The sequence below is a fragment of the Bactrocera neohumeralis genome, chromosome 6, assembly GCF_024586455.1.
Source record: "Bactrocera neohumeralis isolate Rockhampton chromosome 6, APGP_CSIRO_Bneo_wtdbg2-racon-allhic-juicebox.fasta_v2, whole genome shotgun sequence".
NCBI classification, from domain to species: Eukaryota; Metazoa; Arthropoda; class Insecta; order Diptera; family Tephritidae; genus Bactrocera; species Bactrocera neohumeralis.
The window spans coordinates 12,962,388-13,033,489 of NC_065923.1; the positions used below are offsets into that span (position 1 = coordinate 12,962,388).

General features: G+C 37.2%; 2 protein-coding genes across 2 annotated transcripts; both read left to right on the forward strand.

The window, feature by feature from the left end:
- The first annotated feature begins 46,156 nt into the window (after positions 1-46,156).
- Positions 46,157-46,834, forward strand: LOC126762481 (cuticle protein 76). Its single transcript, XM_050479257.1, has one exon. It carries the CDS (start codon positions 46,157-46,159, stop codon positions 46,832-46,834), a length of 678 nt encoding a protein of 225 aa, XP_050335214.1.
- A 2,943-nt stretch (positions 46,835-49,777) lies between these two features.
- LOC126761733 (pupal cuticle protein G1A-like) lies at positions 49,778-60,138 on the forward strand. The gene is made up of 2 exons (XM_050478108.1): positions 49,778-50,387; positions 59,600-60,138. The coding sequence occupies exons 1-2, from the start codon at positions 49,778-49,780 to the stop codon at positions 60,136-60,138; spliced, it is 1,149 nt and encodes a 382-aa protein (XP_050334065.1).
- The last annotated feature ends 10,964 nt before the right edge of the window (positions 60,139-71,102 follow it).

A 71,102-nucleotide genomic window follows, 5' to 3' on the forward strand; every position in this document is an offset into this window, starting at 1 on the left:
AAAAAGGAAGAAAAAGTCACTCTTTCAAGTATTGTCTTAAATGACGACCAAATCGAGAAGAAATAATTTCTTAATTAATTTTTTTTTAATTTGAATTTTGTTCAATATCTATTACATAAAATTTTCTTATATAACTTTTTTATTATTATTTTGTTTTTGTATTTACTGTATGAGGAAAAGATTTTTTTGTTACCGTCAGTTGCGTTACGTGTCATTGTGAAAGCAAGCATACAAAGAAGTATTTTCTTGTCAACCAAATCTATTGCAGCATCCAGTTTTTCTTCTGCGAACCCTTGAAGCCTTTCTTTGTTGTTTCGTAAACTCTTTAGTTATTTTATTTGCACTGCCGTTGTTTGTTTGTGTTCTTCTCTGTTTTTCCCAAAATTATTTTTTGCCGTTTTTTGTTCCCTTTTTTATACTCTCAATGTTTTCGTAAGCTTTCTCTGCGTTTTCAAAATGTTTTTCTTGTACTTCCTTTGTTTTGTTCTTATTTTGGTGTGAAATTTCCAGAAGGCATATGAACAGACACATGTCTATATCTTATACTGTTGATATGTGTGATGCAATGTCAAATTATATTTTATTATTTTTCTTCACATCTTTTAATCGGTGTTTTCTTCCTTTGAATTGCTGAAAAAAGAAAGGAGTTAGGAGATATCTATATTCAGAAGATATGCTAACAAACATGATGAAGGGTTCAGCAAAAAAGTTTATCGCCCACCGGGGGTATCTTCGCCCAATACCACTCGAATTGGTAGGTAGGTTATAATCTGATTCTGAAACCCACTTTTTGCATGGTGTAAAACCCAATGAACCGTGCATGCATTTGTATATAATGTTAAGAGTTAAAGAATGTTGGATACAGAGTAACGGTAAACCATATATTAATAGTACGGATTCCAGATAAAGAAATCGATACTACAAGGGATCTCACATGAACATAAAAACTCTCCTAAATCGACAAAAAGTTTTGAGCTTATCACATATTTGTTGAGATGGTTAATGTCAGTTTCGGCAATGTCTCCTGTTCCGTCGGAGGTAAGACTGCCGAGGTGATTGAACCACAGTCTTAGAAAGCCTGTACAATGGAGGAGAAAGTGGTTTGACGTTTCCACCTTACCCTACTCCAACCAAGATAGTACAATTTGCATCCGAAAAGATTTTTAGCCTGAAAGCCTCTAGGCTCTGTCCAGTAAGAACCTACGATTGTGCAGAGATGAACTTTATTTATTTTAGAACACCGACTGAGTATCACCACAGATCAAAGGTTCGCCATCTATTTTATACTCTCGCAACATGTTGCTACAGAGCATTATAGTTTTGTATATCAAGTGGTTTGTACAACCTAAAATCGAGATTATATATTTATAAGTTATATAGATGATATATAGTACATATTCCTTTGTACCATGAGGAGATTGTTATTGCGAATAAGCGAAATCGGAACATTGTCACGTCTACAAAATACCGTTATTCGAAAGTCAAATATGTGGATCCCAGTGTATATGGTTGATTTTTTTTTCGAAAATATCAGGCAATCTGTAAGAATTCTGATAATATTTTATATGTATGTAAAAAATAGGTTGTATCGGGTCAATATTTCCTTTAGCAAATTCTTTCTCCTGGGCAAAAAATAGTAAGACTTTTTCATTTAAATTTCGCGTGAAAACCCATTTTCGAAATTTTTTTCCGGTTGGAATCATTGATTAGGTTACGCTAGGGAGAGGCTAGCCTTACTGAGGTCAAAGAGATAACTATATCTGTTTCAATCGATCTTGGGCCAACAGATTTTTACGACAGCGCATGTACCGATGGGGGCCCAACGTTGGCCAAGCCTTTCTTTAATAGCTCATCAGCTATACAATTTCTTGCATTTCCTCTGCGGCCTGGCACCCATATCAGTCTTATCACAAAGACACTTAATCCAATTGATAGCGAGGTTACGCACTCCTTGACCAACCCTGTTAATGAGTATCGCTACCCTGCTATCTGAGTAGATAGTCATTTCTCGGAAGGAGGCTGCACTCCGGAGCAGTAAATCTACCTCTACCTTAATGGCTGCAACCTCGGTTTGAAAAACTCTGCAAAAGTCAGGAAGTCTGAAGCTTTGACCCATCCGTAAAGAAACTCACTGCCCCTCTTCTCCAACGGCTTCTTTCCACGCACAATTCCTTCGCCGATATATGGGCAGAAAACGAGCCGCCAGAGTTCGGTAAGGCGATTCCATGATCCAAGTGATCCGATATGAAGTCAAAATGTGTGAGGATTTCCAAATGTTCAGACACATATTCTTTTAGGAGTCTGATAGCAACTTTCGCAGCCGTACACCTTCCGACGATGTCTATTTACACTAAGTGCAAGATGGCGTTAATTGTCGTGATTGGAGTTCCCCTTAGATTGGAGTTTCTTTGCAAGTGTGGTCTTTTCTAAACCCCTCCACAATATAAAGACTGTATACAACATAATTAGCTTGACTATGGTGTCGCAGAGCCATAGCACCACTTTCGTTTAGAGATCACATCTTTTGTCAATGGCATCAGTATAAGTCGATGCGTTTTTTGCTCTCTCTTTAACAATCGGCTTTCATGAAGGCTTTCTATCCTGGATGAGCCCCAGTTATTTCACTGTATTCGCCAGTTGCAGACGGATGTCTCCCATTTGCGGCAGCGGTGTCACTGGTATCTTGTATCGTCTAGTAAATAAAACCTTCTCAGTTTTTTTTGCATAGATGCGGGATCACTGCCGACTGCCTAATTTGTTACGACGCTGAGATACACTTGCGTGACGTCATGCGCAATACTCAGGAACTTTCCTTTGATATTAATTGCTACATCGTCTGCATAGGCAATCATCCGTATCAATCATCAATATTCCAAATAGTTTAGAACGACTAAGGAGTTGTACCGTTATCGTGTTACAAAGCTGTAAGCACTTAATCTCATATAAAAATATGTATATATTAACTGTATTCTGTTCATTCCCTTATTAAGCGGACCAGCTAAGAAAGTCAAAACACACAAAAAATACGTTTAATCTAGTAAACGAAAGTCGTGCAACAACAACAGCAACGCAAACAAAGCACCAAATAAACTAGTTGAAATAACAGTGAGAAAACAACAAAAAGGTAAATGTCATAATAGCTTTGTAATAGTAACAGCATTTATTAACTGTTATTTATACACATTATGCGCAGCAAATGTCAAAAGAAGAAGAAGACGACGAAAAAATGAAATAATGCCACACAGTTGCAAGTCCCAAAGGGGGAGAGCGCTAGCAAATTGTTTTTGTCTATAGGCAAGTGTACTATTTAATAAGTTTATATACTATATGTGTGTATGTATATATGTATAAGTATATATTGTTGACAGCGAAAAGCGTCAAGTCACAAACTGCTCATCAGTCTTGTGGCGCGACAATGAGCAACGTCACTAAAGCAAATGCCGAGCTGTTGATACACACACAAACAAACAAACATATATATATGTATGTATTAAAGTCCTATTTAATATATATATGTTAAGGCATATACATCAAAGTATTAGTTAATGTAAACTCAGTATTTAACGGCGTTGCACAATCTACAGCGACGCCCACCGCCCACAAGCCACCGCATCGGCTGTCTTCCAGCACTTCCGACAGTTCGTCTGTAATTATGAGTGACTACTTACAACTACAACTAAATAATGTATGTATATGTGTGTAAGTGAGTGTGTTTACGCTTTCGTGTTGTATTCTCGCTATCTCCGTTATATTACGCGTATCACTGTCACTCTGTGGCACTCGGCGTGGCAGGAAGTGCGAAGCGCCCGCTGGCGTTTCTGGAACAACGCGTTAACTACCTCATTTTGTGGCCGCGCCAGAGAAGCCGTTGCGGGTAGGGAGTTGTTACAAAAAAGCACAACAACAACAAAAAATGTTTAAATGTAGCATTGCATTGTGTCCTTTGACGGCGTAAATGCTAGAACATTTATTGCTGTTGTTGTTGTTGATGATAATGCAATTTTCCGTGCTGGCTTGTGTTAAGCAATTGCATTGTTGTTGCATGGCCATTGTTGAGTGTTGCACAATTTTCTTTAATGTTGTGTAGTTTACATGTTGTTGTTGTTTTTTTACTAGGCTTTGTTGTATTAAAGTTTTTCTATGCAGTGAAATTTGTTGTTGGTTCCATTAAATTGTTGGCATTTATTTTAAATTCTTTTGGTAGTGCTTTTTCTTCTCTTTAAGGTGGTTGCAATGGAACAGTAAAGTGTTGAATTAACAGACAATGAGAAAATGTAGGCTCAAAGTCTAGTCACCTATACAAACTTTTATAGAAATATATCTTCGTGGACAGAAACATGATTATTGTTAGGGAAGAAACCGTAAAAGTATTCGACGCAGTACCTGCCGGGGGAAGCAGAGGAAGACCTCCACTTCGTTGGAGAGATCTGGTGGAGAAGGACCTGGCTGCACTTGGTATCTGGAATTGGTTACAAATTGCGAAAAGAGAGAAGACTGCCGCGTTGTTGTTAACTCAGCTATAATCGCGTAAGCGGTGTCTACACCAGTAAAGAAGAAGAAGAAGAAAAAACCCTAAAACATTGAAACCAGAGTAACTCTGATATCTATCGATACCATAAACTGTTTTTCGGAACACATTGTTAGGTCTACTTTACGGGATCCGTTCCAAGTCCAATACAATGTTTACGATCGGTAAGTGAAAAATTCTAAAACTATCAACAACAAGTATTCCAAAATTACGATCAACAAATTCAAAGAAAAAGTAAGTTAAACTTTTAGCGTGATCTTTTACCCACTAACCGTGCGTGAAAGGTAAATTAAAAAATCTCACTAACCTCACTACCAATGACATCGAGTCTCTTTGGAATAAGAGTAGTAGTTGGCAAGCCTCAGTGGAATCTCAGGGAATTGCAAAGCTGACGAGTTGTTAAAAAAGAGCAACCTCTTAGCCCCCCTATCAGTAGAATACGAATGAGTCGGTACTCCGTTCTCTTCGTGCTTTTGACGACAGGATAGCTGGGCTTCAAGGGAACTTGGAAGTCACTGGGCTACCATTAGTTCTTACACTATAGCAAATATCCTTTTGGTTCAGGGTGAATAGATCATCGCCATCAGTGAAGCTAGTTTTCCCATGTTGCAGATCATATCTCTATAGGGGCCCATATGATAAGCTTGAGAATTTTATCGGATGCTATTTGGAAGAAAACGAGGTCGAATCATCTCAATAATTAATTTTTGGTGTACAACCTTTGCATTGGGAGTTCACACTTTACATCCTGCTAAGCTGGTGGGAATAGAAATAAAACGTCAAAACAGATTTGTATTGGCCTCAAAGCCTTTTTTAGATTTATAGGGTCTGATTACACGAATTCTATTTAAAGGCTTCATAAAGAGTTGTGTGGAGTGGATTTAGATAAAATATCTAATTCTGGTATCTACATGTTTTGGTTTGGGTTGGTAGGGAATAGTGCTAGAACATTCTTCTTTGAAAGTAATTGAGCTTAAGGCAATAAGTTTCAACGGAGTTCTTTTCACGATAGAAACATTTGTCATATAAGTAATTGTTGCAAGGTCTAAGAATATTTTCGAGTCCTGCCTGGGAATTTTTAGCTATGAATTGAGTGAGCTCCAATGCAACATAAGATACCAACCGGTTGTAATACAATATGATACTATGCAAACAAGATTCTCCAGTATAACTTTATGTGGACTCACCGGACGTAAAGAGTGTTCCAAAAATATTATATATGTTGATGAAGAGCAAAAGAACGATAATTAACATCGAAAATTATATTTTCTAAGAGAAATAATCCTTACCAGACCTAAATCAGTTAAAATCTAAAGTTATAAACTAACCGATAGAGTCAAGTAACTACTTAGAAAGTCTTTGAGTAACTCTAATAATCGAAAAAATAAGTTTCATTATTCTAAAGTATGACCTCTGAACGAGGGAAAGACGAAATATCTGCTGTCATCAAACAAACAATCGTCGCACCCACGACTTGGCTCCCACGTCACTGTTGACAGTCATAACTTCGAAGTCGTAGATACATAATTTCGTTTATTTGAGAACCAGAAGCAGAATATCTCTTGTCACTTCGGACTGAGTAGGCAATTGAGAAGTAAAGTTCTCTCTCGACGTGCGAAGGCCAAACCCTACAAGTCCCTCATCATCTCCGTCATCGTATATGGTGCAGAAGCATGGACGATGACAACATCTGTTGAGTCGACGTTACGAGCTTTCGAGAGAAATGTCGTCCGAATGGATGAAAACCCTGCAGCTATTCGACGCAGAACCCGCCTCCACTCCGATGGAAAGACGAAGTATCGTGCATGAAGAGATCTTCGTTTTTTTGGAGACTATTTTTATACCTCTTTTTGCTGTTTGTAACATTTCGAAACAACTTTGTGCTGCTACAGTAAATATACATATTACTGAGTTACAAGCAGCAGTGACGTTCACAACGGCGAAGGCCGCATAGTTTATGCCAATCAAGAACTTTTGCTTGCACCGCAATAGCCCTGGGCTCTAGCGGCAACAACAAAAGCAACACAAAGCGCTACTTAGATGTGATCTCTCTTGTTACCCCTGCTGCTTTTGGCATTAAATTGAAAGGCAAAAAAGCAAATTGCAGCAGCGGGAGACGACGGACGCACACACTTGCTGGAATTAGTTTTGCTGCGCGCCACTGATTGGAAGGAGTGTAAGAAAGCTTTAATCCGCTTCGCCACCTTCACGCAATTGTCTATTTTATTTACCAACTTCACCGCCACACCCTCACCAAACAATAGGTAAAGGTGCGAGGTGCAAATGAAAATCATTGCTGTCAGCGTCGGCACAATGGAAGCAGGGTTCATCGTGAATTGAAGAAAAAACACTGACGCCGGTGAAGTCCGTATAACGGTCACCTGCAGGTGCAAAACCGCATGTGATGTCCTTTCGTGATGTGTCAGGATTTTTCTACGCTTTTTCTTGCCACTAACTATCATTTTCTCTATGGACGATTGTCCTCGGTCGCGTGGTGTACCGCTACTTTTATTACAAATTGGTTTCCAGTAGTTTTCACATGTGTCACGCTCAAATTACTGCATATAACACGCATTCGTTAGCCGGCAAAGCGGAGAATGAAATTAACAAAGTGAAAATAACAAATAAAAAGTGGGATTGTTTTGTAAAAAAAAAGAAAAGAAAATGAGACTATATACTTGTGGCTGAATTGAAGGACATGCATACAATAGCTAGTGGCGCTGTGGCAAAAAATGAAAACGAAAGTGTTTTCACACCACTTTTATATATATTTATGTAAGAATACATATACTCATATAACGTTTAACACACCGAATGTGTATCTTGGATATATGGTCTTATTTGAATATAACCAAGCATACCATAGAGCAAAAGTTCTTGGTCTTAATTTTCAAGAACTCATCTGGTGTATTAAGTCGGACCAATTTATGGTGATCATTACCTCAGCTAAGGGTTTGTTATATGTATGTCAACTTGACATTGTTGTGATCCGAGTTGCTTATGATTTGTGTACCATTATTATAGATGGCTTTAGAAATTTGTATCTCGTATAGTATAAGTGCGATCGGATTACTTTATATGGCGTTAGAAATCTAAAATTCAGTACTAAATACTTCTTAGACGGTTTTGTGATTTTTAACTCAGTATTGTTTCAGCACGTGACAAATATGGACACGATCAAAGCGAAAATACGCCATATCTTGCAATTTTTCTTTGATAAATGCGAAAATGCAGCCAGGTTTCGTGGATTCCTTTCCTGTAATTTTGATGACAAAAATGAACTACCCTCTGGAAGGCCAATTGTAGAAAATATCGATAAAGTATTGAAAATTGCCGCTTCGGTTATATAAGCCCAGTTTTGATTGCCCGGGAGTTAAACATTGCATACAAAACCACTCGAAACCATTTAAATAGGACGAGATAGAAAATGAAACTCATGAATCGGATTTCCATCTGCGAATCACTGCTCAATCTCAACCCAAATCGAGGCATTTCTGAAGGATGGTATTGGTATAGGTGGGTCACTTACATCAACATCAAGTTTGGCCAAGCGAAGATTGTCGGTGTGTATGGTGGGATTGGTAGGGAGTCATCTACAATGAGCTGCTCCTCAATGGCGAAGCTCTTAATTTGGATCTGCACCATCAATAACTGGATCGTCTGAAGGAAATGATCGCCCAAAATCAGCCAGCTTTGGCCAATAGAAAAGGACAGCGACAGGCCCCACACATCAGTGCCTCGCCAGAGCTCCGGAAGTTTGAGTGGAAGGTTCTTATGCATCTGCCATACAGTCCGGACCTAAAAAAAGTGTTTTATCCGATTTGTTTTTTCTAAACCTTTTATTAATAGTTTTTGGACTTGGTGAGTGGCAAATCGAACTAAAAAGCGGTATAAATGCAATAAACAGGTATAAATATGGAAGAAATATAGGTAGAAGAAATGAGCATGCTCTATAATGTATTTTTCTTATTTGTTATTTCAAGATCTTTTTAGTATTTCTGTGCAATACTAATTAATCTTACTGAATTTAGAAAAATGTACTGAGTTTATGTTCCAAGTATTTTTCTTTGACTCATAAGTTAACAGAGTCATTGTTTTATAAATTCAATTGGATTATAGAGTTTATGTTTACTGGTTCGTTTGCCATAACTGTTCATGTACATATGTATGATTATATTTCTCCTTCTCTTATAATTTTTCATCTCTCTTAAGGTGCGTTCTTTTATTCATTTGTTGTTGGATGTGAAGTTAGTGAGTAGTTGCGTTTTCACCTTTAATTTTTCTCTTTGTCAATTTCTTTTTTCTCATTATTATTATTTTTTTCTCTATCTACTCCTGCTGTTTGGCGTCCCTTTGTACTGATATCATGCTATTTTTCGAGGGTGCATATAAATACCAATATACCGAGATATGTGTTAGTTTTCATGCAACATACGCGTATATGTATGTACATATATATGTGCAGCGCACACAGTGACTCCTTATATTTTACGCTTGAACTTTTGTCTCCGCTTGACACGCACACAAATAAATTACCCGAGCTTTTGTACATGTGTATCTGTTTGTAACGGTATGCTTGGAAATGCTTAGAAGGCTAAATAAGGTGACATCACTTGACATGAAAATTTACCGCAATTTTCACGTGTATAAAAATGGCAATTTTTCGCTTACGGTATATATGAAAATGAAAGCGAAAATTGACAAAAGTCATTGATTTAATTAAATTTATGGTCCCGGAGAGCTAAGCAATTTTCTGCTTTGCGAGGTGACACGGTATTTAATTTTTGTATTTATTTGACTGAGTGCTGAATTCAAACTTGTGTGTTAGCAGATATACATATATTTGGATATTCGCCAAAAATCAGCCCTTTAAGAGTGGGATACTTTAAATGCGATTTCAATTTAAGTTTTGTGTAGTATTAACATAAAAAATATATAGAGACATAGCACGTAGATGGAGCGAGCTGTACAAGTTATACGATGCCAATGGCATCGTTCAGCGAATTAAGAGACAGCATCTACGCTAGGTATGTCGTGTCGTCCGAATGGATGAAAACACTCCAGATTTGAGAGCATTCGACACAGTACCCGCCGGAGGAAGCAGAAAAGGAGGAAGACCACCACTCCGTTGAAAATATCAGGTGGAGATGGATTTGGGTCCAGTTGGCGCCAAATAGCGAAGAGGAAAAACGACTGGCGCACTGTTGTAAACTCGGCAATAACCGCGTAAACGGTGTCTACGCTAATAAAGAAGAAGAAGCACGAAAACTCGTTCCTCTATTTATTTCATTTCTTCTCGCATTTAGTGCCATTTACAAACTATTATTACCAAGATTACCAGCACTTATACATTAGAATCATTCAACAAATTATATTCACTAAAAGCACTAAAGCATTTAAATCCCCATAGCCCAATTTTCGCAGCTGGCGATGGCACATAAATTATGCCTCCACAAAGAGAAAAGAGGAATCCGTACAAGGCGCACCAAAACTGCATAGAAATAAAATCCAAATGAGAGGGGCGAATCGAAAATCTCATAATTTCGGCATATTTTACTAATATTTTACTATGCCATATTTGCACACGCCCGATTGAGCGCGCGAGCGTGACGTCTGGCATGCCACAGCCAAGGCCAACACGGTCACCGGTCAGTTGTTGGTAGTTGCCGACCGAAGTCGGGTGAGGTAAAGCCGAAAAGTGTCGCACACAAATGGCCAGCAAATGCGTGAGATCATTTCGAGGCAAAGCTTTGGGGGCTTTGGCGAGTGGGTGATTGTGTGTTCGTGTTTGTGTTATTTACAAATCATGTTGCGTGGAAAGTCACGTGGCATTCATAATTCTTAAAATATCGGGCATTTGGGGGCACAAAATATTAGTAAGTGTTGGAGAAAGAGCTGGAAAAAAGCTTTAAAGCAAAGTGCAAATGAACAATGTCGCTAAAAAGGGAGTGGAAATGTAAGTTGCAAACGAAGTGCCGACTGGACGTGACGTGCATAATCTGCTCAGCGCAATTTCAAGTTGGTGAGTGTGTGGGTGTGTATAGTTTAGTGTGTGTATTTATAAATCAAAGTAGTTTATATGTATGAAAGTTAGGTTATATGTTGAATAGTGTTGATCTTTACCTCTGCTGCAACGCGGATTTGAGATATAATCAAGACGGTCGCAAATATATTTTCGCTTTAAACAATGCCAGCTTAAAATTTATTAACTTCTGCGGAGAAAGTTATTGACCAAAGAATATAATAAAGATCTAGTACAAATTCTATGAAGGAAGATTGGAAGATAAATCTTTTTAACAACTCTTTTAGGCTGGGTTTCACTTTGGCATCTCGCAACTCCACAAATTCTATTTATTCTGTTCATCAGTCACTGGAGATCAAGCCGTCAAGGGCCTGACCTCAAAGGAAAAAACAAGGTCCGATTCATTCCATAATCTATTGTTTAGTAAGCTTTTCTAATCAAAGCTTATCGATTCTACTACTTCATGTGAATCATATGGAATGCCCGAAATGGACCTATGAGAGTTGAATATTATATATAATTATATTATATATAAGAATATATAAAAAAAACCGTCGAGTAATGAACCCGGATATTTAAATTTGAGCTTCAACTATTACCCCACATCTCCTGGATGTTGGTCACATTCTGCTACTATCACAAAGATATTTTTTTTTAACCATGAGTATTCCGCTTCCGATTGCTTTGTGAAATAAATTTTAAAAACAGTTAGATATATTCCAAAGACTTCCATAGGCATTTAAAAGGTGTAAGAGTGCTTAACGGTTTCTAGGAACTGTGAAAAGTTCATTATTCTTTGTATAGCTTAATAGAAGGGCTGCTTTTCATGAACTCTTCTAAAATCTGAACAATATTGCACGAAAGGCTGGTTTCGTACCCTAAATCACAACAGGATTGTTCGAGGTACTTATGCATAAAACCAAATCATATAAAAATGCTAAGAAGGTCTATTGTTTAGTGGTACAGAGCTTTTATCAGCCTTGAAAAGTTATTTATAACTTTTATTCTTTTGAAGGAATAATGGACCTATGATGTAATCATTTTAAAATCCACAGCCAATTATAGCTTCCTGAACATTTACTGATTCTAGGAGGCAATGTTCAGGTTTTCTGATCCACAGGTATATGTACTGACTTACCGACTTCTCGAGGGATTAAAATAAAATTGGTATATTACCAAAACCTATTATATGTGTCATCTCTTATGCCATATTCATAGAAGCAATTCATCCTCTTATTGCTCCACAAGTGGCCTCCACATGAGTCCGTAATTATCATAAACTTGTAATGAATATACATTAACCTGCCGTACGCTTTTAAGCCATACAAAACATAGCCTTAAAAGAACACAGTTTTTTAAAATAGCACATGTGACAGCAACGCTTTATGTCACATGAGTGGGGTATCAATTTTCAATGCGACAACAACAATGTATGTGCGTGTAACGGAAAAATATGATAACCAATAACCGGGAGCGCACACATTATTAAAAAATGATAGAAAGTAATGCCAATAAAGTTGAGTGCTCTGCCCGAAATGAGCACGGCTTCAAATGAGAAGTGGGGGGCGTATAGCTGCAGCCGAAGAAAACCGCTCATCTCGTACTAAGCGAGGAGGGTGTTGCGATAATACGAGTAATCGAAGTATTTGTGCGCTAAAATGGCTTTATTATGCATGCGTATGGCTTTGGCTGTAAATGGCAAGCATTATATGAAATATATATGGGACATTATGTAATATATATACCATATACGATATGTGTGCTCTTGCGCAAGTATGCGTGGAAGGTAGAGTTCTTAGAGAAAACCACATTTGGTTGGTGTTAATTTATGCGAAAAATTCCACGCATTTTAACGCGAACGAATACATATACAAATTACACACATGCATATATGTATGTACATATATATATATACCTTGTGAGGCTACCACGTTGCCTGTTGCAAAGTTATGCCTTTTTCGTGGAGAGAGGGTTCTTTTTCTACGAAAAAATTGCTTTTTTATATCACACACACATACTCACATATTTATCTATGTATAAAAGTGCTGGCGAAATGTTAAAAGGAAAATGTCAACGGAAATGATGATGACACTCGCTTGATTATGTTCGGAACGTGTCAATTGAGCAATTGGCCTGATGCAACAAGCTTGTGGGCTCTTTTGAATATCGAGTATTGGAAAATTTTGTGCGCAAAACAACGACAGCGAGAAGGATGAAAGGATATAATTTTAAGTGCTGATTTCAATATGTTTCTTGAGTCTTCTAAAGGGCCTCGGCCTGAAAATATATGAAATCACTGAGAAAAATATATATTTTTTTAATAGGACAAACTGCAGTCTGTAGATATCGATACTGAATTATTCCTGCCTTGGGATACTAATGTCGATATCTCTTTTCACATGAAATATTCTTTGACGATTGGATAAGTTTTGAATGAAAGGTTATATAAGATTATGATATTTTTGAGCTGTAAGTTTTCAGTAAAAGCGAAGCAAAACACTGCTCAACAGCACAGGGATCAAATCAATTCTTAATGAGCGCCCTGAAAATGTTTTGAATTCTAAAACCTTTGTTATATAAGATTGGCATGGTATTTTTCAACTGAAAAATTATCAGTTTTTCTCGCATTTGGGTTTTAACCACAACCACCACGATACTCCCCGAGGGATCAGTCCGCATGCGCGGTTGGAGCGAACTCTAAAGGCTCTTGCTCCGCGGTCAGAGCTCGTAGCCGAAACTACTACCAGTTGAGCTTCCATACAGCTCTGGACTGGTTGTCAGGGGTTGGACCCATACTCACCTCACATACACACACATCACATACACACACGACTCATACAAAAACTAACCCTAATTTCCAGTTAAATGCCTTCGCCGCTTAAACAATTCCGCACAAACGACCCTAACTGTTCGGCATTCCGACTAGTGGAGATCACACCGCAACCATCAACACGTCCATCAGTCCAGCTAAGCCTATAGCACCCAGATCCCTAATATCCGAGTACTTCGGGCATTCTGCCAAACCAAATTATCCTGCTATATAGTGCAGAGGCATAGACGACGACAACATCTGACGAGGCGGCGTTACGGGTTTTTGAGAAAAACGGTCTGCGGAAGATTTATGGTCCTTTTCGCATTGGCAACAGCGAATACCGCAGTCGAAGGAACGATGAGCTGTGTGCGATGTACGACGACATTGAAATTGTTAAGGGAATAAGTGATCGCGGCTACTCGGGCTAGGTCATGTCGTCCGAATGGATGAAAACACTCCAGCTTTGAGAGTATTCCACGCTGTACTCGGGAAGTAGAGGAAGAGCTCTACTCCGTTAGAAGGACCAGATGGTCCTGGCTACTCTTGGAATCTCCAATTGGCGCCAAACAGCGAAAAGGAAGAAAGACTGGCACGCTGTTGTAAAGTCGGATATAACCGCGCAAGCGGTTTCTCCGACAATAAGAAGAAGATGACATTGCAGTTTATCGATTTTAGTGAGGTTATTTTCTCATTACTTCAATAGAATATAGAAATCTAAATATTTATTGCCTACATTTCGGCGCCCAGGTCAACAAAAATATTAATCATTGCTTTAAAAATCTTTTTTTCCGCAAAAAGTTCGGAAGTATTTAATTTTCCATGAAATTGTAAGTACTAACTAAGCCTCCAGTAACATTTTTGACATCTACAACAAATAAAATTAAGTATTTCAATGAAATGCACGAAATTGAATAGAAGCGCAAAAAACGAATTGAAATAAGGGAAATGAACGATGCAATGACATGCTGCGAATCTGCTTTAGAATCTCATTGTCCTGCTCACATCCACTTGAAATGCGAACTTCTCTAATAGATTTTAATCAGCCGCGGGCTATTACAGCTGCCAGTCTAAGCATGCTGTGAACTACAGCGAATTTTTGGCTAAAGTTTTGTGTAGTTGCATGCTTGTGGGTGACTGTGTGTTGACTGTGGCACGAATGGTTCCATTCTTGTAGAAATTAAAAACGCCGCAGGAGACATACGCCTGTCACAAATGCGACTTTAATTATACCGCTAATGCGGCATGCTTGGATTTCCATACACGTCACATCTCCAGCTCTTTAGCTCTTCTTCAGCGGCACTTGGCGTGGCGCGTGGACTCTCGGCACTTTAAGGCGCTCTCAGTAAGTTGTCAGACAAGTTTGTGTCTTCTGAAGAAAAAATTTTTTTTCTTATTTTAACGCGTTTTTTGCCTTGATATTCCTTATTTTTACTTGCAACGCGCACACATACACCCTTCCGTGCGAGGCATGCCACGAAAGTTGCCCGCCAGCGATGTGACACTGCTCCTGCAGTCCTGCGTATGCGCGCCACATGACGCCAAAGGCTTGTTGCACTGTGGTAGCTGCACTGTGTGCAAGCGCTGGCGATAGCGTCACTGCTACCGAATCCACTGATGCGGCTAAAGCTTGCGCGCAACATGCTCTAGCCGGGCCACCAGTGGTTTGTGGGTGTTTTCCGGGCGGTTCAAGCACTCCGTTGTGGTCGCTTGGTGCTGCGCTCGCTGTTAGTTGTTGTTTTGGTGTTTGTTTTTGTTTACATTCGGTTTGGTGTCGTTTGGTGGCGTTGCTTATTAGCGACCTCCATAATTTGCCAACCGTTTTTCCAGCAATTTACTCATCTCTTCAGGGGTTTGTCGCCTAATGAGCTCTTTGCCACGCGGCTTCAGCCACGACTTTGTGATGTCGTCATTGTTGTTGCTGGCTAGTGGCATGCTATAGCCACGCAGAGTGGCCCAGCGTGTCTCCATATGCTCTCTTATGCAATCATTACATATCCTTGAATGGGCACATATACACATACGTGCTCTTAAGCAGCTCCTTGTGGCACGTTTATGGTTGTTCTACTAAAATAAATGCGAGTTTATTCTAATATTTTCAACACAAAATGCAAAAAATAAAGTAAAATAAAAATTGTTGTTTGCTGTCATTTCAGCACTTTGACACGTTTTCGCATTTTCCACATCATTTGGTTTTGGTGCTCGAAAACTTTCCAAATCCATTCGGGCTATTCTTAGTATGCCAAATACATAGAATTTAACGAGATTGTTATGCGGTTTACTTTAACTTTAAACTTGAGACTTAAATTGTCGGTTGCGTGGGGATTATGAGAATTTAAAGCATTAATTTACCGAAGGCATTGAATGCTGTAGATGAGCTTGACACTACATTTCCTTCCAGAAACTGGAAGCGAAAATTCATTGCCTACATTTCGGCGCCAACATAAAAAGTCTTTATAAACAAGGCAGTGCCAAGGATTTTCCAACATAAATATTAAATGTTGCTTAGCAATCGTGCTGTAACTGGAAACACCGTCACGTGATTATTTATCTGAGCTTCCCGGAGTGAATTTTCACTTGAATACCTCCTTGAGGAATTCCTTTACTCTCCTTGAAAAATAAATACTACTCTACAGATGGGACAAGGCAAGGACCAAATCTAAAAATATCTAAAATCGATATAAATTAGAATATGGGATGACAGAACTTTCCTTACAAAATTTCTTGCTAAGTATTAATTCCCTTTTGCTTTTAGATCACCATCTACTAAACTCTAGGCTCGCTCAAACATATGTTGTTTTCATACAATATTATGGCCAAGTGTTCCATCTTCTCTAGGTTGCTTGAGATGCTTGCGGCATTTCGCCTGATATACTACTTTCCTTAATTAGTTGAAATTATGAAGTATTTGTTATCGATTCTCTAATCTATATATATCACCTGAGCTCAGCTAATAATCCGCATGGCTTCCGTAAAGCTCTATACATAGTGTTAACGCTTTGATGTATAAAATTTCCAAACAATTCTTGGTACTCACCGAAAATACTGTGTGAAAGAGAACATCGAGAAATCGAGCACTTGTCGAAACATTTTCAAATCTCAGTCATACTGAGATGGCTTGATTTTCTTCGATCGGTCTTAGTTCCAGAGTTTGACCAACTAATTAAGAATCATCCGAGAACCGACAATTATAGCCAGAATATCGAGATTAAAACCCCAAACTTGTGTGGCTAAAATCCCAATTTGATTAAGGAATTATATCCACCGGTGCCAATAAAACCTTTTCAACTATGAAAACCAGTACTTTCAAGATATTTTTCCTTCCTTACATTCTTTTTTACAAAATATGTGAATAATAAAAAGAAATACTAATTATGTAAGTCTGAATATTTCAGGCCCATCGATTGAAGTTTGAACTATAAACAATCCGTAAATACTCAGCCTTAGTTATGCCGAAGCTGTGGTAGTGGAAATTATAAAACATTGAACTCTAAAGGTTATGTAGTATTTTGGAGATCTATTATGAGATCAACAATTACCCAGAACTTTTCTCTGAAGTTCTCTGTGTGGTGAATTCTCAATAGACTTAGAGCATGGGAGATGGTTATAAATGATTCTTGAACAAATTATAGCGGTTAACATTAGAAGAAATCCCATCAATTCGAACTTGAGGTTGTTATCGCAAAACTATAGGATTATTTGTATCGACGGAAAATTAAGCAAAGATTATGAAAGAAGCCTCTACAAAATATTAAAATCTTTTTAAGTTTTTTGGATGCTTCCATATTTTTGGGAACTCTACCTGATTCCTGAAACCAGAGTAAGACCCAAAATAGCGGGTCGCACAGCTTGGGAACATACTAATGAGCATAAAGAAATTCTAAAATTTAGCGTGGTTTTGGAATAGTTCGGTCCGAGGCTGTGAAGTCCGTTCTCAATTTGAAAGAACCCCCACTATAACTTATTCTTAAACTCATTCCTTTTAGGCAAAATAAGATCTCTTTTTACCACATAAAACACACCTTTCCCCCACCATCTAACACACTCCACCTATTAGGCCAGTCGCTGCGGTCAATCATTTGTCTGAGTGATTGTAAAAAAGTTAAAGATAAAAGTTTAACAACCGATGTGGCAATAAAAAAGACACTCTTATCATTTACTTACACAACAAATTTATTAGCGGAAAAATGGAAAACAACTTTTTATCGCAACACATAATGAGGTCAATAAAATGACCCGCACATTCGTAATGGCAACGGAGATAGAGTCGGAGAGAAGTAGAAGAACAATCAACCAACCATGCGAACAGATACCGTTAACCGCAAAGTTACTCGTGACAAGAACCGAAGACAGCTGTTAAAATGAAACGAGACACTTGCTTGTCAGCGACTGACCGAAGAACTGAATGCAAACGCCTTACAGACAACTTAACTTACAACAACAATAATGTTGACAAAAAAATATATGCTACAGTAGTCATGCGTTCAGAGGCGAAAATAACAGACTTCATAGAGTTGCCGTTATTTGGAACCTTCCTTCAACTGTCAGCCGCAATGTGCGTCGGTGGGCGTGAGTGAGGGTGGATGTTTTCAATTTGTAATTTTTTAGCTGTGCGGGTGGGAGTGTTGGTAATGGCAATATAGTAGACCCTCAACTGCTCTCATCCGACCCACAGGGGTACACGTGTACCGGCTATGAATTTTATTTCGCAACTTTTGAATTTGTCAGCGCTGTTATTGTTTTTCTTTCGTAGTGCGGGTGAGTTTTTTACGTCGCGTGGGTTTTTGGGTGGGTGATAATAATTTTTTGAGCGTGTGACGCAGACAGTCGTCGTCGTCGTCGTCGGAAGTGTCAAGTGTGGCAATAAAAATGTCAGCGCATATCTCATGGACCACATCAACACCATTAACAACAAGAACAACAACACTAACAGTAACACAGAGCCAACAAAAAAATGTGAAACAACAACAAACACATAAAAATGGCAACAACAACCAAAGTAAAAATAACAAAAATAAAATGAACTGCGACATGAACACTATAAGTATCAGTCGCAGCATCAGACATCAGCATCAGTAACACCATCAATAACAACAACATGTATGTGATTAACAACAACGTCAGTACACGCAACGCAGTTGAAGTAACAGCCAGGAAGCCAACGCAATAATATTATTCCGAAATTTATTTAAAACACATGTGAATTTGCTACAGTGTGTCCGACATATGATCAAGAACTGTTAAAAATGGCAAATTAATGGAGAACTGTACTCAAAGATTGAATGTGAAAAGCACAGAGCCTCTACGATCACAAAGAGTTCGTATATCCATAGTGAATCTTGTTGACTTATGCCACAGAGGTATTGTCGTAGCTACGAAAGGAACTCCCAATATTGATTTCTGTCTGGTATCACGAAGAGAAAAATTAAGATAAATCATTACCATAAGTTTCTGAAAGGCTCTTCTATACTTTTCTTGAAAATATTGAAGTTTGCCCATGTCACATTATGATCGTATAATTTTCTCTTTGAAGTAACACCCATAACTTCTTTTAGGAAGGTACGCATTTGGTGGTTAGCAAAGCTGCTATACAGACAGTTCGCTGACAGTTCAAGTTCTGGTAATCTTTGGAATTTTAAAGCCGACGACCTTCTGAAAAAAGATACCCATACCCAAGATCTATCAGGATGGGAACTAGCAGGCGTTCCAAACTTTTCGTGTATTCGGGCGGTGGATTCATGAGTTTTCAGCAGGCGTTTGTCGGCAACCAGAACTTGTGGGGTTGCGAAAGCCCAAAGAGCAGTGCCGATGCTAGCTCTTAGCAAAGCTAACATTGCCGTAATGATAGGCGATCTCACTGGATACTGTCCCTTTGGCACGTACGCGGTGAGGCTAAAGATTTTGGAGGAGGCAACTTGTCAAAGTTGCAAAGAAGAAGATGATGTGGAAACATCTATAAACTTTACCCTCCTCTGTTTAGCTTTCGCCAGACTATGTTTGAAGCATCTCGGTTGCCATACTTTTTGCGGACCCGACGAATTGGCTGGAATTGATATTTGCCGCCTCAATTAACTTGTGGCAGGCTGAAGGCGTTTTGTTGATATGCGACGGTCATTTGGATCCATACTTAGGAGTTCTGGGCACCATAACAAACGAATCTTTCTACCAGTGGAATTATTGATTCCTTCCTTGGAGGTGCTTTAGATGTTTTCTTGTTACAGTAATCAAAAACTTGAGAAATATTTCCAGCGACGCAGAAGTACAAAGTTTTTATCCTATATTATTTTTATATTCTGATCCATTTTATTTATTTATTTCGGACAAAATATCTCTAGAGGCTTTTAATATTACCTGTAAAGCTCAACAAGATCTGAATATTTTGATTTCTCGGTGGAATCTGAGCAACGAAGGTATTTTTTTGATGCTCAATAGAGGTATTGATCGACGCCAAAACTAAGAGACTAAAGTAGCTTTGACTCCGATTTGCATCCGAAATACTTTTTAAATTTTGTGAAATTAACATTTTAAAGACATTGCCTTAAGTTTCTAAATTTGAATATATCAAATCATCAAAAATCCATAGCTGGCTAAAAAACGCCTGAAATATTGCGTGAATAACTGTATGACCTGCAAATGGTAAAAGAAGCTTTAAATACATACATATGTGAAACTGTCACCAAGTGCAGTTATTGTTGGCTTCATTCTGCACATCGTGATGAACGACTCAGACGTGCAACGGCAGATTTTATGCGTTTTGCGTCCATAAAGTGGTTGGGTATTAGCGGTGAAATGCCTGCAGTTGGATATGGATCAACACAACTGCAGTTATATTTACATTCAACTATCTGCCTGGCATCTTATGGTTTATAATAATGCTTTTCAGTTACTCATGCCACTTATTCGCAATATTTATACTTTTATTTGTTTATCGCTAGTTTATATATTTTCCTTTTTTCATATTTTTTTTTTATGCCATTGAGAATATTTAATTTTATCTATTATATTTAATGAGATTATACGATGGTCAGATGTATAAAATTGAAAATAATCAGCATTTCAATAATTATACTAAAGATTGGTTATAAAATCAGTTGTTATTGAGGTTAAAAAATGGTAATAAAATATTTTATATTTGTTGTAATTCAATTCATAAAAAATTAAATGTTAACAGAAAAAATTTAAAAACCTACAAGAGTATAAATTGTTAATTTTTCTATAATTTTAAATATTCAAAGAATATAATTTATTAATTTTTTTATATTTTTTCGATTTATCAAAATTAAATTTTTTCCACATTAAAGTGTTTATTCCATTATTTTGTCGCTTCCTCTCATTGTTTCTTTGTTTTATTTCTGGGCAGTTGCCTGCTGGCTAACTTCCACTTCACACAAAACTTTCTAATTAGAAAAGCGCCAAACGGTACATCAAATGGATCATAATGCCCACAATTACAATGAAAAGTAATTAGCATAATTTGTTAGAAAGAAGTACACCATTACTTATTTAAATGGATGCCGTAGGCTGATAGTGATTAGAAGACACTTGCAATAATAAAGTGAGAGAATATTTAAATAAGTAGAAATTTCTTTTACATAGTTAATTCTAAATTGGATTAGTGAAATGGATATACATATATAATACTTATATAATAATTATATGAATATTGAAATATTTAAAGGTTATTTAAAACTGTTCCACTAATACCGCTGCGGTAAAGGGTAAGCCTAAGAAATCATGTCCAATTTGCTGAGTTCTTCTCCATGACAAAGTAAAATTTATTTTATGAGTATTAATAATCTAGATAATGGAACCGCGGCTGCATAATTTTCACAATGTTTTCTTGGGAGTGTATGGTAATGCGACGGATGGATTTGGTTACAAAATCGTAGAACAATATTCTTGAAATACCACTTCATCAAATTTTAACCGGTCTGACAAAGGAAAATGTATTTTCACGTATTTTTTTACTAATCTTTATTAACGCCTTGCAAATAAGCTCCTGAGCCAGTGCAAGAATTTTTCATATATTTGCTAAAAGCCTCGGCTGAGATGAACTTTAGTGCCTTTACCGAATTTCGAGGTTTTCGGTTTCGGCACATTTTCGGAGCTCAATACGCTAGAGTGCTGAATAGTTTTGAGGGGATATTTATGGTATAAACCCATGTATCGCCAGTAATGATGTGCTTGATGAATGTATAGTCCTAAGCTATGTTGTCAAGCATTTCTTTGGCGACCACTACTTGACTTCGTTTTTGCAAAAGATACAGTGTTTTTGGTATGAGTATGATACTCTTCATTTTCAAAACGTTATCCAAAATGTGTTGAGTTGATTGGTAAGACATATTCAGTCTTATCTCCACAAAACGGCCGCCACGATTGACTCACTGAATGTTTTGTGCTACTTCTATCTTAAATTTTTTTTGTCCATGGTGAAAATTACCTGAAAACCTGCGTCGTGAACAAATCCGGGTCAAATTTGATCCCATTTTAATCCCATAACAATATTTTTGATTTTGTAAGATTATTATTGAACTGGGACATATAATTCTTTTATTATATCCATGCATAAATAGATCTATATAGCATTATTGACAACCTACACGAAGATTTTTGCCATAATCGTCATCACTCAGATCTTCATGAGCGTATTTTTACTAAAATTCGAGTCGAGTGCTTATGTTTTAAGGCATGTTGAACGCCACAAGAAATCGATGTTATATAAAGTTAACGATTTAATTCTAAGATACAGAATATTTTTTGTAAAAATATCCAACTTTGCAATGAAGCTGCCGAATTTAACATATTTCCATTAGTGTTGCCAAGTTTTGAACATAAAAGTAGCACCGTTCGTATATATGTATATTCCATTATACGAAAAAAATCTTAACGTTGGAATTTCAAGAGAGTCTTGTTTTGGTCCTTAGGCAATCTTTTTAAGCAGATATCATAGGGAATTACATTGTCGTTATATGTTCATGTCTTTTGCGGTGGGATAAGAACAATTTTTATAAGATATATGGCGGGATTCTGTAACCAGTCTCTAGTCTCTATTTGAGACATTTTGAGTTAAAATCTCAATTTGTGACTAGTTACTATTCACTAAACAGTCTCTAGCGTTAGTCTCAAAATATTGCCTCAGATTTGAGACCTGGTAGTTAGCAGGTCACAAAACCAAAAAGAACTCTTGTTTGCCATTTTGAATATACTGAATAGAGATCATCATAGATATTAATCGATTGTCGTTTTTTATATTTTGTAAGCAACTCAACCACGAAAAATTTAAAAATAAATCAATTTTAAATAAATTTCGTAAATATTATGAAACAAAGTCAACATATATTTTTATTTTTATTGGTAATCATGTTTTTTGACTATGTTATAGACAATTTAATATTTGTTATCGCCATATTTATTTTCATTCAAGTGTAAAAACATCTCTGAATAATGAAATGTATATATATGAATAGATTCTGTGACTGTCGCTTACAGAATAGCAAAATCGTCTCAATTCTCAAAAATTGTCTCTAACTTAGAATCTCAAATTTAGAGACTTGAGACTGTATCACAGTACAGAATCGCACGAATAAACTGGCTTCTAATGGTTTATGAGCTTTATGAGAGCTTTTTCTTACAACTTACAAATCGAGAGCTTTTACTTGACCAGAAGAGAAGCAGGTTTTTTAATTCAAGAACTATAACACCTTTTCGAGATAATAAACTGTTTATGAATACAAAGTGCTATTTTTATGCTACCGTCATTTTCTTTTAAATTTTCTGATTCACAATTCATTTACCTCGAGCTTTCGGCATTTTGTATTCAGACATTAATTTTGCTGTGGTAACAACGTAATTTTATTAGTTTTCAGCTAAAGCTCATCAAGCAACAATTGCATACATATATGTATATAATACATATACATATATTTATATAGTCGAAATCAAACATTAGCTCATTGCTTACCTTTCGTTTTTTCTGTGCTGCTCATTTATATCATCCTGTTGCATACTTTTGAGCGCCAAGCATTCCCTTCTACCTTGTGTGTATGTCTGTGTGTGAGTATTGGCTGCGAGTGGCTACAAAAATAATTTCCTCACTTTTAAAATTATCTGCCGTTTAATTTGCAGTGCAATTTGTTTTCGCTTTTCTGCTTCATTTTTTATTCGCTTTTTTTACTTTCTTGATTTTAGAATACCAAGCGTTTTTCCCACCTTTCGGTCAGGTAAATTGTATTTTATTCAATTTAATGCTTTTATCATTTGCCTTCTCCCACTCAATTGTTGGCGCCAGCAGTCAGCTTGTTTTCTTAGTAAAATCGAAAAACGTTCGCTCGCGCCAAAAGGTATGCTTTACTATGCACGACACCGGCGGATTGGCTATTTTCACAGGTGACTCCTTTTGTTGATTTTCGCCGCTGCAACTTCAAAGCGATTGATGGCAATTCGTTGGCAGGTAATGAGATGAGGAAGCGATAAAGCGTAGAAAGAAAACAAGAAAACATTTAAGCGATGTCCGGAATTATTTTATTATGCAGCTTAGGCGAAATTCACATAAATTACCCAAAATGCTTGTGCGAGTTTTTCTTGTGCAAAATTATTGTACCCACACGGGCGGGTGGTCCTTTGGTAAACAGCTGCTGGCGGCAATTTCCTTTGACACATTGCCGGGCGAACTTTCGGCACACAAACCATTAGCAGGCAGCACTCGTGTCACAAGTTTGTTTGACATATACCCAAAAACAAAACAAACAAATTGTCACTTGCAGGCGTAACGGTGAGTTGGATGGGGGGCAGATGAGTGCTTTAATGCTTGGAAATGCTGCCGGCAGTCGCCTATGAGTTCAATACAAAACCTAACCTAACAAATGCCATTCAAATATGTGATTGTATGTGTGAGATTGTGTGTATGCCTGTGTGTGTGTCTGTCTTATTTATGTTTTTGTTTATTTGTGTTGGCATGAGCTTAATCGCTGCTTACGTGGCGTTATTGTAACAACACAAACAACAACAAACACACGCACAAGCAATTATCACTGGCACACACGCACGCACACCCTTACAACCATACACACACACACATATATATACATATCAATGGCATATAAGCGATAACCTCCGGATATTCATGTTTACCGGCAACAATTAATACGCCATTTATTTGCCATTAATTACATTATAAGCATAAACAATATAATAATTAAATATGTACGCACACACACTCGCATTTACATACATATAAGCACACATATTACTCAAACTACACACATACGCGTAAAATAAGCAGAAAGCGCGCGGCGAAGTCAACGAAATGTGTTTATTTGAATACAATATTACATGCATATTACTCATACATACATACAGTCGCATGTAGTGCTGTATATTTACCGTTATTCGCACATAGCTAGCGTATTATTATGGCCTGCGGACACGTGATGGCACGTTATCAGCGACAAAACAAATTGCAACAGGCATTTTTGATAAGGTCGAAAGGTGCTTTAACACCTGCGTACGCACACATGAATATAAATATATATATAGGTGTACATATGTATATAAATGTGAGAATAAGTATATGCGCCTGTAAGTAGGCTTATAGTCAACAGTTATATTAAGTGTAAGTGCACTTATCTCATCTGCAATGCTAAAGATATACCTAATTATGTATGTATATGTAAATAATTTAATTTGTGTGCATGTAAATATATTGATACACATATATTCATATTCACTTATGCGCATTTTCAGTCAATTCTGCAAGCAAAACTGTATTTAATGCAATTACTTAAGTTAGTCTCTTTAATAAGCGACGAAATTGTGGTTTTGCCATTTAGCTTCGGGCTACAAATGATGTAATTAATCAAGTACAGGGTGACAATATAGACAAAATAAAAGAAAAGAAGAAATTGTTATTGAAAAATTAAGAGCATAAATTTTTATTGCAAGAAATCTATCAGAAATCGCATATGCGGCATTAGTATGTCACAGATTTGCCTCCTCAAAGCATCGATAGACACTTTCTCAAAAAACCTTATGGTTTGTCTTTTAGTTTCGCGCTCGAATTTTTGCTAATGGACTGAAAAAAATGACACATGATATTCCCACAAAATTAAATAAAAGTATCAGAGGCACAAAATTATTCAACCGAAATGATAGAAAAAAAATCTAAAGAAGCTGGTATCAAAATTGGAAACTGGGCGTGCTATATTTAGGTGAAATCACATATCTCCAGACTTTCTCGACCAAAATATATCAACCAAAGTAAGTGCATAACGTGACCCTGTCATTGCTATGCTACAGTTAGAAAATAATCGAATAGACGTAATTGTGTCTATTTTCCATATATTGTAATGTTAAATTTCATCTGATTCCTTCACTTTCCAGTATACAAATCAAACACCAATGAATGTTTAAAACTATTCAATTCAATCTGTGAAATTTATTATTGAAATTCGAAAAAAAATATTTCATGTGTCTATATGGTAAATATAGCCCCCGTATATCTCATATAAAGGTTTTCTAAATCCGAGTTGACTTTATAACGCACATATCGGTCAATATGTCTGTTATCGTAGTGAAATTGAATAAGCGTGTTTCCCATATACTATTTCAGGTATTCTGGTCTAATACTATGTTCGGACCGACAACGAAAACATGTTTTCGTGGGAAAAACTGGGTTTCGAACGAAAACTTGTGTTTTCGTCCATGTAAAATTTGTCAAACGAAAACAGAGTTTTCGTTGAAAACTACTTGAAAACTTACATTCCACTCATTATAATCGGTGCCTGCTCTAGTTTAATCGATGTTTCTGGAAGACATATTTTGCCGGCCCTAAATTGACACTTGATATTTGTTTACATTCCATAAACAAAAACAGCTGTCGCTTGATATTCTCATATTAGGGGGATTCTCTTGCTCTTGCAAAACCTTGCACGGTGCAGAAATATTTTCCTCTCGGTGCAACGGCACAACAACAAACACACACAGAAAATTATTTGCAATGGCTATAAATATGTCAGACCAAAACCCACGTTTATTTTTGTGCCGTCATATATCACTAGATTCTGCAATGGGTGCTCTCTTGGCCTTGCAAATTTCGGTATAGGATTTTTGCATTTTGTGTCATCGTGCAATCTTGCAAGAGCAAGAGAATGCCGCTATTGATAGTTGTCAGTGAAAACTCATCGAAAACACACATTGTCGGTCCGAACGACTTAGATTCCACAACATACAAATGTGTTTTCAAAATGTTTTCAATGTCGGTCCGAACATAGTATAAGATTTTGAAAAAATCGATTTTTTTGCATATTTTGAAAGTTTAAACTTTCCAAAAATTTCGATTTCCAAAAATTTGGATTTGAAGTATTTTTAAAAAATTCGAAAAAATCAAAAAAATCGGGGAAAATTTTTTTTTTTCAAGTCGACGCCATTTTGTTATTATATTTTTTTTTTTTGAAAATGGTCAACCCGATAACGACATCCTTACTAATGAAGAGTCTTCTTGTTTTTTGTGTTTTAGATCTCTACAAGGGTTGAAATCACGTCAACCAGGACGCACCGTTTTTTTGAAGCCCCCACTCCACCGGCCCGTATCTCGACGAATTTTGGTTTTTTTCTTGCAATTTTTTTTATATTATTAAAATGTCAATAAAAAAACATATAAAAAAATGGATAGTAAAAATGTTTTCATTTTTTTTATCTTAGTTTAAAAAATGCCTAAAATTCATGCGTCTAGACCAGAAAACCCCTCTAATGTGAACGCATACATTTTACCACGTTTTAGGAATTTTTTTTTTATGCGAAAATAAATAATTATGGTAGGGACGATAACTATAAATGAGTAGAAGAACATATGTAAATTCTAAAGCAATCGGTTGAATACTTTTTTTTAGGACCATGACAGTTTCAGAAAATGATGATTCGAGACAAATGCGTTTAAAGTTTCAAGAGCTGCAGACTTATCATGGCGCCTTGTAGACAGTCGCTGACGACACGTCGGCGACTATGAGCTGTAACTTATCAAATACTATGAATTTCGGTCTGAATTTTTCACAGCATGTTTTCAATAGGTTTTACTGTCAAAATATAAAAAAAAAATCGATTTGGCGAAGTGATTGCATGAGAATAGCCCCTTAATACGTAAATTTCTCTTGACAGCAAAGAGAACATCTGTCTTAGTTTTTAGTATATAGTATACTCAATATAGCCTCTGACTTTCTAGCTTATTTTAAATACTTTCGTGGTCAAAATCGTCCAAGCCTCGTACCCCTAATATAATCAAATCCGATGTTCTGGCACACCTTTTCACATCAACTCAGTGTATTAAATTTATCCTCTCTCGTTGAGTTTATGTTATAATTATAACAGGTTAATTGAAAAGTCCCCGACCTGACACATAGATGGCACCACTAGAATTAAAATCATATGATTTTCAGTTAAGCCCTCAAAAGACGCGGGCGTAAATCATTAGTTTGTTAATTATATCATTTTGAGTGAATCCACTTTATTTATTGTGAAAAAAATGCATAAAAACGAATTTCGCGTGTTGATAAAATATTGCATTTTGAAGCAGAAAAATACGGACACTACCCTAGGAAAATCAACGATCAATAATTGGTTTGCCAAGTTTAGACGTGGTAAAATGAGCACCGAAGAGGGTGAATGCAATGGACGCCCAAAAGAGGTTGTTTCCGACGAAAACATCAAAAAAGTCCACAAAATAGTTTTGGATAACCGTAAAGTTAAGTTATAAATCCTATAGACAGCAGGCACTCTAAAGATATCAACCAGACGTATTCATCATATCATTCACTAATATGTGGGTACGAGAAAGCTTTGTGCCGCGCGAGCTCATATTTTACCAAAAACAACGACTAGTTGATGATTCGGAGCAGTGTTTGGGTATGTTCAGGTGTAATAAGCCCGAGTTTTTGAGTCGATATGTGATAATGGACGAATGCTTCATAAATTCAATCCGAATTCTAATCGTGAGTCCACTGCACTATACCGTTTCACTAAGACAATGCACAGTGTCTAAACCAAGTAAAAGCGATGGCAAAAATTCATGTATTTGGCTTCGAATTGCTTCCGCATTTACCATATTCTCCACATGTGACTAATAGTGATTATTTGCTGTTCTCAAATCTATAAAGAATGTTTGCTGGGAATGAATTTTCGTCGAATGATCGCAGAAACAAAAATGGTATCCAAAAGTTAAAGGGTCGCTATAATCAGTGTATTCCTTTGAATGGAACTAAGTTGAATAAAAAAACGAATTTTGCCAAAAAACCCTGTTTTATTACGGTATGCCAGTTTACATTTCCGATTGGATTTCCAGTTCGCCAATGAGAACGCTTGGATCTAAAAGGAATATAGTTTGAATATTGATCTAGGGTTTTCATCGTATTAATGTTTCTTATGTTTGAAATTTTTCCAAAAATTTATTAGTAACTCAAACCTAGGGAAATACAGTTTTATAAATATGCATTAACAAAAGCCTAATCGTGTATGAAAGATGACTGCCTCGACAGTAGTTCAGTTGACTAAACGGCTTACAGATATAACGGCAAACGTGTACCCTCATATATACATTATAGTTTAGAAGGAAGACTTCTCCTCCGTACACACCAAGTTCGGCAGAAGCATCATGGATGTGATACACAAACATTTCTAACTAAGACCTCACCATAACTCCACAAAGTAGCTAATAATTGTGCAATAAGCTGTCAACAACAGCTGTTGATGTCATAAAAACCTTTTGAAGATGCGCCCAACCAGTCAACAAACCAACCAACGAACGATGACAACAACACCGAACTGTCGCCGCAAAGCACTTGAACCAGCTTCTGAGAAATCTACAAATACAAATACATCCTTATAGTACACAAGCACACACTTACAGACGAGCGCAGTCACAGTAATCGCTTCGTCCTTTGAACTGCCTGCTCAGCAGCTTGTCATTTTTGTAACGGTTTGCCACAACCGAAATATTGTTTGTCTCATCATCTTCGCAAAATGTTGTGTGCGTCGTCCGACTGCGCTGATAATTTGCCACAATTTACACTACATTGTTTGTTGTGGGCGGAAGTGGGTGTGGAACTGTGGGTGACATCGGTGATTGGGTGGCAATGAGGGCGTCTTTTTTATGTCTTCGTAAATATGGATGTACTGGATAATTGCACTGATAAAATCATTGATGAAACTGGTGAAGAAGAAGAACAAGTAGAAGAGTCGCCATAAATGAGGGTCGAGCCAAGTCGAGTCGTACGTTGGTAGTGTTAAGATACTAATTGAATGTTAATCGTTTTATGGCTGAGCGCCCAATTGTGTGTCTGGAAATGTTCTCAAAATGACGCAGAAATGGAGATTGGACAATTAAATGATGGCAGTTTAATGTCAACAGATTGTGATAGAGAAATAAGATTGGACGCAATTTGCATAGTTCCGTAGGTGAGTGGGTGTTTTGTTGTAAAATGTTGGGATGATGTTAATTAGTTAATAGAAAAATATAATTATTTGTTTTTGTATAGTGATATTAGTTGTTTATAGTATTGTGGTCTGTTCTATAAATATTTCGTGATATTGCATATCTTTTTGAAAATATTTCTTTAATAAAGTTTTTTTTTAAATATTATTTATTTGGTACCAGTAGTATAATATTAACATTATTCCACCCATTTATTTGAATTAAGTTTTTTAAAGAGGTCTCCTAAATATCCGTATTACTAACTTTTATTAGTTTTAAGCTTCTTTAATTAGATACCCATTTTAAAATCATTTATTTTTATTATAAATTTTTTGTAATTCTAAAACAAGTGGCAACCTTTCCAAAAATTTTTTAAACCGTAAGTTTTTCAGTTTTTAGTGTAGCTACTACATATTATATATTTAAATAATTATACATATATACATATAACGTAAAAGTTTTAAACAGGTGGCAACCTTGCAATATTTTCACTTACACTCACTTACAGAAAATTTCAGAATCCTTTTATTCCTTTGTCTATAGTGTGATTTTTATTTTTTGATTAAATATTTTAAATAGGTGGCAACTCTTTTTACGTATATATTCAGTCGAAAACTTATTTTTATAAAATAAGACCTTAAGAAGATAGGATAAATGTTGTTATAATTTGTGTTCAATATTAATTTTTTATTAAAAACAAAAAACAGGTGGCAACCTTTTCTGGAAACTTTTTCAACGCTAATCATTTATCAGTTTTTATACCAGTTTTCAGTGTAGGTATAATTTTGTGCAGAAATTTGAAACAGGTGGCAACCTTGCTGTAATTTAATTTTCATAAAATTTCAGAATTCTTTTAACTCTTTGCCCATAGTTCAATTTTTCATATTTTTGTGAATTAAATTGCTTAAATATTTTAAATAAGTGGCAACTCTTTTTAACTACATATATACTCAGTCGCATGTGGTAACCTCGTCCCAATAATATGCTCTACAATTTTTTTTTAGAAAGATACTAAATTTTTTTTTATTTTTTATCCATATTTTAAAATTTAATTAAATTCATAAAAATTGCATTAAAAATGCAACTCTTCTAAAGAGCATAAATCTGTAAAAAGAGCACCTGCTTGCTTTTAGCTCCGATGCTGTTTAATATATAATACTTCGAGTTCTTTCACTATACTACATCGGGTTGAACAATGATTCGACTGATACTTATGATCTGCAACCTTAATATCAGTTATAGGGTTCATTAACTTTGTACAGATTTCTTAATTCGTGATAATAAATATTCAAATGTAATTAACATATAAGTTATATAGAATTTGGATTTCTATAATTGTTAATGACTGTCTGGATTAACTCAATCTTCACCTGGAGATAGTATGAAGATTCGGGAACTCTTATTTAAACTAAGATAAAGATTTTGATCGGTATAGGTATGTTTTATATAGATCTCGCAACGAAGAGGAATATACCACTCGGAACGGTGGCTTAAATAGCACATAGCCTGTGCTAAATCACACTTTTCAAAGTAAGGTAGAAAAAATATAGCGTCACCTCTCTATAGACAAAAATCTCTCGCAAGTTAAGCGCTCACCAGAAAGAATGTAGTTTTAGTTATACCACAGGTATATGATTTTGCTTAACATAAAATCTACTTTTATTAGGAAAGCTCGGTAGCTAAAAGATGAGGTAATAAATTTCTTCTACGAGAAGTTTTCAACATTCTTTTACCATATAGTACCATGACTTTTCGTCGACTGTTCGCAAAATTTCGACTTTGAATAAGAGCTTTCACTAGCAGCAAAGCTTTCGGATTCCAAACAGTACAATTTTAACAAAATATTCTTATACCTACGTTTAAAGTGTGCAAATAATGGAGTGGAGCAATCAAGATTTAACTGTAATTGCCTAAATAAATTCCCGTTGATTTTGATTTGAAAATTACTCTAATCACAAACAAAACCAATTTGGAGCGTACGTAAATGATAAAACCACTACTTTATGTACACACATTTTTACTCTCCCATTTATTTGCTTTTGCTCTGGTTTCTTTTCTTTTTAATAAATAAAATATTCATACAAATCTCTAAAATGAATTTTAATTTCCCAAACCCAACAACAATCCTGTGGTTTATTTGCCCACGGACACGATTGCCGGCCGTGATATCACTTCGTGCAGAGGGCACTCGTATCTACAAAAGCGCATCTTATTGTTGGCGAGCTTTGAGTGAGCGGAGCGCAGTTTAGAGATTTGGTTGAGTGTGAGGTAGAGGAGATGCAGGTAATGACAAAAGGGGCTGGCTGGCACACTTAAGACCATATGAAGTTGGCAGACTGGGACTTCGAGCTGTTGAATTGAAATTACTTTCATTTGTTTGTGGAAGACAAACGAAATGGGGCGAGTGAGGAAAGTGGTGGTGGTGATGTCCTGGCATGCATAGATGTAAACATAGACAGGACTATGATTGTTATGCACGTGAATGTATTCACGGTACTAGGCACCCAGTGCGCATTTATATATGTGTGTATGCATGTGTGGTAGATACTGCTGGGAAGTGCAGTCAATTTAAAGCTTGGGCGCACAGACGTTAACGTCATTCAACAAAATTACGATTATATGCCCTAACAAAGGCAACCAAATCGTGTAAGGTAGTGCCAAACTCGGGTAGGCCATTGTTACAAATGTTCTAGGTATAGGACATGAACAGTATTTCATATTTCTGAAAAATCTAAGTGGGTTCGAAATTTTCGGTAGTTGAAAGTATTTTTCTGGAAAAGCCATATTTATATTATTAGTTGGGGAGCATAGGGAAACATCAAGAACATTTTTTAGATAACACCAAAGGTCGGAGCCAACTCACACCATCTAAAATATCTTTCAAGATTTCTGCATTTCTTGACTTAAAATAATACTATAGCGATCATTTTTCCTTCGGAATGCCTTAAGTTTAAAAGTTTTAGGATTTCTCGGAAATCTCTAAGACTTAAAATTGCAAACATTTTTTCTGCACTAAATTCCATGTTGTAAAATATTTTCTTCTCCGTAACGCTGGACCTTTTAAGAATATGTATATACTTATGGCTCAAAAGTCCTTAGATTTCGTCGGTAGCTAGGAAGGTTGTTTTTGTTAACTATTGATCTCGTAGTGTGGCAGAAGCTCTTATAAAACATATCCCTCCTACTTGGCTTGTGGAGAGGGAATTACTTTCTGAGCTAAAGATGCGAGAGGGTATATCTCCTCACTATAGCAGTAATTACATGACATATGGACTTAGTAGACAAGTGTTAATGGTCATCGCCGCGGCTTCTTACCACTTGCGTTAATTTAGCTGCATTTTAGTGCTTTACATGAACAATTGGCTAAATATGGATGCTGAATAAAAATCTTGCTCAATACTAAAAAGGCTCATCATTCTCCTTTGAGACTTTTATGCACTAGATTTCAGTTATTCGAATTCAAGATCAAATGATATGAAGATAAGAAGATGGACAGCTGAAAATGTATATAGGGCTTATGGATCTGATACTGAAATAGGCTATCACACACAATTTTGGAATACTTACTGGATATTATGGTGTCAAAGATGCGTTACTTTCTGGAGGGTCCATTGTCGAAAATATCTATGGAAACGTGGAGCTCGACTGTCATATTTCGATTACCAAGAAATTCACATTGTTTAAATAAGGCTGGATACAAAAAGATGCTCAATGCCTGAGCCAGAGACGAGTTATCGCAAAGAAACCTGATGCACCGAATTTCCATCTGGGAATCGTTGTTGAATCACAACAAAATCGATTCACCTTAATCTGGTTACAAGTAACGAAAAGTGGGTCACTTACGACAATGTCAAGCGATACAGGGCGTAATCGAGTCTTCTTGAGCCGGTCAGAACCAAGGCAAGCCAGGATTGGCGGTCAGGAATGTCCTGCGATGTGTTTGTTGGTTAAAGAGAATCATCTACTATGTCCTTAACGGTCAAACGATCTTAATTCGAATCTGTCAACAATTTTTAAAGTAAGCAATCGCCCAAAAGTGGCCAGCTTTGACTAATGAGAGAGTAATTGTGCTCTCTTAGGGAAGCGCGAGGCTACACACACCGATATTGACTCATCAGAAGCTCCAGACCTGGCACTGTTCCTTTCTAAGCGAATAATTGTGGTGGTGGTGAAGTCGCCTCATAAGAAGCTTATAAAATCGAGAGTCCCTGCATAATATCCATAGTAGAAACCTAAACTCAAAAAAGCGCTTTTCTAAGAATTCTGACATTTTGCATGTTATGTTTTTTTTTTTATTTTCCGTTTCTCGACTTCAAAGTTGCAGCGCCTTCTATTTATTGGTTGAATTATATGCTGAAATTAGAAGTAATTCCCGATTTTCTATGTTGCCTGAACCATTGGTCCTCAGCGAAGCAAGCGTGCAGAGAAAATTCGTTCCGGTTAAATATTTTTTGGGAAAAAGTTTTCGATGGTTATGAAAAACTATATAGTACCAGAACCTTGGGTATAAAAACAACAACAACAACAGCGTTAATAAAGACGCAGTTAGCTTTGTTTGGAGTTAAGGCCAGCAGTAAAAATACTTACATGAGAAGCCAAAAGGACAAATAAACACAGCAACAAAATGTGGCAGCAACAAACCTTCAACAAATATACTTTTATACCAATAAGTGTGTGTATGTGTAGAATGAGTGATCATGAGTGAAAAGAAAAAAATAAGAGTTGGCTAAAACAAGACCTCGACTATAAAGCCCACCATATATGTAGATATATTTTTGTGTAGATATGTATGTATGCAATGCCAAAGCAACAAACACTCACTCGTGGCAAGCGAACAAAAAGCAAACGATTTGCGAGAAAATAAAATACAAACAAATCTTTAAATTAAAAATTAAATTTTAATCTCTATTCTACGGGCACAATGAGGAAGGCAAATGCGTATCTGCAGCGCAGCAAAAGCTTACACAATATAGCAGCAACAGCAACAGCAATAACACCAGCATTCATTACATAAATAAGGACAACAATGAAAAGCGAAAAGGCACAACAACAGCAACACACAAGGCCGCTAAAATAAAGTGAGAGTAAGCAGATGGTAGCTGGGCATCCTTAAGCGGCCTTGCGCCTTCATCAAGCGCATTAAATACGACACACACACACACACACATGCGCTCATGTACCGCCAAATATTTGTTGCTTTGCGCAAATGAAGGTTTCGTCGCCACAGTTTCAAAAATTCATACGGCGACGGCGTGTTGCTCTTACCATAATAAAGGAATGCGAAAATATTTAGCAACCCCCCTCATGGATTCACCCTCACTTTGCTAACGTCTGATGGCGCCCTAGGCCAAGTGGAGGCGGCAAACACTCAACAATAACCACTCAACAACAACCATTCAACAGCCACTCAGCGCCTACTCAATTGGATCTTAGGAGATGCCGAGGAATCTGCGCGGTTTCTACATGTGTGTGTGTGTGTTTGCTTTTAGGGCTCGCTTATCTTTTGTATTCATACCTCGTGTAGTATTCTTGCGTGCTTTGCTTTGTTATTGCTGCGTTTGCCTAATGCATTCCTTTGAGTTTTCGTTTATCTGACACTTGCTCTTGGTTTTGGAAGCTTTCTTTGTGATAAAACATTGGTTGCCTTCTAACATGTTGTTGACAACTTCTATTTGGCCGATAGTCATGCACTTACTTGTTGTCGTTATGTCATACATATATGACAAAAACTCGACTGGGTGGCATAAGGAACATTTTAGTTGTAATTAGAAGGCTTAGTGACTGGTACTATCAAAAATATGCAATGGTTTAATTTTATAAGTGAATTGCTTTTTTTTCCTGTAACTCATAAATACATCTCCGTGCCTGTGCACAGCTTAACTCTTTGGAAAGGAACACGATATTGGACACCATCAAAAACGTTTCTAACTTTTGACGGAGTGATTCCACTGTCTGTCTATATGATGCTAAAATAACTCAGATGTGGATCCATAGACCATGTATAGACGAAGCTTTTTGAATTTATTAAAAAGCTGTTGAGACGGCTAATACCGATTCCAACCAATTTACTCGTCCATCCATTAATCCATTATGTCGTCTCAAAAATTAACAAAAATCCAACTTGTCTAAGCTTTAAGCTTAGGATGATGTGTCATATAAATGGATATGGAATGAATGAAAATGAATGTTGCTGGGATTAAGGGTTGATCGTTCTTAAGACCGTCAAAAATCATTACTTGCTTACACAATTTCTGTGTACAGCGTATTCAGAACCGAGATAATTTGGGTCGCTTACCAAAATTTCACCTCCAAGCCAAGCTTAATCAAAGTATCATCCATTTCCACCTTTAATTGTCTTTTAAATTAATTATATTTGAAGCGAGTTATAGATTATAAAATAGAATTGTATCTCCGCACACAAGAAGATTAAGCAACATGAAATCCTGTTTACATATTGGATGCGTATTGATTTAGCCTTTCATTAAGAGCCTCCGTTACCTAAGCAAAGTGTGGGATATGCTTCGTTTCTGTCAATATAATAACTAAGAAAATGGCACATTTGAAACTAGCAACACACTTTTTTTGGGTGGACGCTTCATAGTAGAATTACAATCTGGTAATGTCTAGGTTCAAAAGGGTGGTCTCTCATCCGAGGCTGTGTCTTACTTGGTCAACGACCGGAAGTCGTGAGCTCTTTGAGCCATGTGTCAAAGAATCCCAAGTGATAAATGCAAGAATTTGTGTCAAGTATTCTTATTAGAGTGTTTAGAAGACTCTGAGTTTATTATAACATACATATTTTGATGTGATTATTGCGATATCGAAAGTTTAAGACTATAATCTCTACAAAAAGCAAATAAATGTGTTGTTTAAAGGAATTTTAATTTTTCATTTCCTTTTTTCTTTATTTGCGGAATAAACCATTCTTGACGCTTAGAATATAGCTATGCCTCTCTGCTTTCTTTTTATACCCTGAACAGGGTATATTTAATTTGTCACTAAGTTTGTAACATCCAGGAGGAAGCGTCGGAGACCCAATAAAGTATAAATATAAATGATCAGTATGTTGAGCTGAGTTCGTCTGTCTGTCTGTCCTCCCGTCTGTCCGTCCATCTGTTTGTATATACGAACTAGTCCCTCAGTTTTTAAGATATCGTTTTGCATATAGCTGCCATATAAACTGAACGAATTAAGTTCTTGTATGGAAAACTTTCGCATTTGACGATATATCTTCATAAAATTTGGTATGAGCTTTTGTTCTAGAAATAAAGTAATATCGGAAGAAATTGTTCAGATCGGATTACTATAGCATATAGCTGCCATACAAACCGAATGATCGGAATCAAGTTCTTGTATGGAAAACTTTCACATTTAAAAATGCATCTTCACAAAAGTTGGGCAATATTATTTTCTAAGATAATAATGTAATCTCCGTAAAAATTTTTCTGATAGGATTACTATAGCATATAGCTTCCGTATAAACTGAACAAATAGTTACTAAAAGCAATGCACCTGTGAATGGTATATTAGCTTCGGTGCAGCCGAAGCTAACGTTTTTTCTTGTTCCGTACTAAGATTGTCCGTAAATTATTTTTCCCCCAATGTTTGTCATTTTTTATCTTTCATTTCCGATCGGTTTCATCCTGCTATAAATTTCTTTCTAGCTTTTATTTACAACCTCACTACCTAGAAAACCCACCTAGATCATTGGCTACTTTACTTAAATTAAAGTATTTTAACCAAAAACTAGAATATCAAAGCGATTTACTGAACTGTTTAGTAAAATTTTGGGAGTTGGAAGGAAATACAATGACAATGTCATTAAATAATAATATGATTATTATTAGGTGTGCGACTTTACTAAATTATTAGTTTAACAAATATAATCATTGTTTTAATGTAACTTCTGTAAAATGTTGAGAATATGAATCATAGTTTAAAAGAAATATATTTTGCAATCGAAAATTAAAAATTATAACAAAAACGTTGCATACTTTTCGAGGTGCCAGAGTTAAAATATAAACTGGATTGTAAAGAGAAGAATGAAGGAATTAAATAGCAGATAAAAAACACATTATTATTTATATTATTACTGTATAAAACGTAATCTAGAAATAACCGATAAAAATAAAATTAATACAATTTAAAAAGTATACAGAAAGTGTTGCCTACATTTCGGGGTTGAAAAATATACTATATTGAGTATATTGTTAAGGAGAAGCTATACTATTTTAAAAGGAAGATATTTCTCTTGCTAATACCAGGTATGTTATATAACCTGTAAATAAGCATTACCTCGAATCTGATTAATTTTTTTTTTATTTTAGACACCCTAATAATTTTAATGTATATATATGTATATATAAATTAATATTGCGAATTACTTCATCAAACAGCAAAAGGTACTTAAAACTTGCATACTACATATGTTTCAAATAATTTCACACATTTGTAGCAATGACATGCTCAAAATGTGTGTGTGTGTGTGACTTGCTTGTAACCAATATGTAACTGTATGGGTGTAATACGAGTAATAATGTGTGTCCCCGATACCAAACAAGCGTCACAGAGCAAAAACGCGAATGATACTTAAAAACAGTTACGCACAGTTACTCAACCAAAAGTGAGAAGTTCAACTGACAGCAACAGAAACAACAGCAACGTTGATTGCAGCAACACAGCGCTTGGTCTAAATATGCAAAAGAAGAACATAAACCAAATGAATGCAACCAAACGCGGCAGCAGCTAACAACGAAAACAAATACATAGAAGCGGAAATACATGCATACAGATACATACATATATAGAAAGGCATATACATTTCATACAGGCGCATGCAAATGCCATAAAATTGATGAAAAGTGTTTTAAGTGGATTTCAGATGCGGCATTTGTAAACATTTCCACCAATAGATGCATGTAAGTATATATGTGTTAGTATGTACATTGTGTGTGAGTGCACTTAAAAATATATGCGAATATACCAGCGTGGCAGACACACGGCTGCGTATGAGTAACAATTGCTTTTGAGTGTTTGCAATGTCACTAGCACACACACAGACACACGCACACAACTACGGAAGCAACACACACATACACGCACTTAACGGCAAACAAATTTTACCGAAAGTTGCAACTTTCACTCTGCCGCAAGACAAAAGTGGCATTGCATGTACAATAAAAACAGACACTGCAACAACAACATCTACAATAACAACAACTGCAGCTTCACTTGTAACTAACAAGTGCCCAGAGATTGCATAGGCCCTCGAGTCTTTTGCAAATTTGTCTGTTTGCCTGATTGTTCTGAGCCTCAAAAACTTATTCGCTCAGCCAAAAATTAGTGCGCCACACACTGGCGGGCAAGGGCAGGGGTTGCAACGGCGTAATAAAATTGTGCATATACATATACCCGTCGCATTTTGTTGTTGTTGTGCGCTTACGCAATATGTTTCGGTCGAATGCAGTCTTGCAGCGCTTGGTCGGCTTCTTTTTGCAACACTTGCAAGTGATGGCTTTGTGTTCCGCCCTTTGTTGTTGTTGCCACAGCTTTGATATTGTTGCAATCGCAGGCGATTTTATAGTTGTTGTTGTTGTTGGTGCTGTCATGTTGCAAGCAAAATTAACATATCCCCTAATGCCGGTTTAGCAATTACAGTGACAAGTGGCAGGCGGGCGTGCATAAGAGGGTAATGGGGCGGGCGGAAGGGGCTGCCGTTATGGACACACATACATATACACAAGTTGGAGGTGTCTTTGTGCGCGCTTAGTGTTGCTTGCAAGTGTGTTTCGAATTGAATTTCAATGTTTTCGAAGGCGATTATGAGTTGCGGCTGCCTAATCAATTTTATTATGCTCAATAATTAAATCATATTTAGTATCAAAATGTAATTAAATTAACGTTTGGTAGTTTAAGTAGGAACTCAATCTAAATTTTTGACTTACTAATTACCTAGTGAATCATAAATTAATATATTTTGCCATAAGAGAACACAAATTGTGCATTCAAAGATGCTAATTATTCAAAATGCCGAGCTTTGTATGTCATATACTTCTGAATAAAAGAGAAACAGTTCGATGCTTTCCTTATTTAGCTAGACTTGCGTTGTATAATCTCAAGTGTTCGCTTAGGCGACTCAATCAGTTCCACAATTCATTTGGCTTTGAGCTCAATGCACATATGTATATAGTTTATAGACTTGCATGCTAAGCTTCACTTATAGTCGAACATCCCCAAATCACGTCCTAAAATAAACCATAATAAAACATAAATAATCCGTTTAAATACTGTCAATAAGAATGCAGTATATTTATTTATCATAGAATATTTTGAATCGTTTGTATATTTTGGTTGTACGATAACCATTTAAGGAGGTTCCTTTGAGGCAAAAAATGCTCAAAAATATCTGAAATCACTTCAGTTAACCAATCTAACAAAACTGCATTTTTTTAATCGTCTTGTCCTCCCAAAATACTTTGTATTTATTGACTGAATATCATCTCCCTTGAAGCATTATGGAACCGCATTGAACAAAATCCATTGCGCATGGAAATTCTTAAGCGAAAGTGTACTTGAATCACACCTTACGCAAACCTGCAAAGGACATCGTAAAAGATGTTTATGATTGGAACCCGCCTAGACAGAGGCACTTTGGCAGACTTGCTCACACCTGGAGAAATCAGAGTGCCAAGAGATTCCGTGGATGTGACAGGAATGATTGAAACTTTTTCATCGCGGTCCTGTGCTTCTTGCAGGAGTAATATAAACAAATATGTTGGTTTCATAGTCAAAGGTTTCTGCGTTCACAGATCAATTGGGTTTCTTAGCTGTAAGGTATATTCAATACCATTTGCTCTTGTGCTCTCCTTCGAACTTGCCCGATATGATGTAGCCAATCCGCTATGAAATGAAGACAGATAGCTTGAATAAAGGCTTTGTGAAGGAGTCTGCTTAACGGCATATTGGGCTATAATATTGACCGGATCTATACATTGTAAAAATACAATAACCAATAGACGTTTTAGCAATTAACTGTCTAAAGAACAACAAAGCGGCGGAGGACGATGGATTGCTGGCTGAGATATTCAAATACGGTGGCGAAGAACTGAGCATGCATCAGCTCCTTTGTAGATAATGGTCGGACGAAAGCATGAGCGACGATTGGAATTTAAGTGTGCTCTGCCCAATCCACAAAAAGGGTGGCCTTAGGCCTGGAAAGCGCCGAATCTTGTAAAAGACCCGTGAAAAGGGGATTGACATACATCACCACTCGACGCTTTTAAAGGCATAAAAGAAGTTGTCTTTATGCCGCGATGTCTGAATTTGGACTGACTTTGAGTAAAACCAAACGCTCCGTCAGGGTCGAGAAGGACCTCTCCGAACCGTTCGACACCAAACGAGGTTTCAGACAAGGCGACTCGCTATCGTGCGACTTCTTCAATATTTTCCTGAGAGTTGAATAGAGAAGGTACCATCTTCCCCCAAACGCTATAAGTCACTCATTATTCACATCCTGCTATATGGTGCAGAGGCATGGACGCTGACAACATCTAATTAGTGGGCTTTACGAGTTTTATGGTCCTTTGCGCATTTGCAACGAGAACGAGATATGCGGCGACATTGACATAGTTCAGCGAATCAAGGGACAGTGGCTACGCTGGCTAGGTCATCTCGTCCAAATTAAGAAGAATAGACGTTGTTGTGGTGGAACCGATAGAGGGTTGATGAAATAGGCAAGAATCAAGGAAATTTGACTTCGAAGTGACTAAAATATTGGTCATACAGAGGAACTCATGCTTTGTGTATGTTGTGCGAAGAGAAATAGAATACGTTGCGGAGATTTATAGTTCCGTCTGGCGAATATACTATATATTACATAGTATTATAGATCCTTTATCTTCTCGAAGGAAATGGCCCTAGCATTAAGAAAGAGGACAGAGACAACAGTTGAGATTCGGGTTTGAGAATTTGCCTTCATTTTCATCACTGAAAAGATCGTTCAAGTAGAGGAGTATTTTTCAGACATTCTGTATATTTTGCAACTAACTTCGAGTTAGACAAGTATGTGAATAATTCTACAGATCTCATTAGTTATGATTTAGAAACAATAAATATTTATATTTCTAAGTAGGATTTCAGTTGTAATTAGTAGGAGTTGATATATTTATTTCGACTTTTAAGGAGTAATCTTGACCAGATTATTGTCATTCTTTCAATAATAAATAATGCAAAATGATCAAATTCAGCTTATTCCTAGCATGACACACTACTTTCAAGTTTTTTTTAATCAAAACTCCTTTCTTGACTTAAAAATGCTGGAGACCTCCTAGTTAAGCCATCGATCATTATAAAGGCAAAATAGTCATATTTGTCAATAATTATGCGCATTGTATTTCATATGAAAAACTGAGACACAAATCCATACAACTCTTTCACATTAATAGAACAACTCCCTGATGTCCTTTCACATGTCAAAGTCAGCATATTTTCTTTGCCACACACTTGCTTGTCGCAACCACGCCAAAGTATTGTCCATTTGCCGGCCTAACTGCTTTGGCTTTGCTGTTAAACAGCTCAGCTGTCATATGCGGTGCCTCCGACGACGAAAATTCCCGATTCCTTCCTGCTGCCCCCCTCCTGCCAAAGCATTTCCAAACCTACAACTTGCACAGACGTGTCTTGCCATCGGCTCGCTTGCAATTGCATATGCTCACTCAGTGCACTAACACATGCAAACACGCAGACACACGGATACTCGCTCACATATGTACATCCAAACCGCCTGCATATGTTTGCCCAACAACCATCACACCACTAATATAATTGCCCATACTGTTTCCCGATCTCATCCATCTCATCTGCTCGAGTGTTTATCTGTCTAAATATATTTGTGTACGCTGTCTGCATCCAAACTGTCCCCAGGGGTAGGTAAATTTGATTTATGACTTATTATGCGTCTTATGTCCCTTTCATAATTTAATTATACGCCCCGGCAATGCCGACCATGCCGACAAACAGCGATGAATGGCGCCAAATGCACGATGGCTTGCATGTTGCTGGTGTGTTTGTTGTTGTTGCTGATGGGGTGCACGGTGTGTGGGGCAAAGCTATTTATAGTCACCAAATTGCATTCTGACATGCAATGTTGCAACTTTTGCAGACGATGCCTGGCCCTCATGCGTATATGTATGTGTGTATGTGGGTGTGTGTTTGTATTCATATAACCGCACACATACAAGCACACACGTGTAAATATGGGCTCTAAAAGTCAGCTTTTTTGGCTTTCACTCGACAACAAATCGCAAACGTTTGCATTCTGTGTTAACTGCAGTGGAATACACATACATATAAACACTTACACACATACAAACAAGCACAATCTAACGGTTTGTGCGTAGAATTGCCGAGTCGGCATTTGAAGGTCGCCCAGCTGAAGTCGTTTACGCAACAAATGCAATTTAAAACACGAACATTTTGTTTAGCAATTTCGACAACACAAACAACAACAACAGCAACCGGCAGCAAATTAGTGCAACTGGCAGCAGTGTTGCATGCAACAAATGTTCAACTGCTCAAGCATTACAAGCGTTCCAATTGCATATGTTGTGGCATGAAGCTTAACAACAACTACGATGAGAAAAACAGCAACAACAACAACAAAAACAACAACACAAAATCAAAAACAACAACAACAATAACAATAACAAAAAGTCCACCAATGCAACATCACAACAACAATATGGCAGTAAAGTGCAAATTTTGTAATTAAAATCTGTTTTAGTTGTTGCTCGATAATGTTCTTTGCTGCCGCATCGTGTGGCAAATACGCTGTGGACTTACCACAATGTCACTCATATCTGTGCGGGGAGCTGAGAGTGCGAGCGGCGAACAGCGGGAAATGTGAGCTGGAAATTGCATGAAATTAAATGCGTTGCATGAAAATCTAATGAATTATTGAGTAATTGTCGCCTGCAACACCAGCTGTATGTCGGTGTATTTGCATGTGTGTGTGTTCATACCACTGCTCACACCGTATTAAACAATTGCTTTTGCTAATTGCTAATTGTAAATCTGCCTGTGACAAGGGAAGCGGCTAATTTGATGCATTTGAAATCTTCAATGAGCAGAAGACAGTTGTCGTAAGGCTTCTGGGTGTGACATTTGACCGTTAGAGCAACGCTGAGCATGTAAGAGAGGAGGAGGTTAAAAACAGCGTTAATGATTATCTGCTTGGCTTCAATGTTAAATGATTACTTTTGGCTATTCAATAATCTATTCTGTGTCTAATCGCAATCGGACAGACGCACTTCTTCCGGCTCACCTTCAAAGTACCTTTATAGTATAAATGCTATTTTCAAACAAAAGTGTTTGTGCTACTTATATTTGTATCATTTCTTTTATTTTATGAATTAAATTTTACAAAAACTTTTAAAAAGGTGGCAACCCCTTTTAAAAGTCAGCCCCAGCTGTAACATTTTTAAAACTCTTGAACTCCATACCCATAATGTAATCATTAAATTTTAGTAAATAAATTTTTTTAACCAGGTGGCAACTCCCATAAAAATTTTAAATTATGAATTTCATTCATTTCAGTCTGGCAAAAGTATTATGTGGTTATCTGGTCTCATTACTACTTTCAACTTCAGCCTTCTTAAAGCTCTTTAACTTGATATCCATAATTTTTTTAAAGCTGATGGCAACCTTGGTAAAACATTTTAGATTTTGGGCTTTTTTCAATATTAAAGTCTGACAAAATTATTGTTTAGCTCTCTTCTCTTAATCATTTAATTTAATTAAATAGGTGGCAACCCTTGCTAAAAAAATTATAAAACTATTAAATTTTTAACATATCTGTATTTTGGTGTCCATAAAGTGTTTATTTAACTCATGAAGTTAGTTTTTCGTTAATTTAAAATTTATTAATAGGTGGCAACCTTCAAACTATTCCTTTAAGTTAAACCGTCTAAAAACGCAGCCAAACCAGTTCAAACTTTACTTGAACGGGATGGAATATTGTTCGGTAACACAGACTTTTCTCTCTCTATCCGTCTACCGAACTCTAGTATCTTCCAACGGAAGTACTGGGCATAGAGAAGGCTTGCGAAACTCTATTGAATAACTACGAGACGGATAGCCAGACGGCCCTCCTTGCCCTGTCGTCGCCCATCACTAATTCCAGCATAGTCGTTAACTGTAAGAAAGCACTGAGCTGACTAGAAGACAAGCTCCACCTAGACTTGATCTGGGTCCCCTCAATATGCAATTTCAACAGTTAGCGAAAAACAGTTGGAAAAGTACAACAAAATGCAATATAACTAAACAGATATGACAAGAAAAGAACTAACAACTTATTAAATAGGTCCAAAAATATCTTCGGTCTAACCGCTGAATTAGCCATTTGGGTATGCATAGTCCCAGATCGCAGATCCGACACAGAACACTTGGAATCCATCAATCAACAATCTTTGAATGGATGTCTACAAAAAGCATTTCGGACATTAGTAGCTTAATCGAAACCACAAAATGGTTTGAACGAGAAGGTGAAACGTGATAGCAATAATAAAAAGGTCTACGACAAGTGCATCAAAACGGCACAGCCAGTAGGGCTGCCCTCCCATCAACCTACCTAACAAAGACTTTCTTCTTGTTACCGTCCTGTTATGCTGATTTAATAAATATAAATGGCCATGGCGATATCCACTATTATATGAGGATATTTTTTTAAACCTATAAGCGACCTTCAGTCAGATCATTTTTTTAAAAATATTTTCAAATTAGATAGATTTTGGGATTAGAAACTGAAACACTGCTTAAAATTAATGTGGCTTTGAGGAGGTCTAAAATTTTCTAACTGTTAACTGATTAATCCATCTCCTTGTTACTATGACATACTTATGTATTAGCCCTAACTTTTCTAGAAAATTCTACGTTGGTCTACTCGTTGCTAACATATATTTTTTTAGGCGTTTAAAATATTTCTTTGAAAATCTATTTTATGCCTACCCTTTTCAAGCAAAGGTACGTTTTTTCTGCTATAATAATACCGTTACCTAATTAACAGTATTTCAAAATTATTATAGAAAAAAATAAAAACGAGTGCAAAAACCATACACATTAACTTGTTGTATGACACAAACAACACTGAGGGTTTTCGCACTTACTCACACTCACACAAGCACACACACACTCTTCGCATCCACTACATGATCATATAAATACCGTAAGCTGCGACCGAAAAAGTATCATTCAACGATCGATCAATCCAAAGCAAGCACAACAACGCAGCTTCTCAACTCAATTTCAATCAAAAGCAAATAAACAAATAGTAAATTCACAAAAATGGCTTTCAAATTCGTCGTGCTCTCCGCATTATTGGCCGTCGCCAGTGCTGGTGTCCTGCAACCGGTGACCTACGCTCATGTCGCCAATCCCGCTGTGGATGCCGTCGCCTCCAGTCACCAAAATGTCGTACGCACCTTCGATGGCACCGTCTCGCAGTACTCGAAGACCGTTCAGACTCCCTACTCCAGCGTGCACAAGTCGGACACACGCGTCAGCAACAATGTCTACCAGCCCGCCGTGGCCAAGACTGTGACATATGCCGCACCTGCCGTCACCAAGACTGTTTACGCCGCTCCAGCTCCAGCAGCCGTCTACACTCATTCCGTTCCAGTAGCCAAGACTGTTGCTTATGCCGCTCCAGCAGTTGCCAAGACCGTCAGTTATGCCGCCCCAGCTCCAGTGTATCATCATGAAGTGCCCGTTGCCAAAACTGTGACTTATGCCGCTCCCGCTGTGGCCAAGACTGTTGCATACGCCGCTCCAGCTCCAGTTCCAGTGTACCATCATGCCGCTCCAGTTGCCACCAACTACAACCAAGGCTCCGCTGCCACCACTTATACTCACAATGCTCCCGGTGTTTCCGGTTATGGTGCCAGTCAAACCGTCCAGTACTCTCCAGCTGAGACTGCCTCCCACATGAGCTTCGATGGTTTCGGTACCCACTGGGGTTGGTAAATAGTTTCTTTAGAAATTCTATAACTCATACCGTTATACATGATTCACATATTCCCATACATACATATAAGTGTTGATTTTACTTTTTAGTTGTTGAAAATTTGTTGTTGAATAAAATATTATGGATTGAAGTTTAAGCAAAAACAATTTTGTTTTTTTAAGTGATTTAAAAAAATCATACTTAAATAGCTCTATTAAATTAGTGAACGTTTGAGTAAACAACATCACATCAGAGAGGTTCAATAAACGAATTTATATCTCACTTTTTACTTATTATTATCACTAACGCAGAGTTTGGAGATCAACGAAATATGAAAATTTAAATTCTAATAAAGTATTCATCATTTCGAGCTTAGACATCTTTGGAATTTTGAAAAAAAATTATCTCGAAAAGTTATCGATAGTGTGGCCACAGAGTCTATTGTAATTCATGTCAAGCGCAGGCATCTTAAAGGATGACTACTGCTCATGGTCTTCGTAACTGAACCACATCTGGTATAGCAAAAGACAAAATTGATCTATGCGTGGCTCATTAGCCCAACTTATCTCGGATACTAAAAATTTGGCTCGACCATTTTCTATTACATAAAAAAGCTACTCTCCCTTAGTCGATGCACCTTTCGGATACTGGATATCGACCTCATATAATGAATCGTTGTTTTTGTTGTTGTAACGGTTACCTAATCCCCGTTAGGATGATAAGAATTAAATAAATAGTCATCGATAGCAACCAACGGTAGGCCAGGAAATGTGCTGTCCATAGGAAGAGGGGTGTCAGATGTGTAGGGTTAGCAGGGCATGCAAAGAGGTGAGTTCATGTGGGGACTCGTTGCGTTGGACATATGTTTGATATGTCAGGGTCGATTATGGATATGTAGGAGTTTAACCTTCCATAGTATTCAGAACGAAGCTGCGCAGGGATCACTTTCGATTATTGCGGCAACTCGAACTCATCGTCTGCAGTGGGTGGTGGATCGACTTCAAGTACGCCATTCACACATGAGATTAGCCACTCACTGAGAGGGAGTATGTGAAGGTATTAATGGCTCCACTGTGAATGGCGGTCAGTATATGTCTGAAGTTAGTTGCGTCCGAAGACTGTTCGTCGCTACAAGCAGGTGACTGCAGGAATGATTTCTGCGAAAGTGCAAACAGAGATTGCTTGGAGAGGCGCTCATTATACTCCTTAACTGGGAGTATACGAGCCTAACTGTCCAGGTGTTCGATAGAAGACAACAAGAGGAATCCTATTGTAGCCCGGAGTGCAGTGTGCCTTGTATGTTGCTAACAACGTTTCTTTGTCTTTTCCCCATGTGTTGCCGGCTAGCGACGTGAGTATTTTGTTGCGGCTCTGCAATTTGGCAATAATCGCGCTCGTATGAGGATTGAAGGAGCTCAGCATTAAGGTCAATAAGAAGGTCTCCTTCGTCCAGTTAGTGAATATGGTCGCTGTGGATTTAGTGGGGAAGGAAGTTTAAAACAATTTTTGTATTGATCCAAAGTGATCGAATTTCAGAGAGCATTCGCTTGATGAAAGAAAATCTGGTTGAGTATACTCTGGGAAATGCGCTGGATGCAAAATTATTTTATGAAAAAATAATGCTTAATCAATTTATAAAATTTTTTAAAAATATTTAAATTTTCGTCACTCAAAGTACAATATCTCTCAGACCATAGACAAGACATATGAACTTGATTCTTATTTTGACAATATAGACACCCTCCCTGGTAGTTATATAGGAAATCGCATCCAATTTAAAGTAGCCAATGATTCTTGACAGGTTCCACGGCTTAATGATAAGATTCAAGGTAATAAAGTTCAAATGAATGTATATAACTTAATTGTGTGGATAATGTTCTGATTTGTAGGGAGACTGCAGACAGATTCTGAAAGTTCCCTTAGTTTATTTCTCCTGATGACTATGAAAGTTCAAACTCTGACCAAATAAGATTCAGAGCCGATAATAACTCGTATAACTCCATATAAGCATAAGCATTTCTAAGATAAATCCAATTTACTCAGCGTAAGAATTTTTTTTATCGGGCTTAGAGATTAGCCGGTAATATCTATTAAATCGGATATGTGAGCTAAGGTATCTGAACCAACGAAATCATTTTGTATTTCAGTCATTTTAGTCTAGGTAATGTTTGACTTCAATTTTTAACTAACAAAATCACTTTATATGTCTTTATATTAAGAAACACTTAACCAGGCTTCTTAAAATCTAAGCTTGAGGTCCTTCTAAAAAATAATATATAATAATGGACTAGGAACATCGAGGGATTAAGTATTGTATTTCTTGTACAATACCTAAATGATAGATTAAAAAAATATTTTGAAAAATATAATAACTTTTCAGACTGATGGATCAGGTGTTGAAGGCTCTATAACATGAGGTAAGTGAGGATATAGTCCGTGAAGTATTTCAGGTTTGAGAAATTTTAAACTCTTTCCGATATCATAAATCCTTGAAACTCTAGCGGCGTAAACTCAAAGTGTTTGTTTTTACAACAAAAGAATAAATGTATTTAACATTAAAAACTATTTAACACTTTGCTCATTACATAAATAACAATTCATGATATTATATAATAGTCCATTAGTGTAAAGAGTAAAAAAGACAAGGTCATATCAATTAGATTATAGGCCTGCGCGTACTGATTTTCGAAAACGCGATAAAAAAGAAAACAAACTCAAAGCGAAATGCGTGTCACTCCAAGTCGAAGTAAACGGAAGAGATTAAATTTGCAATGATTTGTGTTTAATGCTGCAAACCTTTCAACCTAAACCGCGCTCTCGCTAATCGCGACACAGCGATCATATAAAAGCAACACATTTCGACGAAATCAGCATCAGTCTACAAACGATCAAACCATTGCAAACATAACAGCAAACACTTCAATATTTTACTTCGTTTAATTCGCTACAAATAAATAACAGAAATGGCTTTCAAATTCGTCGTACTCTCCGCACTTTTGGCCGTCGCCAGCGCTGGTGTCCTGCAACCGGTGACCTACGCTCATGTCGCCAATCCCGCCGTGGATGCCGTTGCCTCCAGCCACCAAAATGTCGTACGCACCTTCGATGGCACCGTCTCGCAGTACTCGAAGACCATCCAGACTCCCTACTCCAGCGTGCACAAATCCGACACACGCGTCAGCAACAATGTCTACCAACCCGCTGTGGCCAAGACTGTTTACGCCGCTCCAGCTCCAGCTGCTGTCTACACTCATGCCGCTCCTGTTGCTAAGACCGTGACTTATGCTGCTCCAGCACCCGCTGCCGCTTTGTACACACACGCCACACCTGTTGTTGCCAAGTCTGTCTATGCTCCCGCTCAACCCCATGCTCTGGTTGCTGCTCCAGCTGTTGCCAAGACCGTCACTTATGCCGCACCAGCTCCAGTATACCATCATGAAGTGCCTGTCGCTAAGGCTGTGAGTTATGCTGCTCCAGCTCCTGTTTACCACCAAGCCGCTCCTGTAGCCATCCACTACTCTCCAGCTGAGACTGCTTCACACATGAGCTTCGATGGTTTCGGTACCCACTGGGGTTGGTAAATAATTTCCAAACATCATTCTTGGGTGTTCGAAAAGTGTTATCATTTTATTAATATTATTGTTTTTGTTGTTAAATAATTTTTCGAATAAAATACATTGTTATGCAAATTAAATTTTTCAAGTGCATTTAAATATTTCCGGAGTTGTTGTGCTAGAGAGGAAGTGATCGTTTTCGTTTGACGTATGTGAATTGAAGGAATAACCATTATGGGGTTTGAAACATGGCAGCGGAATTGTGACTGAATTTCTGCGAAAGAAGACTAAGCCTCTAGGTTAGAAAAGTAATGAATAATAATTTACAGGCGAGGAACTTCTCTTTCAGTAAGTTGGACATATTTAAAGTAGAAGATTTTGTAATCTGCAGTTGTTAAGGGCTATTTAGTTGAGAAAAGGGATCTCTCCTTTCTTCACTTTCTAGATATTCGTTCAATAACATTTAGCTATAGGAGCCTTGATAGATAATGAAAACTGATTAAATTTTAAGTACGATCTATTAAACTGCTTGTTAGGTCCATTAAAAGACCATTTTGCTGAGGAGCCGCACATCCATCGAAACACTTCTGGCTATCAACTTGGCCTATGGTTAGTTTTCGATCTCCTAGAATCTAAGAGTATTGTTATCTGAGACTTCTCTTCAAAATATAGCTTACTAGTTTAAAAAAGTTCAGATTTCCAAAATTGAGTTATCTTAATCGGCTGAAAAGAAATTCAATTCCATTTTCTGGAAGTGTAACCTCGTTGAAATTTTTCGTTACTTGGACAATCCATTTAGATCCTAAGAAGCCTAGGGAACTCTTTGCTCCCTGTAAGGTCCACCTTCTAATGGTTTAATGGAGCTCTAACTGGACACTGTCCGATCGGGATTCATGCAGTAAGATTGAATATCTCACCAGATGTCAGCTGCATGCGCTATGTGGAAGAAGGTGAGATAGAATCATCTTAACACTGCTTCCTCAATTGTTCCGCTTTTGCCAGATGAAGGCAAAAACACCTCGGATCTAATATTTTTAGACATTTAGGTGAAATGGCGGAAATGAAAATAAAACACCTAGGCAGATTTGTGATCGGTCACGGGCGTTTCTGCCGATAGCTGAAATCCAACTACAAGAGTTTTATTCATTTGGCTTAACAAAGGACAGTACATGACATTTTAGGTGTGATCCTATGATCCCAGCATGCTGAGGAATCAGCCATCTTACTTAACCTAACCTAAGCTAGACATTCCATTAGAAGACATTAATGATAATGTTTAATATGGAAAGTGAAATTAGTTTTTGTGAGTACCCTGCCTTCCTATATTCCTTCGAATTTAAGAATATGTGGCTTGGATCAATAAGAAACAAGTTTAGGGAATCTGATATCTAGAAAGGCGGGACTATGAAGTGTAAATTAGTATAACCTTGAAATTATGCTGTGGAAGTGTACTCTTCTTGATATCATCCTTATAGAAATACAGCTAATAATTTTATCTTTTCAAAAGTGAGATCAGGAAGTTTACTACACTCGTCGAATCTTCCATGCCTTAGCTAGGTCGTAGCATAAAAATATTATTTCGCTAATTTGAATGCAGTCTCAGTGAATTTTAAAACCCTCCGCGCTTCGATAATTCATGCAAACAATTTCCTGGTGGGTCACTATCACACCGGTATCATTTGGCAAAAAAAATATTAATAAATAAAATTATGCTTTTAAATAATGACAACAATGGCGACCACAAATTGAAATAAGATATATTAATGCAAAATGAATTATTTGTACCACAAACAATTGGGGCTTAACGGTTTTTCACATTCATATTTTTTTTGAAGTTTTTTGCGTTAATAATACAAATAACATTAGCCACGCCACTCCATTATAATTGAGCATAAGTCAAGTACGTCACGATAAACACCGAAGTACAACGCAAAAAATTACGTATATAAAACAACAACAACAGCAAACATGCTGCAAAAAGGTTTTTTCACTGCAGAGAAAAAGGTGGACAGCGGCAAAAAAGTGGAGTGAAAGAAACACTCAATGAATGTGGAGCAAATGCGCGTCAAAGCGAATTAAAAACTACGAATCATATCAAATGGCATTTTAAGTACACGCTTATCAAGTGGTAGTGCGGCGCATGCGTAGAACCGGCTGTTGGGCAGGTGAACAACAACAAAAAAACTGCGCCGTCATGCGTGGATTTGCCGTTGGAAAGGTTAAGGTAGTCGGTGTGATGGAGGTGGAGGGCAAAGTTGGTATGGTAAGGTTGATCATGCCTCTAGAGGTAATATGAGCCTATTCATGCCTGTATGATATGAATGTGTGTGCGCTGACAGTGACAGTGGTGACCTTCATAAATGGTGGGTGTTTTGATTAGCCTTTTTATGTATGGTTGTCATATGCGCGCGCCACTAAAAATGCTTTGCAGATTTGTATCTTATAGGAAATTGTTGCAAAATAAACATTTGTAAGGTATTAGAAAAATTTTAGAGAGAGGTTAGGGCATGATACGGAGATTTAGCATATTACCACATTAAAATCGAATACTTTTACTGACGTACCTTTAATTAGAGAAAATAACAACAGCGATTATTTCCCTCTCAAACTCTGTCTGTCACTCTTTTTTGCTTTTTGGCTGATTTCAAGATGGGTCTAACATCTATAATCCAGCAAAAAATAGCATATAATCCATATTTTTATATTCTGGAAACATGTTGTTACCGAGTTAATAGTTTGAAACCTAACGGTAGAATGTTTCACCTAAAACTAAACGAAATAGATATAGGGTTATGCATATAAATGATCAAGATGACGTGAAGAGTTGAAATCCGATTGACTGTCTGTTTGGGAAAAACTTTTGAAAAAGTGGCCGTGGCCCCTCCCTTTAATAAGTTTAATGTTGGATATATACAAAATCATTAATCTCGAGAACCGCCCAACCAATTTCAACTAAAATAAGGGATAAAAGTTTACATGAATAATGTTTTTAGAGTATACCCCCTTGTGATCAAAAATTGGTCAAATCTAACAAAATCTGTTCAAGGCCCGAGGTAAAGGATATGTGGACCCAAGTATATATAGTTGACTTTTTGCAGAAAATATCAGTCAACGTGTGAGATATATAATTGAAATTCAGAGAGAATCATTTCCTGAAGGTAGAATGTCTGGGTGCTAAAAATGTGCTGACTCGGGTCAATACTTCCCTTATCTCCTATACCATATATTAAAATTTTCGAACTTCCGGGTGACTTTATATTGCATACGTCGTCCATATATGAGTTTTCTTAATAAAATTGAGAGAGCGTGTATTCTTATAACGGTGCACACTTGTGCTTAGAATGAAAAAAATTGCGTGAAAACTCGCCCTAGACCCCATATAATTAACAAGCTTTATGTACCTGAAGGTACTTCCTTGGCTTAAATCCTTGCAAGATGCAAGAGTATCAAATGTTTGGTTATACTCGGACTGAGCACTTTCTTACTTATTCATACAGCTTTTCTGAATATGTCATAATAATTAATTCTCTCAAAGTTCGTGAAAAGCCAGTAATTCTACAGTCCAATCTTACAGGTACACCCTAACTGGATCAACTTTATTACTTATAAGTTTAACAGAATAGAGACTTCATAAACAGGCCTTAGAACAATGAGGCTACAGTGACTTCCATCTCCATCATCGTAGTCCCCCTTCTGGGTAGAAAATGCTCAGTAAGATATATGAAAAGAGTTAGCAGGGTTGTCTTCTTGAGTCCTTTGAAAGCTAGAGTACGAGATTTACATGATCTTATATCTCAGTTTCTTCTAAACTATTGTATGAATTAGCGGCTCGATTTAGCAATGGCCCATAACGTAATTGTGAATCTACTGTAAATTAGACTATTCGGAAGAGACCTTTGCGAGAATTTTTAAGAACTGGCGATGGTGTTTTCGTAGACTTAGCATATTGTTTAAAATTTTACAGATCCACTCGAAGTGTGAAGAACGACAACAGTGAATGCTGCTCGGGGTAATACTCAGAAGATTAAAATAGTATGAGCTTACCACATGTTTGAAAATATAAAACAAAAAGAATTAGACAAAAAAAAAATTGTCAGGCGAAGGTATGCTAACAATTTTATTTCAAAATTAGAAAATTATAAGGTTGCCACCCGTTTGAAAAATTGTTGAAAAATTTGTTTATTTTAAAAATACTTGAAATAAAAGATGTTTCAATAAATTTGCTTCAGGAAATATTTTTGTTGCAGAGTTGCCACTTGTTCAAAATTTTTTTTATTCAACAAAATTTTTACAAAACGAAATATTTATATAATAATATAAGTATTAAATAATTGAAGAATTTTATAATTTTTGAAAATGGTTGCCAATTTTTGAAAATATAAATCAATAATTTAGTATTGGTACCAAAAGGCAAGTATTTAGGATCTCACTATCCAGTTATACCAAATAGTCAATTGATTTCTAAAAAGTATTTCTAAAAAATTTAATTGCAATACAGCACGATTTCCTACAGGGTGTTTTCAAGCGTATCAAAATATTTATCGAAACATTGCTTGTAGCACATAAACTTGCTAGTCCAGCAATTGCACTAAATTTGTGTGTCAGCTAATCGGTTTGGCAAATTGTGCGTTAAGTGCTGCCGCCCATTTCAATCATTCAGGGAATCGGTTAATTTTTTTTTTTTTAATTTTTATTCCACTTGAAGTAATTCGTTCGACAGCGGAGCTTTGAAATTTTGATTTTGCTTTCATTTGATTATACAATTGATAACTTAATTTTGGCGCGTTGTTGTTGCCATATATTTGAAGTATCACATTTTTTCATAATACATATGTATGTATATATATACATGTACATATGTATATTGAAGCTAGATAGGTGTGTGTATATTTGTAAGAGCTTGAAGTTGATATATGTTAGTATGTGTGTGTGTATGTGTTGTATTTTATTTGATTGAATGTTTGTGATATATCTATAAACGCACATTCGCTTGTAAATTGTGTGGGTGTTGAGCTTTGCTCATTTGATTGTGATTTCGCACTTGCCTGAGGTCAGGTAAGGGAAAAATGTTAACCGGTTCTCTTTCATTGCAGTGTTTCATGCGAGCAATGCCATTTGGTCCATTGCTGTGATAATTAAAGTGATCTAATTATATCTCAAATGGATTGTTGCTAAGTACAAGTGGAAATGATAATGAGGTACATTTGCGAAATTACGGTTAACTTGTATATTTGTATGTATAAATGAGAATTAGTAACCTATGTATGTACACTAACCACCTTCGATTCGTTTCTCTGTTAAATTTTTTTTAACTTTGCTCTCTTTTCGAAATATTTGTGGTAGCACAGTTATTGATTTGATTTCGAAAAAAAGGTAGAATATGTATGCAAGCATTATATGTGCACGGTTTTATTTTTGAAATTCGAGACTGGTTTAGTCCTCAATCCAAAGAGAGTATAAAAAAGTCGACTTCGTATCAGCCGTCTTAGTTTCTTCGTTATCGAAGTTCCGGGAATGCTCAGAAGTTATTATTTTTACCAAATATATTAAATGTTTTTCAGATTTTGAATTTTTGCCTGTCCCAGCTTTTCACTTTTAATCGAAAACTCCATACAACAAAAATTACGAAAAAGTGTAGTCTACATTTCAGAGCCAATATAAAAATCAGAGGCCCATAAAAAATGCGACTGAAGTACAGAGGGAGCTGTACGGCAAACTGTTTAACAAAAAGTTAATAAAGAACACAAGACCTCACTCAACAAGTTTAATAGTTTTAAGAATTTTTTTAGCAAGCTGACTGAAATCCGCCGAAAACCTAGAAAAAATGGATTGCTTCTGATTTAACCAAAAAAAGTCAGATGTCATGACAGTAAAAATAGTTTTGGAAGCAGAAAAAACTTGGATAGTTTGATAATGTTACTGAGATGACAGTTCTGGACCGAATATAAGCTCAGATCGGACTATATTGGAAGTGGACCTCTGTATTTCTGAACTTCTTTGCGGAAGTCGATATTAATACAATAAGAAGCACAGAAAAATGCTTCGAACGAATTCCAGAATCTACTCTCTTTTAGATTCTCAGTTTTTTGCATACTTTTTCCTTCGCCTAACTCACTAAATTGCAACAAAAGCTCGCGTGGCAAAACAAAAAAGAAAATATGAAAACACTCCATATTTCACCGCAACCATTCAAGTGTCAACTCTGTTTTTGTTTTCACCTAAATAACGAGCAATGCAAAAATACAATAATAAACGTGAAAACTTTCCCTTCCATCACAAATTTCTATCAGCATATTTCTGCCAAACTTTTCGAACTCGCACCCTCCAACAACTACATTTCTACTTTTTCCATCACTTTATTTATGCATCTTCCATTTACTTACTTGTATTCCTTCGATACACGTTTGCTTCATACTCGACAACTGCTCGTAAGCGATGATGAATATTTATGAGTATTGAAAAACTTTGCCGTTACGTTCCACTGTCACGAACTGTCGTGGTGTGGGCAGCGCGCCCGAAAATATGCTTACAAATTGAATTGAGTTGTTATCTGACTGAATGAGTATCTGTCCGGCATTTAATTTCTATTATTCCCATTTTTTTATCCTCTCCATTTCACTTGGAATATTTTAACTTGTTTTTTTTCCAGACTGCGAAGCTTACACATACAGCAATTCTATTTGTTTTCTTGTTGAAAGTTTCTTTGGGTGCATATTTTTTGGCAAATTGTTATTAATTTCACTCGCGTGGTTTGACTTTGAAATCTTCGTTTATGAGTCGCTGTTGTTGGCAAGAGAAGCTGAGTGTCGGTATGTGAGTGTTGTAACTGTTAATGTTTTTGAAAATATTTTTGCATTTGAAGATACTTTAATTCTGAAAGATGTGAAGTGAGGGACAAATTGGAAAGATTAATATTCTCAAAAGGTTTGTAGAAGCAAGAGAATATTATTGTGTGTTTCGGAAAATAGATATATATATATATATGAAATGTATATATAGACATATTTTTTTGTTAAAACATAATTGTTTTAAAATTGAATTACAATTTCGCTTCTTCAAACTGATTTGGTCTCAATTATTAGCTTGAGGACTTTACTTTGACTTTGTTGATCCAATAATCAGACGAGTTTGATTTTTGAATTCCACAGAGACTCGTTGGAAATTTTTATCGCTTGATACAGTTGATGGCTTTATTAAGTTGTTTCTGAGAATATCTTCAGCAAAATTATTCGTCTAAGCAATGTAATTAATTAAGAAGAGGAAACAACTGATTTCAAGGTCATTTCCAAAGTAATCGATAGTGACATTATCTTTTGAAAAACATTATAAATAGTTGAAAGATCTGGACTAAAGACAGAGGAGTGTTCGAAATAAGTAATGAATGAATAAAGAACCGAAAATTCTGTTTAGAAAAAAGAAAGAAAGAATATGAAAAGATAGATGATTAGAATAATGTCGTTTGCTAATGTAAAAGCTGGAGGCCTATAATAATATATCGATAACACCAGAATGATCTAAGTCTTGGACTCTAACTCCTCGAATAAGTATACGCTGGAGGAAAATCTATATATTTTCTAAAAAAGATAAGTCAATAAAGGGTTTAAGGCTAAAGAAACCAAAATCTTGCAGTTGATGCATTGAAATGAGTAGGTTGACGTAATAGCTGACCAGATTTTTAGCCGACAGGTTATACTGTTTTCGGAAAATTCTAAACCGATATCTGTACTAAAGAGTTTGACTGCTGAGTTACTGAATACTTTGTACTTGCGCTATCCAAATATGTCAGATGAGATTAGAGCAACAGAAATTTGGTGATAGTCCCTCTCTGAGCTTTATGCACTGAGTTTGAAAGTACTTTCATAATAGAGAGTTTATGGTCATTCGAGCTGGTAGAATCAGAAATTCTCTTAAATTTTCAATAAAAAAAAAAAAAATTCAATAAAAATATATATATTTTGACATATATATATAAGTGCTCAAATCAACTTTAAGACTAATCAGGTTAATAAACTTAGAAAGTTTCATCATTTACACTATAAAATATCAGTTTCAATTATGCCTAAGAACTCTTCTCTATTTTCGAAATGAAAAATAGTTTAGTTCCTATTTTATCGGACAGCACTGCATGAATTGACTTTGCATAAAATAAGTCAGAGTGACGAGATCACTTCATCCAAATGCATTCAGGTTCTGTGCTTGAACATTTTTATATCTAGTGTACTTATTTCAGTGGACAGCACTGTAAAAATTAATGACTAGGTAAATAGCATAAAGACTCTACCTCCCTTGGAGACAGTGTAATAATTTGCCACATTATTGGTGATTACATATTGCAGGGCGATAGTAACCTTACTTTTTATACCCTGAATTTTGTATATTGAAGTTTTTAACACTACGAAAGAAGTGACGGAGACGTTAGAGTGAGAAGCTTAGTTAATTTAGCCCTGTCCGTCTGCGAAATATTCTTGAAGTTCTCGAGATAGAGATTTGAATTTTGCAAAGTTTGTTTCCTCTCAAGGAAGCTATTCATTGGATTGAGTCGCCGATATTGGACCTCTACAGCATATAGCTGCCATTACAACTGTAACGAAAAGTTCTTTTTGAAAAGATATATTTCCGAAGTTGCGCACGAATTATTGCCCAAAGCAACGGTACAAACTCCAAAGAAATTATTTAGATCGGCCCACCATAGTCCATAGCTGCCATACAAACTGCACTATCAAGATCAAGTTCTTGTATGGAATTTGTATTTGTGAAGGGTATTATAGCTTCGGTGCAAACGAAGTTAATAATACAATTTTCAATGTCTCAGCATGAGCCGCTCAATCATTGGAAATTTTCGAACTGTTTTTGTGACTTCCCGCTGAATGAAATAAAACTGGTAGCGCGCTGCCAAAATTCGCAGAATCATGCTCTATATTATTTGCATTCCTTTATTTCGCTTTTTTCACTAACAAATCTTATTAAAAACCAGTTGACAAATTTTTACAAGCGAAAATTCGTCACAGCTCTACCAATTCATTTATTAACAAGCTCTTCTAATATTTTGCAAACGCACGCTCAATGTTAAGCAAAATGTAAAAAAAAAAAATTTTTTTGTGAAATCAAATTGCAACTAATTAACTACTGGCAGCGCCTAAATATGTCACGTACGTATAAAAACGCCTACAGAGCCGAGAAACAGCATCAGTTGACACTTGCAGTTTTAGCGCATCACAAGCAGTCGCCCTTAAATCAAACTAAACTCCGAAATGGCTTTCAAATTCGCACTCACCTTCGCCGCCTTCCTCGCCGTTGCCAACGCCGGCGCCATACTCTCCCACGTAGCGGTCGCACCCGTTGCCGTAGCCAAGATTGCCAATCCCTCCGTGGATGCGGTGGCAACGACTCATCAAAATGTCGTGCGCTCCTTCGCCGGCACCGGTTCCCATCACTCCAAGGCTGTGGATACGCCCTACTCCAGCGTACGCCAATCGGATACACGCATCAACAACAAAGTCTACGCACCAGCTATCGCCAAGACCGTGACCACTTATGCTGCTCCTGCTGTGACTCCCGTCGTTTCTGCTTACACCGCAGCCGCCGCTGCTCCGTTGGTCAGCAAAACCATTCTGTCGCCCGTCGCTAAGGTCGCTCCAGTTGTGTACTCTCATGCTGCTCCAGTCGCCACTTACGGACATGTCGCTGCTGCTCCAGCTATTGCTTACTCGCCAGCTGCTGCTGTCGCTCATGTTGCCTTCGATGGTTTCGGCACACACTGGGGTTATTAATCAATTATTATTACATGTGATTTGTTGAATGTGTTAACTGTTCATTTGTTATTGTTAATAAAACGAATAGCTATGTTATAATATATAATGCGGACTTTATAAAACCAATTTGTTTCTTAAACAGCTCAGAGACTGTGTTAGGAAATTCGAAATCGTATATCGTCTCGAAGTACGAAGTAATATCTTGTTTCAAGAAGTTTCTCCATAAATAAGAACTCTGTCATCCTATCCAGATACTCGTCGTAATATTTCACCTTCCCCTACTTATCTGTTATATAAAATTGATTTAGCGAATAATACCGCTTCCTGAGGGTTCGTACTGAAAATCTAGTCGGTTCAGAGAAAACAACTTTCGGCTGATGTTAGCTTGAGCTCGAAATTTATACAGCTACGTAACGAACTTCAAAAACATGGGATTTGCACATATATAGAATACCAGTTCTAAACTCTCGTACGACTTTCAGGTTAGTTGTGAAAATATTGATCACGCTTTTAACTCATAGAAGCTATTCGTAATTATTCAATTCCCTCTTTTTAAGGGGTAAAACTATTACACTCTCGAGTTCTGTCATATATCTGGAAACTATTGTTGATAAGCAACTAATCTGAAGAGATCCATTGGTTCTACACAAATATCATCCGTTTCCTACTAACATATGGTACGAGTACATTGTTTTGGTGGATGGCAGTAAAAGTGCCGCGTTAAACACCTGGAGCAGGAGCAACGATCTGCTTACTAGAGATTACAGGTGAAAAATCGCCCAACATATATTCGAAGGACTTACGATTCAATTCTTACGGCCAACCCGCTTACGATTTTAGTACATTGGAACCAGTCTCTCCGATCGAGTAAAGGAGATCCATGAGAAATTAAACACACCGTTTTCATTCTTCAGTAGAAGATAATAAGTCAATGGTTCTGTGTTCGACGGTTCCAACAGTGACATCTACATACTGACGAATCAAAGCGTAAAGTAGAAACAGAAGCGGGCTTCTTCCGTAGTAATCAATACGCAGAAGGTAATTTACTATGCCTTTCGGACCGAATAATAGAAGCCAAGTAGGCTACTGCTTTAACCAGCTAGTTCGTAAACCTTCTAGTGAACAGCCAGCGTCGATTAAGGCTATTCGGAGCGGTCATAAAAGAGCGGATTGTGTTAACTTATGTAAGGGGGTAATACCTAATAAATATAGAATAGAAGGAAACGAAAAGGCACACAAGATGATCCGCTCGGGGATAGCTGACAGCACAATTCCCCTCAGCTGCTACATATAGTCATTGCTAGTTCAGGGTTGCTGGAAGCTATGGAACTTGGACAAACACCTCAGATCTTAGAACATTAGCAGCACAGGGCATACCACTAAACTTTGGGTAGTGGGATAGATATTTAAAGTATATTTGGGAACCTGTAGATCGATGTCTTATCAGAGTAAAATTATATTTGTTGTATGCGTTTTGAAGTTATCCGACCAATGAAAGTTTCTATAAGTCTCAACGCTTTTGTAATCGCGTCGCCTTGCCGATTTTTTGCGATTTTCGCATAAGCAAGGTTTGAGCAAAAATCTAATATTGGTCTTAAAAATTGTAATTACACCTAAGTAGGGCATATTAAGTTCACGTCGAAGTCTATAACATTCAGAAGAAAACGTCGGAAAGCCTTCAAAGTCTATCCATAAAAGATCATGGTGACGAGCAAGTCGATTTATCCATTTCCGTCCCTAACTACTCTAACTAATCTTTCAGTTTTTGTGATATCGATTTGAAATTTTTTACACGTCCTTTGCTCTCAAAGAAGTCGCTTACTTGACGAAACCTATGAAACTGGACTACATAGCATATAGCTGCCATACTAACTGATCGGTCAAATAAAGCTCTTGTATGGAAAACTTTTATAATTGGCAAGATAACTTTTCGAAAGTTAGCACAGATTCTCTTTCAAGGCAAGGCTACAATCTTCTTACTAATCGCTGAGACGACCCTTATAGCATATACACAGCTATCATACAAATTGACCATTTAAAATAATAATAATATAGTTATGGTAAGAACTCAATTTCCTTGCTATTTTTATCGCACAATTAAGTCTCCACTACCGTTATGTAATTCAAAAATCCAAAATCGCTTGTGTTTCTGAGCCCTTGACACTGCCGACTAACTCAATTTTCCACATAATTTAATAAGACTCATTGGCAGTCATCAGCATCAGCGCCATCATCAACGCTGACATCAAAATAATGGAGACATTTCATAATATGCAAATTAACCGGCTTCCGTCAGGAGTCTAATCCCAGTGAGTTTGAATTACACAGCCACAAAAATGGCTTCCAAACAGTCTCAGTCACTTGAAGGATGCTCATAAGGATAAAACCGCCTTAAGACGAGTGAAAAAAAGAATCAGAACGGATATCCATATTCACATGCAACAAATCGCAACTCAACTAAATTTGTAAATAATGCAAATTTGATTACGATTGTGAGTGGCAATCTGCGTGTGTGTGTGTGCGTGTCGAGGATAAGTGCGCCTGCAGCGCTAAGCTAAGGATGTTGATGAATTTTGACATTTTGTTTGTGACGCAGCGGCGGAGATTACGGGGCACATACACACGCATATACTCAGATATTTGGCTGCCGGGCCAATTGTGCGTGTAATCCGCGATAATCATTTTAAATTTGGACGCCAACAAGCAGTGCGGTTGTGTGTTCATAACGAAGTGAGTGTGTGTATGTGTAGGTGGAAAGTGTCGTAGGCATTTGTGCGTGTGCCTGTGTGCATCTCCGCAGCTTTAAGTGCTTTTAGCCTGCCTTTTGACATTCGCTCTCTCACTTTCCTTTCTGTTTTGTTTTGTTGTTGTATTTGTGTTTGATTATTGCTCAACGATTTTGCCGCAAGCATAATTGAATTCGACTTAAGTCTCACTGCACTTTCGAATGTAAGAAAGTAGCAAATCTGCAGCGACTTAAGCCGCCGTGAGCAATACAATTTAGCAAGAGTGATGAGTGGTCTTAAAACGGGTCTCAAAGCGCCACATAATATCTGTATGCCTCCTTGTCCTTGTCATCCTTGTGTTTCTATGTGTGTGTTTGTGTCCGTGAATTTGCGCAAATCTTTGCTTAGCGGCAAATCCGCAGCTATCACTTCGCACAATTTATTCAGGAATTTTTAATCAAACCGTTGCCATTAATTACTCGAAATTCTTAGCCACATAGCAGACATTTTTCGCTTGCCACCAACCGCTGCGCGCCACTTACACCTTCCGTCAACTCGCTGGCGGACTCGAGTGCTCAGTGACGCTGCTGGAAAATCAAACATCAGGCCAGCGGTTAAAGCGGAGGAAAAAGCAGCAGCGCAAAGGTCGCTGCCAAAAAAAGAAAAAGAAATCGAGCAGCAAACCATGTGGCAGCCAAATACTTGGCGCGCAACGCCACCATCAACAGCCAGAAAATATGAAGCAGACAAAAACCGTTATGCAGCCTGCAGCACTTGTAGTAGTGTGGGTGGCAGTGGCGAGCGATGAAATGCGAAGTACAAACCGCAGCAACGCGGCAGGAAAAAAGAAAAAAAATATATCTGTGTCTGTCCCAGCTCGTGTCTATCCACGCATATTAATACAATCGTGTGTCTGTGTGTGTATTCATGCTTCAAATTAGTTGCAGAGGCGAAGCAAGCAGAAAAATCTCTCTTCTACCCTCTCTGGTCTTCGTCTTGCATCCCCTCGTCAGCCTTCTTCTTCCCTTCATCGGCCGTCTCCTTGCAGCAAGCCTGTCAGCAGTCACTTGTTGGCTTGGAATATGCCAATGTGGCTGCCACCAAGCAGCAGCTCCTTGTTTGTTTGTATGTGTGTGCCGCTGATTTGCTGATTTTACTTTTATATGCATGTGCGTGTGTATTTGTGAAGCAGATGAGCGCGTTGTAATGAATAATTTATAATAGTTGGCAAGCTTTTACGGAAAATTAAAGTTTTGCGGCTCTTCACACCAAAAGCAAGCGATGAAGCTACAAAAAGGGGCGTTTGCGCAAACATAGATGAGGGAGAAACGAATAAAAAAAGGTTACGGTAGTGTGTAAGTATGTATGGATTTGAGCTAGAGAAACTTGTTGCATGCAGCTATGTTGTGCTTAGGTAAATGTCAAAAGTCAAAAGAAAAGTGAATAACAAGCCACACCCACCAGCATTTTTTATGAGTTTTCATCGTATAAACACACTCTAGGCAGTTTACAACAAGAAGCTCATCTGGATTAAAGATATAACGCCTCCTTTAAGATCGTATCATCACTATGTTCTTTAATGCCAACTTATCGTCTTAACTCCACTTTCATATGGTTCTTTTTAAAGAACTGATTTGAGTAATACTCACAGCCTATCTTTACAGACCTGACCCTATTTTCAACGAAGTGCCACAAAATAGTGGAGAAACCTGAATAATATAGAGAAACTCGATTAGATTACTAATAATTCTGCTTTCTGTGGTGCAACAATCGCAACTGCCACCCTGTCAAAGTACTGTTTGTTACAATCATAAGCCTTTATAAACCTGAAGCGATAACGTTTTTGCTAAAAAAATAGTTCGAGGGCAGAGCAGAATGAGACATATATAAGTCGTTTTGTATACAATGCTATAGTCTTCATTGAAACCACAAATAGTGATGTACTTACAAAACTCCAAAGATATTTACAACATACACATTTTTTTATAACTTCAACAAGTTCTCAGATGAGCCCATGTTTTATTACACCCGTCCATGCACGCTGTGATTCCTTCACATTTTTCTTCACAAAAAATCGCTCTACCAAATGTTGAAAGGATATCTTTACCAACAACTCGATAACTTGTGGCTATCAGCACATCTCCAAGTTTAAAGCTCCAGGTGCGGACATAATTTTCCAGCCTTACTTGAAAGCGGATAAAGAGCACATTCTGACGCACCCAGTAAAACCAATAAGGAACATCTTGCACATGCTTATATCCCAAAAAGCGTGTAGAAATGCACTAGTTATCTTTATACCAAAAATATGGAGGAGAGACTACCGACTTACCAAATCAAACAGACCGATACCGACCTGTACAATCTACTTACCGACGAAGAGGTTGCTTTTGTAAACGGGGAAATGGTACTGTGCATATTTATTGGTATAGTAGGAACTTTTGACAACACCTCCAACTCCAGTGTTACCCAAACATAAGTAAGCAGGCAAATCTACCCATTATAGGGTGTGAGGATGTGATTCTCAGAAAGAAAACCGCTGAACATATATAGGCTCAGGTAGCATCCAAATAGGAGCAACAAAGGAATTCACCAAGGAGAGAGTAATAACACCTTTACTGTGTAGCTTCTGGTTCTGCTAACTTCAAATGGCATCCGCTGCCAAGACTATGCGACAACAATGACAATATGTCAAAAGGAAAGTTTGAGAGCACGTTGGGTGACATTATTCAAAGAGGACACACTTTATCAAAAATATGGTGCGTAAATTTAGTTCACAAGAGCAGATCTCTTCCATCCCTGAGAATCTAAACGCTCTACGGGGTGGAAGTGGCTATTTTTTATGAAATAAAATATCTAGGTCGGGTTCTCAATGCAAAACTTAGGTGAAAAAAGCATCTGGATTCAAAAAATTGGGAAGCCACCAGAGCGCTAATGGTGTGCCAAGGTCTAGCTGGTAGAACCGTGGGTAGAAAACCAGGCATACTACGCTGTAAGTAGACAATGATATTCAGACCAATGCTTTCATATCGTGCGGCGTCATGGGCGTTAAGAGTTTCACTACTACTCAAATCGTTGTGAAGACAGCAAAAAGGTCATGGCAATAACAGGGTAATAAGCGCTCAAAAGCGTAGCTACAATGGGTCTTTCGTTATCACTTCTACCTAGAGACGACATTACTAAAAGAACGAATACATGGGCATAGAGGAATAAACGAAAATGATCTGGCCGATATTTTGGTGAAAGAAGATGCGGCAACCATTTCGACAGGGCCGGAGCTATTCTTCGCTGTGTGTCCAAACACGTTACGAGAGGAGCTATGGAGAGAGGAAAGGATCGGTAGAAAGCGCCACTGGAAACAAGTGCATGGTCTTCGAGACCCGAGAATGTTTCTGGGAGAGCACGATACAAAATGGTTCAAGAAAGTAATCGCTCTGTCCAAAGACAAATTAAGGCAGCTTGTGCGATTTTACACAGGCACTGCAGGCTGCGGTATAATCACATATTAGGGGATTGTTCTACGGATCAATATCGTTTTTGCCACCAAAGAAAAGAGGTACCAAGGCACATACTCCAGGATTGCCATGTAATTGCAAAAAGAAGAAGAAGGAGTTAAGCAATCGGGCAATTAACTCCGGCGAGAGAACACATTACAACCATTAACCTAGGAGCTTAACGAAGCCTCTTTGATATAATTGGGTTAAACAAAGTGCTGTAATAGCAGGAGAGGGCTTGGTAGACATCGAGTCGCAGTGTATTCCTCAAATTTCAATCTAAGTGTTTACGTGCGTATCTTGCTTTTAACCAGCAGCAACATAAACTATATTTCTTCTCAAAGTCACACAAATACTTACAAATACAACAGCAACACCAACAAAAAGAAAGCCGCTGCTCTGCTACATCCAGTTCATATGAACGCTGATGAATCTAATTTCATTTAGCGAAACTGATTTATTGATGTGTTCAATCTTCAAAGCTTTCTAATAGAAAAAATAAATATAAATCATTCTGCTGCTGCTGCACAGGATACGCTCGTGCCAGTGTGTCGGAGTGTGTTGGTGGGTGAGCGTGACTAGAGTTGCAGTGACGCTGAAATATTGCAAAGAAATTGAACAAACGAGCTGGCATGTCTGACGAACAGGCTAACAAGGTTAATTTCGTTGATCAACTTTTTTCATTCACTCACTTTGGCGTCATTTATCAACAAAAGACTGAAGGAGCGACCCTTGTAGAAATATTAATAGACAAAGCTACAACTTAATATAGTTTTGTGTATGAAATTGTTTGGCTTTTTTATTTTTTATTTTTGTGATTTCTTGTACTTTTTTTGTATTATTTTCCCTTGAATTTATAAAAAAACATACTTCAGCAGGCGCTCTTCAGGCGAAATTTGCAAGGGACACACTTTAAGCTGCCTGTGATAGAAATCCGCTTCCAAGCACTCGCATCTAACCACTTTATATTTCCATATACACACTAACATACTGATGTGAGTGTATGTGTGCGGTTTTTCAAGCGTTTCTTTCTCACTGTGTCGCTCCGTGTGCTGCATGCCACATACGAAAATTAAAAATTCATTCGAAAGTGTCAATTGCTGTCACTTAATATACACGACGAGCAGCAATTGCTGCTATCGATAGTGATTGCCGGCGTTGCCAACAACACCGAATCGTGAAACAATGAACACAAAGGGCACAAGTGAAAACGATGAATGATATTCAAGCACACACACACACACATATACAGAAATGTGAAAGTTTTTTGCGCTGGGCTCACCTCCCTCATACACTCACACATAAGCAGGGAAATGGCAGCCTCAGCGCCCGTGTCGCTGTCTTGCCACCGAATGTGGCATCGTTTTTTGCCTTGCGGCTCGAATGCCCTGCTGAGGATATGTGATTTCAATTCGTGCCGCGCTGCCGTTGTTTCAATTGAACACCTCTTCCTCTGCTCTCGCCTTAATATATCCGAGGACCCGTTGCACTTAACCCATTGGTCGCCATTGCCATCGCTTGCCGTGTTGAAGCATCGCTTGTCAGTGCAGCGCTGGTGGCATCAGTTGCCATTGTCGGCGGTTTGTCAGTGATTTTTTCGCCAACTATTAAGTGTGTAGTTTGTTGTTTTTGTTTGTCGATTTTTGATTGTTTTTCTGGCGCTGCCTCTTTACACTTCACTCGATTCAGTCGATGCACCCGATTTGTGGCATTGTGGATTTCTTGCAAATGATGGACACACCGAGCATTGTCATCGAATTGGGTAAAGTTTCTGTTGTTGTTGTAATGTATGTGGCACGCTCTTTGTTGTCACTCCGATTTATGACTTGAGTGTTGTATTGAAATTCTAAGGCAAAAAATGTTGTTGAAATTCATAAATCGCACGCTTTTTATATAGTTTCGGTTGCTATTGGGTATAAATAAGTGAATATGTCCGGTATATGGTTAAAAAGTGGTGAGAACTGAAAAAAAGCTATTATAAGTGTTTTTCTTATTTGAATATGTATGATATTTAAAAAATAGACAAACCGTTCACTTCACCGAAGCTAAAATGACCTTCATATTTCTTATAGGATAAGAAAGGGGATAACAAATCCATATCTGATCTTTTTTTTCGAAGACCGTTGCCTTGGACAATAATTTATGTCGAACTTCGAGATGATATCTTGCCAAATAAAAAAGATTTCCATACAAGAACTTGATTTAGATCGGCAACTATATACTATAGTTGTCGGATATCGGCGTTTTCGCCACATGAGCTGAAAGACTAGTTAGCATATGTACAAGTGGACGGATAAACGCACATGGCTAAATCTATTCGGCTTGGCCCCCTGATCATTTCTATATAACATTTTATATGGTCTCCGACGTTTCCTTCAGAGATTTATATTTACTATACTATATATGTATTGCAAAAAAAAAATATTTCTGACATAAAATCATTTAAAATTATTATCTTAGACAATGTCTAATTTCAGAAGTCAGATCCCAAGACAATAAGAGGATACCTATAAGATAGATAGAAAGAAATGGTTTTTTTTAATTGGTTACACTGTGCCTGACCCTTATATAGGTATTGCTCTCCTTTTTATTATCTTACAACGTTAATTTCAGAGTCAGATCCCTAAGCATCATTTAATTTAAACCCATCATTTTTCAAGGGAGACTAAAAACCGACTTAAGATAATGGAGAGGACCAGTTATGTTTTCCAAGTAGCCTAAAAACCTTCTTGGGCTAATGAAGAGGACTTGCTATCTTTTCCAAGGAGCCTCAAAACCACCTTGGGATAATGAAAGGGACCTGCTATCTTTTTGGATTATGTCATTCCGTTGATTTGATGATGATCGCTTCTCTATCGGATAACCGATAGTTTTAGGTCGGCCTTTGTTGACTTGGTGACCGCTTTTTTCTAGTTGGTTGTGTCTAATATCTATCACGGTAGTTTCAAGTCGAGCTTACCTATTTTTAAGAACCATATCGAAGCATAATGTATATAACAACAATCTATTTCAACTAACGAAGACTGTTGAAGAGTCCTCAGCTTTAGGCGATCCGTATTGTGAAAGTTAATTTCGTGATCAAATTAAACTTCCCTCTTATTAACCTAGATTTGCATAATTAAGGTATTTTCGAAGTCCGGATCTTCTTATGAGCACTGATTGCAATTTTTTGCGGAACTTTTCGTTTCGGCTTTGGAAATTGGAAGTCTTAGTCTTTTTCATTTGCTGACACTTAACCGAGTCTGCCTACTAGTTTGCTGCAGCACCTTTCTTGACAAATTTAGAAACCTACAAATATGTATATCAACCGAATCCGAATGTTTTTTATGGCAAATTTTTTCGTGGCACATTAGCTTGGCATTCTACGTATCTATCACTGGGCGAGCGCTACTTGAAAAAAACTTTCAATATTACTCGAGACCGAAGTCCTGCGCAACTTTTGGCTGTCACTAATTTTAAACCTTTTCTTTAATTAAGGATGACTGTTTCCCCATAAACGAGACTTTGACATCCATAATATTGAAATATCTACTAGAGTTTCATTAGAGATAATACAGTGTTAAAGCCTGAATAAGCCCTATATATACATAAATATTCGACTGAAATTTTCAAATGAAATTTAACAGACTTTAACGTATATTCTCTAAAGCTAACATTTTGCCAATCGCTGTTTTATACCTGAGTCCTTTGAATATTTTACCTGTCATACTTGAAATCCATTGCATCCTTTGCCGTTAGCTGAAAGCGAACATGCAAATCTGCTTGTTTACAATATGTTTCAGCAATCAGACAATAATCCCCCAACTAAATTGCCAATGGCCACACAAGCCTTATCACATTCTCTATTCAATAAAACTAAAAAAAAACGATATTTTTCCTTTCGAAAGCGCGAGCTCGTTTTCCTTTGGCTTGGACATTCGGCAATTGCAATTGTTTGCCAAACTACAAAGTGCAACTGACCGTAAAACAATTTGATTTTGGCAATATTTTTTTTATTATTTTCCGCATTTTTTCTTGCATCAACGTCCTTGCGATTTTTATTGGCATCTTGCAACTTGTTTGTTGCAGCCAACAATCGCAACGAATTTGAATATCAATAAACACTTCAATTGCAGCAAACAATTTGAAGGCACACATACACGCAAACGGAGCGAGGTAAGCAGAATAAATTGCAGGAAAAAAAATTTGAAAAGTTCTGTGTAAGGATGTGCCTGCATGTGTGTGTGTGTGCGGCGGAAGGAAGCAAAAAATGCTAAACTATGAGGTCGGGACCAATAAAAATTGCAGAAGTGTGCAAATAAATATAAATCAGCTTGAATTGCAATTGAAAGTCGCCCAGCGTGCAGGGGGAGTGAATGGGAAGCATGGAAGTGAAATATTAGAAAAAGGATTATAGCGCTTTATTGTTGTTATGAATCGCATTTTGTGCGCTCTGCAGTTGCATATGTGTGTATATACGTGTATACGTGAATTTGCGTATGTTTTCACATAACTGTACATGTGTACAATGAATGCTGCTTGTTGGCGCGCTGTTGCAAATTGAATAAATATTCAAGGACATTTGCATAGTTTCGCAACTCTTGGCATGTCCAGTCAACTTTAACGAGCTTATTTCAGCTATAAATTTTACAAGAGTATAAATGCGATATATAAAGTACAACAAACTCGTTTTCAGCTTGTAGAAATTAAGCAAATTTGGCTTAGGAGAAGGAACTTTTCGTTTATTGCATAAAGGAGGAGAGATAGTTTTAGTATTTCTTGACCT

What these genes read in the sequence shown, in the direction of transcription:
- LOC126761733 (XM_050478108.1), top strand. Translation starts at nt 49,778, where the DNA reads ATGGCTTTCAAATTCGTCGTACTCTCCGCACTTTTGGCCGTCGCCAGC. An exon ending in TGGTTTCGGTACCCACTGGG is followed by an intron (nt 50,388 to 59,599) that starts GTTGGTAAATAA and finishes GCAGTCGCCCTT; the next exon opens with AAATCAAACTAAACTCCGAA.
- LOC126762481 (XM_050479257.1), top strand. Translation starts at nt 46,157, where the DNA reads ATGGCTTTCAAATTCGTCGTGCTCTCCGCATTATTGGCCGTCGCCAGT.